This window comes from Anolis sagrei, chromosome 3 (assembly GCF_037176765.1).
Source record: "Anolis sagrei isolate rAnoSag1 chromosome 3, rAnoSag1.mat, whole genome shotgun sequence".
Lineage (NCBI taxonomy): Eukaryota > Metazoa > Chordata > Lepidosauria > Squamata > Dactyloidae > Anolis > Anolis sagrei.
Genome location: NC_090023.1, coordinates 174,812,361 through 174,873,308, shown reverse-complemented (window position 1 = coordinate 174,873,308; position 60,948 = coordinate 174,812,361). Strand labels below are relative to the sequence as shown.

Genomic DNA, 60,948 nt, shown 5'->3' with positions numbered 1-60,948 from the left:
TTTCAAGTGTTACACATATAAATCCTGAGTAATTCAACAAATATTAAAGACATTATGCTAATTTACACTGGTGTAGATTACAGTATCCCCACCTTCCCTCCCTCTCCCTCCCTCCCTCCTCAACCACATTATATTTCTACTAATCTTGCAGATCCAGCCACTTGTAGAGTCTTTGTATTTTTTTCTTTGATGTGATCGTTGGCTCCTCCATTTTTCACCCAGTTGAAGTAGACCTTCCATCTATTTATAATGATCTTTTCTTTATCCATTCTTGGTGCTTGGTTAGTCATAATTCCCGTAATATCTAACAACACTTGGTCATAGATATAATCATTCCAATTACTTAACGTCCATTTCGATTTGTCTTTCCATCCTCTAGAAATCACCGCGTGGGCTGCTCTTATTATTACCTTAAATAACTTCTGGCAATTACTTATTATACTAGGATGATCCAACACTCCCCGAAGTAGCAAATCATTATTAATTTGAATTTTTATCTGGAATATCTCCTGAATTTTTCCTTGTATCATTTGCCAGAATTTTTTTATTTCAGAACACTCCCACCACATGTGTGAGTAAGTACCTTTTTCTTTATTACAAATGCCAACTCTTCGAATTCTTTCCTTTTAACATATAAGCCAATTGTTCAGGGGTTCTATACCATCTTAATATCATCTTTTTCCCAATTCATTATATTTTTCTGTTTTTATTTTATTTATATTGTTTACTAATAGCAAAAATATTTTTATACCTAAGCTAAATTTACCAAATGAAAAAAGTTTGGAGGAATAGACTTACATATAAAAGGATGTGGATTCAATTCTTATATTGAAATTACAATTTGAGGTCTGGAATGTGTTCAGAAGCCATTCTTTCATTGTAAGTGCATCCAAGTATTGTATTCAAAGTTCAGAAAAACAAAACAAAACAAAAAAGAGTTGACAAACTCAAAGTGTCTTGTAACAGCAGTATTCTGCTTTATGGTGGTTGATAGCTAAAATATTAAAAACCCAATAACAAAACCAACAAACAGTATTTATAAACCACTTTCCTTTATATTACACAAATCATCTTTATTATAATTAACTCCAGCACAGATTGGCCTCTCACTGTAATACTGCATGGACAGAGACTTGCAAGAATACTAATACTGAATATTGCAAAGCTATAACTTCCTAGAAGAGCGTTGAAGACAAGGTAATGAAGTTGCAGAGCACTGGTTTCCCACACTGGCACGTGGAATCATCATACGATACATTAAGACGTCAGATGTACTTAAAAGTGGGTTTTCTGAATATGATGTGATCGGTATTATATGCTGTCTTTGGTTGGAACAATGCACTTCTCCACTTGGACACTCACTGCTTCTGCTGCCAGAAAAAGCTTATGGGTGGCATCTAGGCCAATGTGTTTGCAACTTGTTCTATGAAACTGGCCAAGTTGATGTCCCGCTCCGATAAGCCTCCACATTCATGTGTGCTTAAGGTTATGTGAACCTGAAATAAAAAAGTATCATAATTAGTGCAGGTTTCATAACTTAAAATGTTTGTATGAATTCAGTATGCAGTCAAGGCTGCAGATACTGGGCACGTGCGATCGATGAAAAAAAAATAGTTCAACAATCATTACAAAACTGGAGGGTGTTGGCACTTCGTTTCTAAAGTATAGCGTGTGAAAGATTCGTTACCATAACAAGAGTAATGAAATTTCATTACAGTAATTGCGCATGTGCATAATTAAATTACTACTATTATTATTTATTAACTTTATTTATACCCCGCTAACATCTCCCGAAGGACTCGATGCGGCTAAAAAGGCCAAGGCCGCCAACAAAACAACAGCATACAAATACAACAGTAAAACTCATAAAGCAAATAATAAAACATCAAGCAAACAATAAAACACTAAAAACAATGACACCATGACGCATTTAAAACCTAAGGCCGGGCCAAATGTAATGGACAAATTTAAAAAGTGCTGGACATGACAGGTGAAATGTAGAGGTTTTTGGAGGTAGGTGCAATGTGCAGACAATCCTAAATCTCTAACAAAGTGCAATTGGGACATGATGCTAGGAGTTTCCTATTCTGGAAAGGCACACTGGAACAGCCAGGTCTTCACGCTCTTCCTAAAGACTGCCAAAGTTGGGGCTTGTCTGATGTCCTTGGGGAGACAGTTCCAGAGTCGGGGGCCACCACAGAGAAGGCCCTGTCCCTCATCCCCACCAAACACACTTGCGACGCAGGTGGGATCATGAGCAGAGCCTCTCCAGATGATCTAAGGGATCGTGTGGGTTCATATATGGAGTTGCGGTCACGCAGGTAGGCGGGTCCCAAACCGTTTGGGGCTTTGTAGGTAAGCACCTGCACCTTGAATTGGGACCGGAAGATGAATGGCAGCCAATGGAGCTCCTTAAACAGGAGGGTTGACCTCTCTCTGTAAGGAGCACCAGTTAACAACCTGGCCGCCGAATGTTGGACCAGTTGGAATTTCCGAGCCGTTTTCAAGGGCAGCCCCACATAGAGCGCATTACAGTAGTCCAATCTAGAGGTGACCAAGGTATGGACCACCCCGGCCAGATCAGCCTTTACGAGGTACGGTCGCAGTTGGCGCATGAGTCTCAATTGTGCAAAAGCCCTCCCGGCCACCGCTGACGCCTGAGCCTCAAGCGTAAGTGATGAATCCTGGAGGACACCCAAACTGCGAACCTGTGACTTCAGGGAGAGTGTAACCCCGTCCAGCACAGGTTGCCACCCTATACCCCGATCCGGTTTACGATCAACCAGGAGGACCTCTGTCTTGTCAGGATTAATCTTCAGCTTGTTCATCCTCATCCAGATAGCCACAGCGGCCAGGCACTCATCCAGCACCCGAGAGGCCTCCTTGGAGTTAGGTGGAAAGGAGTAGTAGAGTTGTGTGTCATCTGCATAGAGATGGCACCCAACTCCAAAACTCCGGATGACCTCTCCTAGCAGTTTCATGTAGATGTTAAAAAAGCATGGGAGACAGAAAGGAGCCTTGCGGGACCCCACAGGGGTCTGACCAGGCGTCTCCCAGCTTCACCATCTGGGATCGACCCTCCAGGAACGACCGGAGCCACGACAGGACCGTGCCCCCGAGACCCATCCCAGAAGGATACCATGATCGTGCCAATCTGTAACCCGCCTTGAGTCGGCATATGGTTGAGAAAGGCAGGCTATAAATGTCGTAAATAAATAAATAAATCTTTATAAATAAAAATGTAATGTTCATTTGTGGGATTAACATAACTCATAAACCATTGGACAAATTGACACCAAATTTGGACACAAGACACCTATCAGGCCAACAAGTGACCACCACTCATAAAACACTGAAAAACACAGCAGAAGAGACTTAAAAAACAAAAAAAACCCCTAAAAATACCTTACAAGGCATGCGCAAAACCATATATTTATTTATTTATTATTTATATCATTTCTACCCCACCCATATCAGCCCAAAGGCGACTCAGGGCGGCAAACAATCGGCACAATTCGATGCCATATATAAAATACATACATCAATAAAAATAAAACATCACATTACACTATATCTAAAAACATCCAACCAGTGAACAATACAAATTTTAAAACTATGTCGTCATATTCAGTCCTCATCCGTTCTGTCGTCTTAGTTGTTTGCATATATATATGCAAACACACATATGCACACACAAAACACATATACACAGACTGGGCCACAGCAACGCGTGGCAGGGGGTGGCTAGTAAATAATAATTGGGGAAACTTCAGGGGCTCCTTTTCCTCGTTTTTACAGCTATTGACGTGAAACTTGCTAAAATGGTAGTGAACACATTTACCACTGTTAGCCGACCAATTTTCAGAACGTTTCACTTATCCATGGATTTTGGGGAAATTTTCAAAGTTTTTATAAACTTTTTTTTTAAAAAAGACTTCAACAGCTATATACAATGCACAAGAGATATAATATCATAGATTTGAAAGGGACCCCAAAAAGGACAATGATATGTTGCATGTTTGAGAGTAGGCAAACCAGACAATCTCCACATCAACACTGATATAGAAACAAGAAGAAATACTTTTTACCCATAAGCATAAAGGAATTACATATATTAGAAACCATTACTTTATTTTCCAGATCACCAGACTGGGCAAAGGACAGCTAGTATAAGCATAAAAATACATTTTGAGCCACCTCTTCCCTTACCTTGTTGTAGACATTAAACCATTCAGGGTGGTGGTCCAGCTTTTCTGCCTGTAGAGCTACTCTGGTCATGAAGCCAAAGGCCTGATCATGAAATACAAGAGAGATTTTAGGAAAACATACCACAGCAATCTGAAAAGTAGACACCTTTTACAACCATGCGCCCCATCTGATCTATAGTGAAAACCCCCACAGACCATCCTGTAATCCGTATACAATATATATCTGATGAAGCAGACTTAAGCTTGTGAAAGCTTATCCTATCAATGTCTTTCTCCCCTTTAGTCTCAGAGGTGCTACCAGATCCCTTTGGTGTATACATTACAGTTATTCATACATTCACACATTCAATTTGGTATTTATTTTATTTATCGTGTCATCAGCAACCATACCATTGTATTACATTTCTAACAGAACAAAACAAACAAACAAAAAACCACAAATTTTGCAAACTTGGTAGTTGATTAAATGTCCTTTGACCAGTATCTGGCCACTTGGAGTGCCTCTGGTGTTGCCGCAAGAAGGTCCTCCATTGAGCATGTAGCAGGGCTCAGGTTGCATTGCAGCAGGTTGTCTGTGGTTTGCTCTTCTCTGCACTAGCATGTCGTGGATTCAGCTTTGTAGCCCCATTTCTTGAGGTTGGCTCTGCATCTTGTGGTGCCAGAGCGCAGTCTGTTCAGTGCCTTCCAAGTCGCCCAGTCTTCTGTGTGCCCAGGAGGGAGTCTCTCATCTGGTATCACCCACGGATTGAGGTGTTGGGTTTGAGCCTGCCACTTTTGGACTCTCGCTTGCTGAGGTGTTCCAGCGAGTGTCTCTGTAGATCTAAGAAAACTATTTCTTGATTTAAGTCATTGACGTGCTGGCTGATACCCAAACAAGGGATGAGCTGGAGATGTCACTGCCTTGGTCCTTTCCCTATTGGCTGCTACTTCCCGGCGGATGTCAGGTGGTGCAATACCAGCTAAGCAGTGTAATTTCTCCAGTAGTGTAGGGCGCAGACACCCCGTGACAATGCGGCATGTCTCATTAAGAGCCACATCCACTGCTTTAGTGTGGTGAAATGTGTTCCACACTGGGCATGCATACTCAGCAGCAGAGTAGCATAGCACAAGGGCAGATGTCTTCACTGTGTCTGGTTGTGATCCCCAGGTTGTGCCAGTCAACTTTCGTATGATATTGTTTCTAGCGCCCACTTTTTGCTTGATGTTTAGGCAGTGCTTCTTGTAGGTCAGAGAACGGTCCAGAGTGACTCCCAGGTATTTGGGTGCGCTGCAATGCTCCAGTGGGATTCCTTCCCAGGTAATCCTCAGAGAAATTTGGTATTTCTTCACAAACATTTGGTTTCCAGTAATGTTTGTGAAGAAACACCAAACAGAATGGGTTTACTGTACACCAGGGTGGGCAATTTGGAGCTTAGATGGGGTGGACTACAATTCCCATCTCCCGCCATCCATTATGCTGGCTAGGCCAGATGAAAATTGCATTCAAGAGGGCAGCATGTTCCCCATGCTTGCTATAGCCCAAAACATATTCAGGCAGTATGATGAGTTCAAGATTTTCATATAATGTTGGCTCTGGAAAGGTATTCCAGCGCTGGCATTCAGAGATACACCAGTTCTGCTACACTGTAAGGACAATGAAGCACACCTTCCAATCATGTCCCAAAGGCTGCCTCTCAAACTGCAGCTTCCGTCCTATATCTTGTGATCAGGATCACTGAATTTCTCTATCTGAGCTGATCATCATCTTGACCATGGCCAAATATCCCCTTCCTTCTGCCAATGTAGATGCACCACGACCAAGATGATCAAACTGAGACTACATATTGTAGAACGCTTTCATGGCCAGAATCACTGGGTTGTTGTACTGTAGGCTTTTCGGGCTGTATGGCCAGGTTCTAGAACAGTGGTTCTCAACCTTCTTCATGCCGCGACCCCTTAATACAGTTCCTCATGTTGTGGAACATTATTTTTGTAATGCAAATATCTGATTGGCTAAATGTATTTTCATTCACTGGACCAAATTTGGCACAAACACCCGATGCATCCAAATTTGAATACTGGTGGGGTTGGGGTGGGATTGTCATTTGGGAGTTGTAGTTGATGGGATTTATAGTTCACTACAATCAAGGAGCATTCTGAGCTCCACCAAGGATGGAAATGAACCAAATTTGGCACACAGAACTCCCATGACCAACAGAAAATACTGGAAGGGTTTGGTGGACATTGACCTTTAGTTTTGGAGTTGTAGTTCACCTACATCCAGAGAGCACTGTGGACTCAAACAATGATGGATCTGGACTTAACTTGGCACGAATGCTCAATATGCCCAAATGTGAACACTGGAAATGTTTGGGGGAAATAGACCTAACCATCTGGGAGTTATGATTGCTGGGATGTATAGTTCACCTAGGGTCAAAGAGCATCTTGAACCAAACCAACAATAGAATTGGGCCAAACTTCCCACACAGAACTCCCATGACCAACAGAAAATAATGGAAGGGTTTGGTGGACATTGACCTTGAGTTTTGGAGTTGTAGTTCACCTACATCCAGAGCGCTCTGTGGATTCAAACAATGATGGATCTGGACCTAACTTGGCATGAATGCTCAATATGCCCAAATGTGAACACTGGAGGAGTTTGGGGGAAATAGACTTTACCATCTGGGAGTTATGGTTGCTGGGATGTATAGCTCACCTAGAGTCAAAGAGCATCTTGAACCCAACCAACAATAGAATTGGGCCAAACTTCCCACAAAGAACCCCCATGACCAACAGAAAATACTGTGTTTTCTGATGGTCTTTGGTAACCCCTCTGACACCTCCTCACAATCCCCCCCCCCCCCGGGGGTCCCGACCCCCAGGTTGAGAAACGCTATTCTAGAAGCATTCTCTCCTGATGTTTTGCCTGAATCTAAGGCAGGCATCAGACATGAGGTCTGAGGATGCCTGCCATTGATGCAGGCAAAACATCAAGAGAGAATGCTTCTAGAACATGGCCAAACAGCCCACTAAACTGAGACTGTTGTACTTTGGTCATATCATGAAAATACTTACTAGAAAATACAATAAAACTTGGTAAGTTAAAAGGCAGTAGAAAAAGAGGAAGAATGCAACCTAATTGATGGGACTCAATCAAGGAAGCCACAATCCTGTATTTGCAAAGCCTAAGCAGGGGTATTGGGGATAGAGTGACTTGGAGGTCTCCCATTTATGGGGTAAAGTCAAATGACTTGATGGAAGTTGACAACCACCACCAAAAGTCACAAATTGATGAATAGGGAATGGTATTTTGTGTGGTCCAAGTGCCACCTGCCTTGGCTTTGTTGGACTGAAAATGAAGACAGATGATAAGACTGATTGAGTAGTTTTTGTACCCGATTGAAGTCCTTGAAATGGAACTCCTTGCAAATGGCATCTCTACCCTCCACCTCATTCCATCCGACCGCTCGGAGAGTTGGCAGCAACTGTTCCCTCTCTTCACCACTTAGTCTGTGGGCTTTTCCTGCCTACGAAAAGAGAGAAAGCCAGAAACATTCACAACAGTTCTGAGATTAAATCTTAATTTCTCCAGCTTCAAAGAATGTATACTTTCCACATGGATCCAGAGGAACATCTCCAGTATTGTAGTTGAAGTCATACTTGCATGTACATTAGGTAATGACAAGGAGCATCCACAGACAGAAGTAATCTATATAAATAAAAATGTAATGTTCGTTTGTGGGATTAACAGAACTCAAAAACCACTGGGCCAATTGACACCAAATTTGGACACAAGACACCTAACAACGCAATGTATGTCCTTCACTAAAAAAATGATTATGTCATTTGGGAGTTGTAGTTGCTGGGATTTATAGTTCACCTACAATAAAAGAGCATTCTGAACCCCACCAACGATGGAATTGAACCAAACTTGGCACACAGTTCTCCCATGACCAACGGAAAATACTGAAAGGGTTTGGTGGGCAGTGTCCTTTGGTTCCTGAACCCCACCAACGATAGAATTGCACCAAACCTCCCACACAGAACCCCCATGTTGGCCACAGTAACACGTGGCAGGGGACGGCTAGTCTATATAAATAAAAATGTAATGCTCGTTTGTGGGATTAACATAACTCAAAAACCACTGGGCCAATTGACACCAAATTTGGACACAAGACACCTATCAGGCCAACAAGTGACCAGAAGAATGGACTTTAAACCCCCCAAAATAAACCATACATACATACATACTCACATGCACACATACATACACACACATATGCAAGCACACACAAATATACACACATACACACACACACATATAACAACAACAACAACAACAACAACAACAACAATAAACTTTATACCTCGCCATCATCTCCCCAAAGGACTTGGAGTGGCTTACATGAGGCCAAGCCCAGCGATACATTACAGTGATACATATACACCTATATACATATACACATACATACACACATAAATACACATATATGCATATATTATTATTATTATTATTAAACTTTATTTGTACCCCGCTAGCATCTCCCGGAGGATTCGATGCGGCTTACAACAGGCCGAGGCCGCAACAATACAACACAAGCACACACATATACACAATATACATATACACATATAAACACAAATATACATATACACATGCACACATACAGACACACACATATATATGCAAGCACACACAAATTTACACATACAGTATATACACACATACATATACACCTACATACACACATACATATACACATATATGCATATACACAAGCACACACATATACACAATATACATATACACATATAAACACAGAAATATACATATACACACATACAGACAGACAGACACACATATATATGCAAGCACACACAAATATACACATACAGTATATACACACATACATATACACCTACACACATATACATAAACACATACATACACACATATATGCATACACACAAGCACACACATATACACAATATATACACATATAAACACAAATACACAAATATATACACACGTATGCACACATAAATACACACACACATATATACACACACTCATATATACACATATACAATATATACACACACATAAACACACATATATATAACACAAAACACATATACACAGACTGGGCCATAGCAACGCATGGCAGGGGATGGCTAGTATACTATACTGAAGACAGCTTATTCCATATATATGAATATTGGTCTCCTGGATTCCCCATACAATACTCAAACTACATCAAGCCAGCTTGCCAATGTAATATACAGCTCTCATTCTTCTGAGAATAGACATGCTCAAATATTATAAAAACATGGTTATAGGGCTTATACAGGGTTATAGGGAGCCCCCAGTGGCGCAGTGAGTTAAACTGCTGAGCTGCTAAATTTGTTGAATCCGGGGAACAGCGTGAGCTTCAGCTCTAAGCCCCAGCTTCTGCTAACCTAGTAGTTCGAAAACATGCAAATGTGAGTAGATCAACAGGTACTGCTTTGGTGGGAAGGTAACGGTGCTCCATGCAGTCATACCTGCCACATGACCTTGGAGGTGTCTATGGTCAATGTTTGAGTCCACAGTGCTCTCTGGATGTAGGTGAACTACAACTCCAAAACTCAAGGTTAGTGCCCACCAAACCCTTCTAGTATTTTCAGTTGGTCATGGGAGTTCTGTGTGCCAAGTTTGGTTCAATTCCATCCTTGATGGAGTTCAGAATGCTTTTTGATTGTAAGTGAACTATAAATCCCAGCAACTACAACTCCCAAATAACAAAATCATAATTTTTTGAGTGATGGTTACTCCTTGTGTTGTGAGATGTTTTGTTGCCAAATTTGGTGTGATTTTGTTCAATTTGTTTTGTTTTTAAGGTACTCATTATGACCAGAGCATTTTGGTCAGAGATTATTATTATTATTATTATTATTATTATTATTATTATTATTATTATTATTATTTGTTCCCGCTTATCTTCATATCTTATTTGGACTTATCTACTTTCTTAGAGCATATATTTTTACCTTACTGTTTTTAATTATCTTCAATAAAAAAGGATTGTTTTCCTACTCAATGTATGGTGTTTTAAAGTCAGAGGGTTATTCCTGTTCTGGAGTGCAACAGATACAAGCTGGAATTTCTTGTCTTTGCAGAAATGATTAGGGGGGACCTTGATTCATTATTAACCAGCTTATGGTTTGGTTAATGGTTAAGGACTATTGAATGCCTTTGTTGTCTCTGGATACAGGGAGGATCCAAGGGGAACAAATCAAAGCATGCCAGCGGTTCCTCTTGTCACTGTGCATTACACAAGTACTTCTGGATGCAATCATCATAAATGAGCTCGCACCCCAAATTTATTTATTATTATTATTTATTTAAAGCACTTATATTTATTTATTTATTTATTTCACAGTTTTCTATACCGAGCTTCTCAACCTCATTGAGGGACTCAGCCCGGTTTCCAGCCATAAAAACATATACACTCATTAAAATATCATATATCACAATTACAAAAACAACTTTAAAAACACTAAATATAAAACTACAGTGGTCAGTCGTCCTATTAAGATGGATCTACATCAACTTCCATCCAGGGTCCTATGGTGTTGTCTCATTCATCGAAGGCCTGACTCCACAGCCACGTCTTCACCCGTTTCCTAAATGTTAGGATGGATGGGGTGGTTCTGGCCTCCAGAGGGAGAGAGTTCCAGAGTCGCGGGGCCACCAACGAGAAGGCCCTGTCCCTCGTCCCCACCAGGCGTGCTTGCAAGGCCGGTGGGACCGAGAGCAGGGCCTCTCCAGATGATCTTAATAATCTTGATGGTTCGTAGGGGAGAATACATTCGGAGAGGTAAACAGGGCCGGAGTCGTTTAGGGCTTTATAGGTCAACACCAGCACTTTGAATTGTGCTCGGAAGCTAGATAGATACGTTTTATTGATTGGCCTATTGGCCATATCAAAACATTTAACACATAACACAATTAACACATAGTCATACATAGTCATACATACAACATACAACCCTCGGTATAAAAGGAGTTAAAATAAACAAGCTGTCAACAAGATCTCGTTCAGATCAAATGTCTGCGTCACCTCCACAGTTTACCCCAATTGATTCTAAATGTGCAATTCTCAGCTGTGTTGCTTTGAATAGAAAAAGGGCTGTTTTGTGTGTTATTTTAGGGTTCTGTCCGGCCAACAAAAATGAGGTTTTTTTTTTTTTTTTTTTTTTTTAAATGAATTTTATTAAATTTCCAACAAAGAAGTAATAAAAAAAAAAAGAAAAAATACAACGAAAGAGTGAGAACAATAAATTTTTCCAGAAAGTTCGGAAGAAAAAGAGAAAGAAAGAAAAAAAAAAAAAAAAAAAAAAAAAAAAAAAGGAAAAAGAAAGAGAAAAAAAAAAAAAAACCCACATACAAACAATAAAGACCTATCCTACTAGATAAAATTTGACTTCCATTTCACACTTCGGTTTTTTGAACATTCTTTCACTAGTAATATTCCCTATTCCTCTTGTACTCTTATTCTTTTATCATACTCGTCAAAGAGGGACCAATCTGTCCTCTTTATCAACTTGCCAGTATTCTTTTTCAAATAATAAGTTAAAGTGTCCATGTCTCTTATTTCTCTTAATTTCTCCAACCATGTGTCAATCCCTGGAATTTTTTCCTGTTTCCAAACACTAGCAAAAGTAATTCTTGCCGCAGTTGTCATGTATGTAAACAGCCTATCTTCATTATCACTTAATTGTAACTCATGGTCCGTGAAGCCTAATAAATAGTATTCGGGTTTCTTTTTGTAAAATTTCTTCAGAATTCTTTGAGATTCCGCATGGATTTGAGACCAATATTTTGTGGTTTCCTTACAGGTCCACCACATATGATAGAAAGAGCCTATTTGTTGGCATCCCTTCCAACACTTGTTTGACGTATTACTATACATATGGGCCAATTTTTCAGGTGTAATATACCATCTGTGGAACATCTTTATCCAGTTTTCTTTCAAGTCTATTGCATATGTATATTTCAATTTCCTGTTCCACATTTGTTCCCACTCTTTAAAAAGAATTGGTCTCCTTATATTTTCGGCCCACTTGATCATACAATCTTTTACTTGTTCCGTTTCTGTAGCCCATGATAATAGTTTTCGGTATAAAGCAGTTATTATTTTCTTTTTCATATTCAATATTTTGTCCCAGAAAGTTTCCTCGAGTTCAAAACCTATTTTTTTATCTTGTTTATAAAAGTCTTTCAGTTGAAGATAATGTAGCCAAGTAAGGCTTTTATATTTTTGTTTTATTTGTTCAAATGACTTGATCTCATCAGACCCTTTAATCAATATATCTCTATAGGTGGGCCATTCTCTCCATCCTAATAGTCTTCTTTGATGAGCTTCTGTTGAGGATACCCATAGAGGTGTCTTTTTATAAAAGTAATCTTTATATTTCTGCCAGACACGCAGTAACGATGATCTAACAAAATGGTTGCCAAAATTCTTTTCTTTAGATTCTCTCTCATACCATACGTATGCATGCCATCCGACTCGCAAGTCAAAGCCCTCTAAATTTAAGCATTGTTCCTTATCTAGAGTCATCCATTCCTTAATCCAAAGAAGAGCACATGCATCATGATAAATTTTTAGGTCTGGGAAATCCAAGCCTCCTCTTGTCTTGCTATCTATCAAATTAAAATATTTTATTCTAGGCTTTTTCCCGGCCCACACAAATTTTAGTAGTTCCTTATTCCACTTTTTAAAAAGAGTTTGTCCTCTAACAATCGGGATATTCTGAAATAGAAATAGTAGTCTTGGCAAAATATTCATTTTAATCAAAGAAATTCTCCCCAAAAGGGAGAGCTTTAGAAATCTCCATTTTTCTAAGTCTTTTTGGATCTTAGTCCAAGTCATTTCGTAATTATTCTTTAACAGTTGGCTGTTTTTTGCTGTGATCCAGATTCCCAGATATTTCGTCTTCTTTACTATCTCCAAACCTGTGCTCTCATAGATTTTTAACTGTTTCTCCTCCTTTACATTCTTTGTTATAATTTTTGATTTTCCTTTATTCAACTTAAAGCCTGCGACCTTTCCATATTCATTAAGTTTTCTCAACCAATATTGGACATTCTTTACTGGGTCTTCCACAATACCCAACAGATCGTCCGCAAAAGCTCTTATTTTAAACTCGTGTTTTCCAACTCTAGCCCCCTTTATATTATCATCCTCTTTGATTTCTCTCATCAATGGCTCCAAGGCCATTATAAAAATAAGTGGAGAGAGGGGGCATCCTTGTCTAGTTCCTTTGGTTATAGGAAATTCTTCCGTCAGTTGACCATTGATCCTTAGCTTCCCTTTTTGTGAGCTGTATATTGCGTTGATTGCATTATTGAAATTTATTCCCATGTCCAATTCTTGAATCAATAGTTTAAGGAAGTCCCAGTTTAAATTATCAAAAGCTTTTTCGGCATCAATAAACAATAGAGCAAGCTCCTTTTGATGATTAGATTCGTAGTACTCCAATAGGTCTATAACTGTACGAACATTATCTTTCATTGACCTCATCGGGAGGAATCCTGATTGCTCCTCTCCAATCCAATCCTTCAAAAATTCTTTAAGTCTTGTTGCTAGGATATTTGCAAAAATCTTATAATCAACATTTAACAAGGAGATAGGTCTATAATTTTTAATCTCAGTTTCCAACGTCCCCTCTTTATGTATCAAAACAACTTCCGCCTCGTTCCATGTGTCTGGGATTTTTTGAAATAGCAATACCTCATTTAAAACCTTTCTCAGTAAAGGTATTAATGGTTGTTTAAAAGTCTTGTAAAAGCCAGCTGAAAATCCATCTGGTCCTGGTGCCTTGTCAGCATCCATTTTGCTTATTGCCTGCTCTATCTCTTCCACCGTAATTTCTCTATTCAGCTTCTCCCTAATTTCGTCTGAAACCTTTTGAAATTTTCTTTCACCTATATATTTCGTAATCTCTTCTTTATCAATATTTTCCTTTGCATAGAGTTGTTCATAAAATTTCTTAAACTCCTCAATTATTTCTGTATCTTTAGTTAACACCTTGTCTCTAATTTTAATTCTTGTTATATGTCTAGATTGTTTCTTCTTCCTAACTTGTCTTGCGAGCCACTTTCCGCTTCTGTTAGCATTCTCAAATGTTTGTTGTTTCAAAAATTTCAGTTGTCTAGCCTGATATTCCAGATCTAGCTCATCTCTTTCTTGTCTTAACCTTTTTAGTTCCTTAATCAGACTTTTCTTATCCGGTTTTCTCTTCAATTCGTTTTCCTTTAGTTCTATTTTTTTCATTAAATCTCTCCTCTTTCTGTTTCTCTCTTTGTTTCTCCTTGCCCCCTGTCGGATCAAATGACCTCTAATTACTGCTTTCAGTGCATCCCACACAATTTGCGGCTTCGTTTCCTCTATGTTGTTAAAATTTAAATATTCCAAAATGTATTTCTTAAAGGTTTCTCTGTCCTCCTGCTTTTTAACTGAATTCTCATCAAATCTCCATTTCCCCCGTTGTTTCTTATGGTTTATTATTACTTCTAATGGGCAATGATCAGATAAGTCTCTTGGGAGTATATTTATTTGTGACATCTTAGTAGATAATTGTCGTGTAGCCCATGCCATGTCAATTCTTGACCAAGTCTGGTGTCTAAATGAGTAGAAGGTATAATCACGTTTTTCTTGATTTCTACTTCTCCAAACATCTTCTATATCGAATTCATTTTGAAGGTCGAAAAATTTTTGGGGTAGCCTAGAGTTACCCCCTTTCCTTTTCTTTAGACTTTTATCCATTTGATTGTTCAGTACTCCATTGAAGTCCCCAATTAACATAAGTTCATCAAAATCCGTTTCCTTAAGTCTGGAATTCAGGTATTCTGCGAAATTGGCCTTTGAATCATTTGGTGCATAAATGTTACAGATCAAAATTTTCACATTTCCCATTGTTATTTTAACTGCTAAACATCTTCCCTCTAAATCTTTAAATGCCAATTCTGATGGTATGTTTTCTTTTACATATGTCACCACACCCCTTTTTTTCTTTTCATAAGATGAATAATATGTTTGTCCTAATTTCTTATTTGTTAAATAGGCCACATGTTTATGAGAGATATGGGTTTCCTGTAGCGTAATGATGTCATAATTTAATCTTCTTAATTTATCAAATACCTTTTTGCGTTTCTGGGGAGAATTCAGACCATTGATATTATTTGAAAAAATTTTTATTTGTGATTCTTCCATTTTAGTCATTTTTATTCAAGTCCAATCCTAGGTCACCAATATCCAATTGCGCTAAACCAATGGCCATTTCATCAGAGCCACAGGCCCCTTCGCTTAAATCCTGAAGGGGTGTTTTCCGACCTTCGTAATTTTTAGTAGGGGAGCCATAACTTTTTGGAGAGAGATGTCTAGCTTTCTTGGGTTGATTACCTTGGCTAGGGGTTATGTCTTTTCTTTCTCCTTTTCTGTCTCTTGGTAAATCTTCATCTTCTTGATCTGTCATCAGATTTTCATAAAATTTCTTCGCTTTCTGTTCTGAAGTAAGCCAAAATCTTTCTTCCTTGTACGTCACCATCACCCCTTCTCCTCTCTCCCATCTAAACCTGATTCCACGTTTCTTTAATTCGTCTGTTAGGAAGTAGTACTTCCTTCTTCTGTTTAATGTCGCTTGGGGGAATTCTTTAAGTACTGCAATTTTCGTTTCTTTGTAAAAGATTGGATCTTTATTACTCCTATACAGAACGTCATCTCTTGTTGTTCGTCTTGTAAACTGTACAATCACATCTCTCGATGTCTTATTCCTCCTAGCGTAGAGAGATGAAATTCTGTAGATCTGGTCCACTTCCTGTTCGACCTCGTCCTCTTCACAGCTCAAATTCCTTGCCAACAGTTCTATCATTATTTTCCTAATGTCCTCATTCTTTTCTTCTATAATATTTCGAAAGCGTAATTGGTAGTCCATTTGTCTCTGAAGAGTTTTTTCCTGTTCTAGTTCTAGTTTCTCATTTTGCTTTTCCAAACCTTTTATCTTCTTCAATATCTGGGATTGGACTTCTTCATTCTTCTCCTTACTACTCTTCAATTCTTTCACCTCCCCATAGAGGTGAGTAATATCCTTTTTCATTTGTGCATATTCCTCTTTCATCTCTGTCTTCAATTTCTTAAATTCCTCTGTCATAGCTTTATAATTTGCTTCTTGTTTTTTGAAATGTTCTTCTTGCTTATCTGTCATGTCTTTCTTTAAGGCTTTTATTTCTTTCAGTATATTCTCCATTTTTGGATTAATGTCTAGTGATCCTCGTCTGGCGTAAGTACGTATGTCTCTTTCTTTCTCTGTGTTCCCTTTAGCTGTCATCTGTCAATTATCTTCCAAGTTGTCAGGCATCCAGATATTCAATATGTCCCAATAATCAATACCTTAATCAATACCTTACAGTTAACTTCATAAATTCATAAAACTGATCTTACCAAATAGTTAATTCATAAGTCCAACTTAACATAGGGTCACTTCATAACTCATAGGGGGGTGTGGATATGTAAATATATAAATTTATACTATCATTATCATTAATGTTAATTAAAAAAAAAATATTTTTAAGGAAAGAAAAAAAAAGAATCAATTTATATTTTGAAAGAGAGATTAAAAAATTTCTCTAATTAATAGATTACTCAATAAGGCTCACTTAATAAATTTGGATATAATATATAAAGTCAATCAATTCATTTATTCTAGTCTCAAATTAAATGTAATGGATTAAGTCTATTATTTTATATTTAAAATAGTCCTCTCAACTGAAATATTATAATTCTTCTTCTCCGTATTAAGTTCTTGCAATCTCAAAATCTACCACCAGATGTCACCCTCGGTCAGTCTGTTCTCTCCCAAAATTTCGTCTGCTTCTCCTCCTCGCTCTCTTCTATTTATTCGTCTGCTTCTCTTCCTGGTTGCGTCTACTTCTCGTCCTCGTTCCTCACTTGGATCGTCTGCTTCTCCTCCTCGCTCCTCACTTGGATCGTCTGCTTCTCTTCCTCGCTCCACACTTGATTCGTCTTCTTCTCGTCCCCGCTTTAAGTTTATTTGTCCGATTCGTGCCTTTCTTGCCTCTCTGCAGCGTCTTTTCTCTATGACCTTTGGAGCTTCTTCAGTTTCCTGTTTCTTATTTCCGTTCTTCCACTTCCGCCCTTCTGTAGATCACTTTGGAACACTTCCGCCCTTAGGCTACGGTCTCCACGTCCTCTCTGCGTCCCACAATCACCTCCTTCTCTAACCTCACTTCCTCTCCCTGGTCTTCAGAGATTGTTTATAGAGAAGGGCAGCTTGTAGACCAAACAATATGGCTCCAAGGTCAAGTGAGAAAACTTTATTTCTTTTTTGATTTTCGTCTCTTAATTATTTCTTCTGTAGTACTTTTAATTTTCCTGACAGTCCTTTAGCTTACATTAAGCTATTTGTGCTGCTTGGCTGTTCCTCCCTTTTTTTTTTTTTTTTTTTTGCTTTCTTATTTTCGTTATCTTCCCACCTCCCAGGTCTCGCAGTTCTCCACCCGCCCTCGTATATCTTCTTCTTCCTTCAATTACAGCCCCTTTCCTTCCCGCTTCAACGGCGGGAGGGGGGGGAATAAGTCTCTTTTTGTTCCTCTCTTACTCGCTTCTCTTTGTATAGTTTCTTCGCTCCAAAATCCACAATATAGAAGTTAAGGATTTCTCCTAGTTACCTTGCGTGAAATCTTCTTAAGGGGATTTCACCCCTCCCGTAGGTTTCTTGTATTCTTTTCTTGTATAGAAATGGGATGGATGCGGTTAGGCGAGCCGATAGCCACGGCTCGCTCCCTGCGGGGCGGATGTCCTTCCCGATATGGTGTGGACCCTCTTGACCCCCCCCTCCTTGAGGGAAGGGAGATCGTCGGGGTCTACACACCAAATTCGGGTTCACAACACCCCAGCGCTCGATCCGGCATAGGGTGCGGGGTGTCTCGCACCCCTAAAACCGCCCCCACGCAGGTCCGTCACCAAGAGCTCCCTCTTAGCGCGGCTGTCCCGCCGCCATTACCCACCGGAAGTCCCCCAACAAAAATGAGGTTTTAATATATGGGTCCCAGTGTGTTTTTTTGAATAATGTATGGTCCAAGGCAATGGTCTCTCTCTTAAACCTTCCGTGCTTGTCCATTGTATCCAGCTGTTCAAAACGAGCTCTGGTAAATACCCTCCTAAGGTGTTTAGGCATTTCTGTTTTTAGATATCGAGCTGTTTGTAAAGTATGTTTAAAGCGGCCTAACCATTTCAGTGAGCCGGTTTTACTGAGGGTAGCGATGTCTTTTTGGCCTTCTATATCCAATACTCGTTGAGCAACTATTTTTGGGTCTAACTCTTCTAAGAGATTCGGATACCGAGTCGGAAGTTAATTGGCAGCCAGTGGAGCTGGCGTAACAGCGGAGTGGTGTGCACCCTGTACCCAGCCCCCGTTAGTAATCTGGCTGCCGCGCGTTGGACTTGCTGCAGCTTCCGGGCAGTCTTCAAAGGCAACCCCACGTGGAGAGCGTTGCAGTAGTCTTAGCGGGATGTAACCAAAGCGTGTACTACCGTGGCGAAGTCAGCCCTCCCAAGGTACGGACGCAGCTAGCGCACAAGTTTTAATTGTGCGAATGCTCCCCTGACCACCGCTATGACCTGGGGTTCCAGGCTCAGCTATGAATCCAGGAGAACTCCCAGACTGCGTACCTGAGCTTTCAGGGGGAGTGTGACCCCGTCCAGCACAGGCTGTAACCCCGTACCCTGTTCGGTCTTACGACTGACCAGGAGTACCTCTGTCTTGTCTGGATTTAGTTTCAATCTGTTGTCCCTCATCCATTCCACCCTTCTCACCCCGAAGGGGACTCAGGGTGGAATGGATGAGCGACAACAGATTGAAACTAAATCCAGACAAGACAGAGGTACTCCATATAAGACAAGACAGAGTACAACATATAAACAGCAAACATTCAATGCCGAAATTTCATCTTGTGGTGTCCTTGAATGGTAAATGTGGGCATTATTCCATGTGACTGCTGGGGAGAGAAAACTTGGCCTTCAAACTCATGTTTAAAGGGCAGTTTGGCTTATGGAAGGAAGCACAGCTAATAAGAGGCACACAGAATCCATTTAGCAGTTTCCAACCAGTTCCTCTGTATGTTCTTTGATAAAGCCAATCAATTACATATTCATGGGTGTCCCACCCACTGGTTTTCTGCCTCCTGCTGATTACACTGCGGTCTGACAGCTTAGATCTCAAATCCTGCATTAATTGTTTTTGCTCTCTGGGTCTGTAATGCGTCTATTCTACAATCTCCAATTAGTAGCACCGTGATTATACTGATGAGATTGTTGTTTGTTCCAGAAGGCTTCCATGATGTTGTCAATTTCCTTTCATTGCGAACTGTTGGGCCTGTACCTGCCTTACAAATTGTCCTTTTGTCCACTGATTCACAATTTATTTATTTATTTATTTATTTATTTATTTCGAGGTTTTATATACCGACCCTCTCACCTTCAAAGAGGGATTCGGACCGGTTCACAACATGTGTTAACATACAAAAATATACAATAACAACACAATGCAATCATTACACGATTAAAATATAAGCATCATAAACATTAAAACATTATCATCACAGTTATAAGAGCCAAATCGTCCACACAATCGCAATCCCAACTACCGTTCATCATCCTCCTTTCATGTGGGCAAAGAATTAAATCAATTGTCAAATGCCACGTTCCACAACCAGGTCTTTGTTAATTTCCTGAATGTCATGAGGGAGGGGGCAGTTCTGATCTCTAATGGGAGGGAGTTCCAAAGCCGGGGAGCCACCATCGAGAAGGCCCTGTCCCTCGTCCCCACCAGCCGTGACTGTGCAGGTGGTGGAACCGAGAGCAGGGCCCCTCCAGACGATCTTAATGGTCTTGATGGTTCATAGGGGAGAATACGTTCGGAGAGGTAAACAGGGACGGAGTCGTTTAGGGCTTTATAGGTTAACACCAGCACTTTGAATTGTGCTCGGAAGCTAATCGGCAGGCAGTGGAGCCCGAGTAACAGCGGAGTGGTGTGCTCCCTGTACCCAGCACCAGTTAGTAGTCTGGCTACCGCACGTTGTAATTGCAGTCTTCAGACGTAGAGAGCGTTGCAGTAATCTAAACAGGATGTAACCAAAGTGTGTACTACCGTGGCCAAGTCAGCCTTCCCAAGGTACGGACGCAGCTGGCGCACAAGTTTTAGTTGTGCGAAAGCTCCCCTGACCACCGCCGAAACCTGGGGTTCCAGGCTCAGCGATGAGTCTAGGAGAACTCCCAGACTGCGTACCTGTGCTTTTAGGGGGAGTGTGACCCCGTTCAGCACAGGCTGTAACCCCGTACCTTGTTCGGTCTTACGACTGACCAGGAGTACCTCTGTCTTGTCTGGATTTAGTTTCAATCTGTTGTCCCTCATCCAGTCTGTGACAGCGGCCAAGCACCGGTTCAGGACCTGAATAGCCTCCTTAGTAGCAGGTGGAAAAGAGTGATAGAGTTGGACATCATCTGCATACAGATGACACTGCACCCCAAAACTCTGGATGATCTCTCCCAATGGCTTCATGTATATGTTGAATAACATAGGCATGAAGCCGTTGGGAGAGATCATCCGGAGTTGTTCTTTTCTAAAGCTGATGGATCTTGCTATAAAACATTGGAAGTGCTTTGCTGGTGGGACATGTTTTTTCCCATTAAGAACCCAACTATGTTTTACAGGCACACATTGTAGCACAGTCATTCTTAAGCTACCAGTATGATATTTGTACCCATTGGTTACAACTGTTTCCTTTTTTCTCCTGGAAAGTCTCTGCAGATTCATGGATTTCTAGTAGCACAGGTGTATCAGGCCTGCCTTACTTGCATATTAGGCTTGGGCGGTTTCGTTCGTTAATTTCGTAATTCGTTATTAATTCGTATCTAAATTAGCTTACGATCCAATATTGAGCCATGCAGGAATAGTGTGAGGAGTAAATTAGATTCGAAACAATTTTTTCAATTTATTCCGTTATTGTTTCGGAATTATTTCGTAATTATTTTGTAATTATTTCGTAATTATTTTCGCATGCCTGGTGCAAGTTTTATAGTTGTTGTTTGTTTTATCACACCAACAGTCAACAACAGAGGGAGAGGGAAGCTTCAGAAGTTCCCCCTGTCCCATTTGGAGGTTTTTTTAGCATATTGCGCAATCGCGTCCGCCATTAACGAATCGATTCGTAATTATACGAAATTTTGTATATTTCGAAATTTTTAAAAGGAAAATTTCGGAATTCTTTTAAAAAAAAACGAAACGCGATGGACCCCTAAAAACGAAACGAGTTTAGAAACAAATTTTTCCGTTGTTGTTGTTCATTCGTTCAGTCGTCTCCGACTCTTCGTGACCTCACGGACCAGCCCACGCCAGAGCTCCCTGTCGGCCGTCACCACCCCCAGCTCCTTCAAGGTCAGTCCAGTCACTTCAAGGATGCCATCCATCCATCTTGTCCTTGGTCGGCCCCTCTTCTTTTTGCCTTTCACTTACCCCAGCATAATTGTCTTCTCTAGGCTTTGCTGTCTCCTCATGATGTGGCCAAAGTACTTTAACTTTGTCTCTAGTATCCTTCCCTCCAATGAGCAGTCGGGCTTGATTTCCTGGAGGATGGACTGGTTGGATCTTCTCGCAGTCCAAGGCACTCTCCGTTGTTACCCAAGCCTATTGCATATATTTTATATTTTATATCACAGTGTCAATAAATCAATAGTCCTCCCATGGTCCTCTTACTTCTAGACTTGTTTACTGTAATGCACTCTACATGGGGCTGCCCTTGAAAACGGCTCGGAAATTCCAGATGGTCCAACGGGCAGCAGCCAGGTTGTTAACCAGGGCTCCTTACAGGGAGTGTAACCCTCCTGTTTAAGGAGCTCCACTGGCTGCCATTCATTTTCCGGACCCAATTCAAGGTGCAGGTTCTCACCTACAAAACCCTGAACGCCTACCTTCGTGACCGCATCTCTGTATACGAACCCACACAATCTCTTTGATCATCTGGAGAGGCCCTGCTCACGCTCCCACCTGCATCGCAAGTGCAATTGGTAGAGACGAGAGAGAGGGCCTTTTTGATGGTGGCCCCTCAACTCTGGAACTCACTTCCTAAGGGCATCAGGCTTGCCTCAACTCTGGCAGTCTTTAGGAGGAGCTTGAAGATGTGGTTGTTCCAGTTTGCCTTCCCAAAATAATGATCCCATAGCACTTTGTCCTCCAAAGAACTTGATATTGTTTTAGGTCTGCTTGTATGTTTCCACAAACCGCCCCATCACTTTTTTCGCCCATGTCCAGCATTATTTTTAATTTTAATTACATTTGGCCTACCCATAGATTTTAAAGTGTGTTGTCCTATTTGATAATGCTTATGTTATTGTTTTACTGTTTTTTGTTGTTTAAAATTGCTTGTATTGTTGTTGTTATTGCTTGTATTGTTGTATTTTGGGCTCGGCCTCATGTAAGTCGCACTGAGTCTCCTGGGGAGATGGTAGTGGGGTATAAATAAAGTGTTGTTATATTATTATTATTATTATTATTATTATTATTATTATTATTACCTTTAAAGCCCTAAATGGGTTAAGTCCAGACTATTTGACAAACCACAACTCCCTCTACAGACCAACTTGGACACTGCGGTCATTGGAGGAGGTCCTCCTCTCAGTTCCACTCCCGTCCCAAGCGCGGCTAGTGGGAACGAGAGAAAGGGCCTTCTCCATGGCTGCCTCCCACCTCTGGAACTCCCTTCCTAAGGAGTTAAAGAGGTCCCACTCCCTCCCCGCTTTCAAAAAACAGCTGAAGACATATCTTTGCTCACTGGCTTACGAGGAGGAGGAATAGTAGTTGGTAATACTACTATTATACCTCTGATTAATAGTTGCCATCCATATCCATGCCCTGTTCATCCCACCAGCTCAATAGATATCTTGAGCAATAATTAATCGATTTGCCCCAAAGAAATGGGGAATTATTGTTTTCATTTGATGTTTGATGTTTTATCCTATGCCTGTTATAACAGGCTGTGCTTTTAATTTAATTTTAGTTTTTTAAGTTATAATTCGTATTTATATGTTGGGTTGTATACATATACATTTTGTATACATTTTGTTAGTATGGATGTATTGTTGTCGTATTCGGGCACTGAATGTTTGCCTTTTATGTTTGGAATCCGCCCTGAGTCCATTTGGGGAGATAGAGCAGAATATAAATAAAGTTTTATTATTATTATTTGAAACACAACAAGAGGAGTCCACAGCAAACAAGATCACTCTGCTGGCTGTTATATTGGATCACACGTCGGACACTTCCCAAGTGTCTAGGACTGTGTGATGTATCGGCAAATAATGCATGCAGATCCCAGTAAGGTGGCCTTTTGCAGTTGGCAGATGGTAATCTTGTCAGCGCCGATTGTGTTTTAGTGCAGGCCAAGGTCTTTAGGCACTGCATCCAGTGTGCCGATCACCACTGGGACCACCTTGACTGGCTTGTGCTAGAGTCTTTGCAGTTCGATCTTTAAATCCTCATATCGTGTAAGCTTTTCCAGTTGTTTCTCTTCAATCCTGCTGTCACCTGGGATTGCAACATTGACATTAACACTGTTTTTTAACACGATTGTGAGGTCAGGAGTATTGTGCTCCAAAACTCTGTCTGACTGAATTTGGAAGTCCCAGAATAGTTTGATATGTTCATTTTCTGTAACCTTTTCAGGCCTCTGATTCAATCAGTTCATTTTCGCAGGCAGATAGTATTTGTGGCACAAGTTCCAATGAATCATCTGAGCAACCATGTAATGCCTCTGCTTGTAGTTTGTCTGCACGATCTTCTTGCAGCTGCTGAGGATATGATCTATTGTTTCATCTGCTTCCTTGCAGAAGCTACACTTGGAATCTGTCGTTGACTTTTCAATTCTGGCTTTGATGGCATTGGTTCTAATGGCTTGTTCTTGGGCTGCCAGAATCAGGCCCTCCCTCTCCTTTTTTAAAGTTCAATTTGTGAGTCATAGCCATGTTTTTAATTTGTCAATTTGGCTCTCAATTTTTCCCAGGAACTGTCCATGGAGAGCCTTCTTTTGCCAGTTTTCTCTTCTGCTCTGCATTGTGTTTTTATGGCATTCCCTCTTTGTCTTTTGCACTTGAAGCAGTTTACTACTATTGACTTCCCTCAATGTTGGTTCTTGACTGCCTTTCACATCATCTGCCGGTGCACGTTTCTCTTCTTCTACTATTTGTTTCACTTGCAGAAGCCCTCTGCCTCCTGATTTTCTGGGTAGGTAAAGTCTGCATTGTAATGATTATGATTATGATGATTATTATTGTGGGAATTAGCTTGCCTCTCCAGCTATGGCAATCCTCCTTTATCTGGACTCGTTGCACTTTTATGGTTGCTTAGAAGTACACACTTTGCTCAGAGGAGGTTCACTAAAACAATGGGCCGGGCACAGATTAAATCAGTCATATCTTACTTCACAAACTCCATGGGATTATGTTGTTGCAAATGTATTCCAATGATTTCAGTGGAAGATAGCAATGTTGACTAGATGAAATCCAATGTTTTGCAAGGCTGTACTTTGAGCATCCCACACAATCCTGAGGGCAAAGCAACAATATCACATAGTTTGAACAAGGTTTATGGCCAAACTGAATTGAATACCCTTTGTGGAACATAGGAGTGACTCATGGGACATCTCACCCAGAGATTACTCAGATTGTGGGCTATCAGTGGTGGCTAATTCAGTGCTTAATTCACAGTCTGAACTGGAGGAGAAAACAACATTGCTTGGCTCTGCATTTTGTGGTGCCAGAGCACAGTCTATTCAGTGCCTTCCAAGTTGCCCAGTTTTCTGTGTGCCCAGGAGAGAGTCTCTCATTTGGTATCAGCCATTGAGTGAGGTTCTGGGTTTGAGCCTGCCACTTTTGAACTCTCGCTGGCTGAGGTGTTCCAGCGAATGTCTCTGTAGATCTTAGAAAACTATTTCTTGATTTATGGCGTTGGCGTGCTGGCTGATGCCCAAACAGGGGGTGGGCCAGAGATGTCACTGCCTTGGTCCTTTCACTATTGGTTGCTACTTCCTGGCGGATGTCAGGTGGTGCAATACCGGCTAAGCAGTGTAATTTCTCCAGTGGGGTAGGGCACAGACACCCTGTAATAATGCAGTGTGTCTCATTAAGAGCCACATCCACTGTTTTAGCGTGTGTGTTTTTTTGTCGTGTCAGGAGCGACTTGAGAAACTGCAAGTCACTTCTGGTGTGAGAGAATTGGCCGCCTGCAAGGACGTTGCCCAGGAGACGCCTGGATGATTTGATGTTTTTATCATCCTTGTGGGAGGCTTCTCTCATGTCCCCGCATGAGGAGCTGGAGCTGATAGAGGGAGCTCATCCACCTCTCCCCAGATTCGAACCTGCGACCTGTCGGTCTTCAGTCCTGCCGGCACAGGGCTTTAACCCACTGCGCCACCGGGGGCTCCTGTTTTAGCATGGTGAGATGTGTTTCACACTGGGCATGCATACTCAGCAGCAGAGTAGCAAAGCGCAAGGGCAGATGTCTTCACTGTATCTGGTTGTGATCCCCAGGTTGTGCCAGTCAGGTTGAGATAGTGCTTGCAGTTTTGGAGGGACTCTAATTTTTTGCTTCTCATAGACCTGGCATTGGGATTTGTTTAACCAGTTTAAACTCATGAGTACACCAGGGTTTTTTTGTTTACCTGAAACAATTTGGGGGTGGTTTGAACCCCCGAAATTGCCCCCTTGGTTACAGGCTTGAGTGTGCCTGATTTATAGCCTCTGATGTAATATTAGGCAACTTGTGGCTCTTCAGGTTTAGCTGGACTACAATTCCCATTAGCCCACAGGCACTGCTGAGGAACTATGGGAGCAATAGGCCACCATCTGGAAGGCCGCAAGTTGCTCCGCTCTCAATGCTCAAAGGTACTTCCTCCAATTTTCATTGTGCAATCCTATTTCCAATATTACTGTGTGTGCTGGACTGGAGCATTTCAATAAAGCCAAGCCACACTGGGTAAACACTACGCAGCACAATAAAATGTCAGTCATTGCCCTTTTAGCGAGATCACTCGATAAGGTTGCCCAGGGTTTCTTAGCAACTCAGATGAGGTAGGGAGAGACAGAACGGCTTATGATGAGGCCAAAGCCCGTCACTTCCTCCCAGTTTCCATAACCACGCAGTTAGAAAGGAGTCATCGTTCGCCAGGCGAAAAGGGGAAATGGGAGGCAGGAGTCAGTCTCCATTATAGGACAGATGCTTCAACAACATGAATCTGATGAAAGGTGCCTGTATTCTTCAGGAACCACATATTGTTGAATTTATGCAGACACTGGTGCAATTCCTTAAATATATTAATGTTGCCGTTATTATGGCAAAGCTCTTAAATCTTAGTTTCGATCTTCTTTTAATTGCAGAATGCTGAATTTCTATTTTCATATGGTTAAATCCAGAAATGGAATTGCAGCACAATTATTCCAGATTATGTTGAAAGAAAGATAAGCTGCTGATGATGTAGCAAGAGATATATTGATTCAGATTGCCTTCCAAACCATTTAAAATTATTTATTTATGGCATTTATAAATAATAATTTATAAATTATGTATAAATAAATAAATAAATAAATTTATATTAGGTTCTTGTGGGTTTTTTTCGGGCTATAGGGCCATGTTCTAGAGGCATTTCTCCTGACGTTTCGCCTGCATCTATGGCAAGCATCCTCAGAGGTGAGGTCTGTTGGAAATAGGACAATGGGTTTATATGTCTGTGAAATGGCTGGGGTGGGGCAAAGAGCTCTTCCTTGCTAGAGCTAGGTGTGAATGTTTCAACCTTCATTAGCATTTGAAGGCCTGCCTGAGCCTGGGAAAATCTCCTGCTGAGAGGTGTTAAGCTGTGCCTGGTTGCTAATGAATGCTAATGAAGGTTGGAACAACAACTCAAACTTCGACAACTCAAACTTGTGCGCCAGTTGCGCCCGTACCTTGGGAAGTCTGACTTGGCCACAGTAGTCCACGCTCTGGTTACATCCCGGATTGATTACTGCAACGTGCAACGTGCCCTACGTGGGGTTGCCCTTGAAGACTGCCCGGAAGCTTCAGATGGTCCAGCGCTCGGTGGCCAGGTTGCTAACGGGAGCGGCAATCAGGGAGCATACCACTCCTCTGCTGAGCCAGCTCCACTGGCTGCCAATCCGCTACCGGGCACAATTCAAGGTGCTGGCTTTAGCCTATAAAGACCTGAACGGTTCTGGCCCCGCTTACCTCTCCAAACGCATCTCCACCTATGAACCGACCAGAACATTAAGATCGTCTGGGGAGGCCCTGCTCTCGATCCCGCCTGCGTCACAGGCGCGCTTGGCGGGGACGAGAGACAGGGCCTTCTCAGTGGTGGCCCCTCGGCTATGGAATGCCCTACCGGCAGACATCAGACAGGCACCTTCGCTGCTGACGTTTCGGAGAATGATTAAGACCTGGCTTTATGAACAAGCGTTTGGTTAAGCAGTGCAACCAATCAAAGGAAGACGGTAAATGGAACATAAGAATGGCACAAGGATTATGAGAACGGATCTGATTTCAACTGAGGCGTTATGTTATGTTTGTTTTGTTGATTTGTCTTGTTTGATTGTTAATTGTTGTGGATTGATGCTGTTGATCCTGTTTGTTGCATTGTTATGTTTTAATTGCACTGACACTGTTTGATAATTGTACCATGTAAACCGCATTGAGTCGCCTGTTTGGGCTGAAAAATGCGGTATAGAAATAAAGCAAATAAATAAATAAATAAATAAATAATAAATAAACAACCAGGCACAGCTTAACACCTCTCAGCAGGAGATTTTCCCAGGCTCAGGCAGGCCTTCAAATGCTAATGAAGGTTGAAACATTCACACCTAGCTCTAGCAAGGAAGAGCTCTTTGCCCCACCCCAGCCATTCCACAGATATATAAACCCATTGTCCTATTTCCAACAGACCTCACTACCTCTGAGGATGCTTGCCATTGATACAGGCGAAACGTCAGGAGAAATGCCTCTAGAACATGGCCCTATAGCCCGAAAAAAACCCACAAGAACCTAGTGATTCCAGCCATGAAAGCCTTCGACAATACATTAAATTTATATTGATTATTTATTTATTTATTTCGCGCATATCTACCCCGCCCTTCTCAACCCCCGAGGGGGGACTCCGGGCGGCTTACAAAAGGCACAATTCAATGTGAACAACAGACAATAAGATAAAACATGTATCAACAGCAATGATAAAACAATTTAAACAATCAAGTTATACATCACAATCAATAAAAACCAATCTAACGTTCAACGTTTGCCATCTCAGAATCTGTAAGTTCATTCCACATTGTCAAACCCTATCAATTCTAGTTGTCATTGTCCTTTGTCTATCTGCCAGATTACCTAAAGGTCTGGTCCCATATCCATGTTTTTAGTTTCCTTCTAAAAGAGAGGAGGGATGCTGATGACCTAATTTCCCCGAGAAGTGAATTCCACAGGTGAGGGGCCACCACTGAGAAGGCCCTGCTCCTCGTCCCCACCAATCTCACTTGTGATAGAGGTGGGGGCGAGAGCAGGGCCTCCCCAGAAGATCTTAAACTCCGATTCAGATTTCCTTCCAAACCATTAAAAAAAGAAATAAATAGTGAGGAACCTTTGGCACTCCAGGTAGCTGGCAGAATTGAGGGTTCCCCCCCCCTCTCATTTTTAGCAGTAAAATACATAAATAATAACTGCAATTTTTCAAAGCAAAAAAGGAGAGATTTTTCTGATAATTGACATCTGAGAGAAAAAGAAAAGACCAGAAATAATTTTATCACAATTTTATCCTTGTGTTTGATATTCCAAAGGGTTGCAGAGAATTATTCTGCAAAGGAAATAGCATGTTTTTGTGCAAAAACACAGAAAATGGGTTTTCTGTGGGGGGGGAAAATCCTGAACCGAAACATATTTTCTATACTTCAATGTTGGTGGTCTTTACTTCTTCTAGTATGCTGACATTTGCCCGCTTCTCTTTCCAAGAGATATGCAAGATTTTTCGAAGGCAATGCTAATGGAATTGTTCTAGGAGTTGCATGTGATGTCTGTAGATAGTCCATGTCTCGCAGGTATATAGCAGGGTTGGGAGACAATAGCTTTACAAATATATAGGTATAGCTTTACACCTCGGGGATGATACTGTCCCATCGCTAGTATTAAGATTCAACTTCCCTTATGCATTTGGAATTGGAGATGGTGGGATTCATCATTTGGTTATCTTCCTTAGGCAGAATCATGTCTTGAACAGTTTCTGGGGAACCAACATTCTGCCTCCTTCTCCCTATATTCCAGGATCTGATTATCAGTCAGTGTAGACTCATATAATCAAGTTCAAGGCAAATCAACTGGGACCAGATCTGGGATTTAGGGCAGTGTGTATCCAGCCTGAAGCGAACCCAACCCAGACTCCAACTGCAAGAGCCGTATACTCCAACTGCAAGAGCTGATGGCTTCACTGGGCGGATGTGGGTCAGGCCAAACCAACTCCCCATGGATTAATGGAAAATTCCGATTTCTAGTTTGTGCAATGCTAGGGGGCAGGATTGTCATCTCGCCCATCACTACCAAAATACAGTTTTTTGCCCAAGCCCTACACACAGACACCATAGAACAGAGGTGTCCAATCTTTTGTCTTCTCTGGGTCTTCTCAAAATTCAGGGTTTTAGGCAACACATAAAATAATCTAACTCTAATAACTGATGAGCAAAAAAAAAAGTCTGTGCATAATTTTCATGATAACCTCCAGAACAGACAAGCAAATCTATCGATCTATCTATCTATTAGGCATGGTTAGGTCCAGTCAGAATCTTCGTTATTTGGAATAAAGTCGGAAAGATTACCTTTTTGAAGTGATTTTGAACTTTTTTAGGAAACTGGAAGTCCCCTTGCACTTCCGAATCTAGTCTCGCCATTTTTTTCCAACTCAGGAAGTGAGTTGCAAATGATTCAGCTTTTCCCTCACTTCTGGTCCCTGGCCTTTGCTCAAGCCAGAGAAGCCAGTTATAAACCAGAGAAGGGTGAATTCCCTCCCATTTGCTTCCCCCCCCCCCACTTCTGGCTCAAGCCAGAGAAGTGAGTTATAAACCAGAGAAGGGTGAATTTTCTCTGCTTGCTTTCCCCCGCTTCCGGCTCAAGCCAGAGAAGTGAGTTATAAACCAGAGAAGGATGAATTTCCTCTCGTTTGCTTTCCCCAACTTCTGGTTCAAGCCAGAGAAATGAGGTATAAATCAGAGAAGGGTGAATTTCCTCCCGTTTGCTTTCCTCCCACTTCTGGCTCAAGCCAGAGAAGGGAGTTATAAACCAGAGAAGGGTGAATTTTCTCTGCTTGCTTTCCCCCACTTCTGGCTCAAGCCAGAGAAGTGAGTTATAAACCAGAGAAGGGTGAATTTTCTTCGCTTGCTTTCCTCCTGCTTCTGGCTCAAGCCAGAGAAGGGAGTTATAAACCAGAGAAGGGTGAATTTCCTCCTGTTTGCTTTCCTCCCACTTCTGGCTCAAGCCAGAGAAGCCAGTTATAAACCAGAGAAGGGTGAATTTTCTCAGCTTGCTTTCCCCTGCTTCTGCCTCAAGCCAGAGAAGGGAGTTATAAACCAGAGAAGGGTGAATTTCCTCCTGTTTGCTTTCCTCCCACTTCTGGCTCAAGCCAGAGAAGCCAGTTATAAACCAGAGAAGGGTGAATTTTCTCAGCTTGCTTTCCCCTGCTTCTGCCTCAAGCCAGAGAAGTGAGTTATAAACCAGAGAAGGGTGAATTTTCTTCGCTTGCTTTCCTCCTGCTTCTGGCTCAAGCCAGAGAAGGGAGTTATAAACCAGAGAAGGGTGAATTTCCTCCTGTTTGCTTTCCTCCCACTTCTGGCTCAAGCCAGAGAAGCCAGTTATAAACCAGAGAAGGGTGAATTTTCTCAGCTTGCTTTCCCCTGCTTCTGCCTCAAGCCAGAGAAGGGAGTTATAAACCAGAGAAGGGTGAATTTCCTCCTGTTTGCTTTCCTCCCACTTCTGGCTCAAGCCAGAGAAGCCAGTTATAAACCAGAGAAGGGTGAATTTTCTCAGCTTGCTTTCCCCTGCTTCTGCCTCAAGCCAGAGAAGTGAGTTATAAACCAGAGAAGGATGAATTTCCTCTCGTTTGCTTTCCCCAACTTCTGGTTCAAGCCAGAGAAATGAGGTATAAATCAGAGAAGGGTGAATTTCCTCCCGTTTGCTTTCCTCCCACTTATGGCTCAACCCAGAGAAGGGAGTTATAAACCAGAGAAGGGTGAATTTTATCTGCTTGCTTTCCCCCACTTCTGGCTCAAGCCAGAGAAGTGAGTTATAAACCAGAGAAGGGTGAATTTTCTTCGCTTGCTTTCCTCCTGTTTCTGACTCAAGCCAGAGAAGGGAGTTATAAACCAGAGAAGGGTGAATTTCCTCCCGTTTGCTTTCCTCCCACTTCTGGCTCAAGCCAGAGAAGCCAGTTATAAACCAGAGAAGGGTGAATTTTCTCAGCTTGCTTTCCCCTGCTTCTGCCTCAAGCCAGAGAAGTGAGTTATAACCCAGAGAAGGGTGAATTTCCTCCCATTTGCTCCCCCTCCCCGCCATTTCTGGCTCAAGCCAGAGAAGCCAGTTATAAACCAGAGAAGGGTGAATTTTCTCTGCTTGCTTTTCTCCGCTCTTGGAGTAAAACAACTACTTTCAAAGTAAAGACCGCCCAATGAAACAGGAAATAATACTTTCAAACCATTAATGAAAGGATTCGGAAGTCTCTGAAGTTTTGAAAAGTTTTGAACATTTTTTGCTGTGAAAATCGGAATTGACTTTAGAATAAAACCACCAGCCCCCTACATCCGAAATGAGTTTTGAACCATTTTTTTGATCAAACAAGCCTCATATCTATATATCTATATATCTATATATCTATATCTTCACATAATGATCTTAATTATGTGCTGCACAGTTTGAAAGGTCTTTTAAGATCTGGCTGAACTGTTTGCAAAGATAATGCAAATTATGAATAATACTCTGAAATTGTAGATGTAACATACAATAATGATTCTATTCCATTCCGTTACTGTCTACAAAAAGGTAGGTAGTCCCCTGACAATAAGTCCAGTCATGTCTGACTCTGGGGTGTGGTGCTCATCTCCATTTCTAAGCCGAAGAGCAAGCGTTGTCCGTAGACACCTCCAAGGTCATGTGGCCGGCATGACTGCATGAAGCGCCGTTACCTTCCCGCCGGAGCAGTACCTATTAATCTACTCACATTTGCATGTTTTCGAACTGCTAGGTTGGCAGAAGCTAGGGCTGACAGCGGAAGCTCTCGCCGCTCCCCGGAAACGAACCTGCGACCTTTCGATCAACAAGCTCAGTAGCTCAGTGCTTTAACCCACTGCACCACCAGGGGCCCCCTACTGTCTACAAAGTTCGTGCTAAAGAACCACATTCAAATTACATCAAAAAAAAACAAACAAAATTTCATAACGTTTTAAGTAAGTTTACAATTTTGTGTTGGGTCACATTCATTGGCATTCATAGGTTAGACAAGCCTTCCCTAGTAGATATAACCAATGGCTAGCCCACTGTAAATGGGAGCTAACATCTAGTGAATGCCATTTTATGTCTGTGGCAAATGTCCAATAGCAGAAGTCATGCCACATTTTCCTTCAATTTACAGGCTTATGAGAAATGGTGATTATTAAGTTCTCTCATTCCAGTGCCGAAGGCCATCATACTTTTTTGGTTATTTGCCAGGTCTGGTCCTCATTTTTTCCACTTCACCCTATAGCTTTAAACCGTGAATTTCAAATGCTTCATGGACATAAACTTAATGCTTTTCACATGCTTTGCACAGAGCTTGAAAGAACACATGCTTCCCATTACAGCATATTCAAGGAGAACACCAAATCAATAAAAGCTGTTGTTCCCAAGCTCCCAGTTCTCTACAGTAAATTAGAAATGCACAAACAAACAAACTCAGGTCAAAGTTTTCCTACTTACTTCAAAAGGGAGTTCAAAAGGCATAGCAATTTCCCTTCAGGCTTCAATTGGGGGTGGCAAAAAGGCACAAAATGGATATTACCCCAAACAAAACATATTACCCACTAAGATCACGAAACCGCAAGTAACACTTTATATGGTGGATCTATTTCCTCCAAACAATGCTATGTTGTGACTGTTCAAGTGTCTGCCTTGCCAGGTTAACATATACTACAAATATTGTCCCTCTAAGAATGTTTTGGGTGAAGGGTTTTGGGTTCCTTTTACATACAAGACAACTAGTGCAATTGACAAGGACTGCACAATTCCTACATAATATTCCTACATAATAGATACGTTTCAGTATATATTAGACTCCAGGGAAACCCTGTAAAATTTATGGGGGTTGCCATAAGTTGGCAAGTGACTTGAAGACATGTTCATAGAAATTGTACATTACTATACTTTAGACCAGTGGTTCTCAACCTTCCTAATGCTGCGACCCCTTAATACAGTTGCTCATGTTGTGGTGACCCCCAACCAGAACCCTAACATTATGAATCACCATGTAAATAATGATCTACAGGATGTACTTTCATTCACTGGAGCAAATTTGGTACAAATACCCGGTATGCCCAAATCTGAATACTGGTGGGGTTGGCGGGGGGATTGATTTTGCCATTTGAGAGTTGTAGTTGCTGGGATTTATAGTTAACCTGTAAACAAAGAGCATTCTGAACCCCACCAACAATGGAATTGAACTAAAGTTGGCACAGAGAACGCCCATGATCAACAGAAAATACTGGAAGGGTTTGGTGGGCATTGACCTTGGGTTTTAGAGTTGTAGTTCGCCTACATCCAGAGAGCACTGTGGACTCAAACCATGATGGATCTGGATCAAACTTGGCACGAATATTCAACATGCCCAAATGTGAACACTGGTGAAGTTCGGGGAAAATAGACCTTGAAATTTGGGAGTTGTAGATACGGGGATTTATAGTTCACCTACAATCAAGGAGTGTTCTGAACCCCACCAATAATAGTATTAGGCCAAACTTCCCACACAGAACCCGCATGACCAACAGAAAATACTATGTTTTCTGATGGTCTTTGGCGACACCCCTTCGCGACCCCCTCAGGGGTCCCGACCCCCAGGTTGAGAAACACTGCTTTAGACCTTCTTTAGCATATATCAGACTCCATACTTATCTAATCTGATTCTTAAGAAGGTCCACAAACCAAGGATGCATCTACACTGTAGAATGAATGCTGGTTGGCACCACTTGAATTGCCATGGCTCAGTTTATTTATTTATTTTTGTCGTGTCAGGAGCGACCTGAGAAACTGCAGGTCGCTTCGGGTGTGAGAGAATTGGCCGTCTGCAAGGACGTTGCCCAGGGGATGCACGGATGATTTTGATGTTTTATCATCCTTGTGAGAGGCTTCTCTCATGTCCCCGCATGAGGAGCTGGAGCTGATAGAGGGAGCTCATCCACCTCTCCCCGGATTCGAACCTGCGACCTGTCGGTCTTCAGTCCTGCCGGCACAGGGGTTTAACCCACTGCGCTACCGGGGGCTCCTGAATCATGCAAGTTGGAGTTTGATGAGACATCAACAGTGTATTGTAGATCAGTCAAAGGCTGATGGTTTGAGTGATGATTTTGCGAGGGATTGTGAGCTTTCCTGTGGCACAAAGTGATGGCCCTCAAGTCTAGGAAATGATGGGTCAATCTGTGAAAAGACTGGCTTGGACAGTGCAGGGTTCAAGGCCAGTTAGAGGAGCCAGAAGGAGCAACAGCAGATAAGGAATCGAGTGAAGAGGTGAGTGGTAAGGAGGGTTTCCAGGAGAAACTACCTGCAGCTATGGAGATAAATAATAATAATAATAATAATAATAATAATAATAATAATGAGCCCTCGGTGGTGCAGTGGGTTAAACTCCTGTGCCGACAGGACTGAAGATCGACAGGTTGCAGGTTCGAATCCGGGGAGAGGTGGATGAGCTCCCTCTATTAGCTCCAGCTCCTCATGCAGGGACATGAGAGAAGCCTCCCACAAGGATGATAAAAACATCAAAATCATCCGGGCGTCCCCTGGGTAACATCCTTGCAGACGGCCAATTCTCTCACACCAGAAGCGACTTGCAGTTTCTCAAGTCGCTCCTGACACGACAAATAATAATCTATATAAATAAAAATGTAATGTTCGTTTGTGGGATTAACAGAACTCAAAAACCACTGGGGGAATTGACACCAAATTTGGACACAATACACCTAATACCGCAATGTATGTTCTTCACTCATAAAAACACTAAAAAACACAGCAGAAGGGACTTAAAAAGCCCCCAAAAGCTAAATGATGAAAAGCTACATGACAATACAGAAAAAGGGAAGAAAGAGGGATGGAAGAGGAGGAAAAAGAAAGAAAGAAAGAAAGAAAGAAAGAAAAGAAAAGAAAAGGAGGTAAAGAAAGAAGGAAAGGGAGAAGGAAGCATGGAAGCAAAGAGAGAAGGAAGGAAAGAGGTGGAGAAGGAAGAAAGGAGAGAAAGAGGGTGGAAAGAAAAAGGGGAAAGGAAGGAAGGGAAGTTACAGAAGGAAGGAAGGAGAGAAGGAAAGAAAAAAAGGAAAGGAGGAAGATAAGAGGGAGCAAAGGAAGAGGGGAAGATGTAGAGAAAGAGGGAGGGAAGGAAAGAAGGAAAGAGAAGGAAGAAAAGAGAGACAGCAGAAGAGAAAGAAAAGGGGGAAAGAAGGAAAGAGATAGAGAAGGAAGAAGAGAAGGAAAGACGGGAATGAAAGAAAGAGGGAGTGAAGGAAGGAGGGAAAGAAGGAGAGAAAGAGGGAAGGTTGGCCACAGCAACACGTGGCAGGTACAGCTAATAATAATAAAAATAATAATAATCTTTATTTATACAATCACAAATGTCTTTGTTTACAAATCAGCCGAAAATAGATCACGTCAGTCTGAGAGATGCTAAGAGTAAGAGTTGTTTGGCTCTGAACATGCTGCCTTGGAGCATGATCGGAGTCTCCTTCTCTTGAAGTTTTAAAGTAGAGGCTGGGTGGTCATCTGTCAGGAGTGTTTTGATTATGTGTTCCTGCATGGCAGAAGGGGGTTGGTCTGGATGTCCTTAGATCTCTTCCAACTCCATGATTCTATGAATCTACGATACTGAAGCGTAATATTCTACATTGATGACTGCACAAGATTTTTCATCAGAAGCTGGATGGCTATCTGTCGGGACTGCTTTAATTGTGTGTGCCTGCATAGCAGGAGGTTGGGACTGGATGACCTTAGTGATCTCTTCCAACTCTATGATTCTATGAATCTAAGATACTGAAGCATGCTATTCAACTCTAATTATTGTATAAGATTTTCTAACAGAGGCTGTATGGCCATCTGTTGCGAGTGCTTTGATTGTGTGTTCTTTCATGACAGAAGGGGGTTAGACTGGATGATCTTAGTGGTCTCTTCCAACTCTTCTATGAATGTAAGATAGTGAAGCATGCTATTCTACAATGATCACTGTATATGTTTTTTCAACAGAGGCTGTATGACCATCTGTCAGGACTGCTTTCATTGTGTCTTCCTGCATACCAGGGGGTTGGGACTGGATGATCTTAGTGGTCTCTTCCAACTCTTCTATGAATCTAAGATACTGAAACATGCTATTCTACACTGATTATTGTATAAGACTTTCTAACTGAGGCTCTATGGCCATCTGTCGGGACTGCTTTAATTGTGTGTTCCTGCATAACAGGAGGTTGGGACTGGATGATCTTAGTGGTCTCTTCCAACTCTGCTATGAATCTAAGATAGTGAAGCATGCTATTCTACACTGATCACTGTATCATATTTTTCAACAGAGGCTGTATGGCCATCTGTCGGGAGTGCTTTGATTGTGTGTTCCTGCATGGCAGAAGGGGGTTGGGCTGGATGATCTTAGTGGTCTCTTCCAATTCTATGATTTTATTAATCTAAGATACAGAAGCATAATATTCTATTGATCACTGTACAAGATTTTTCATCAGCGGCTGTATGGCCATCTGTCCGGAGTGATTTTACTGTGTGTTCCTGCATAGCAGGAGGTTAGACTGGATGACCTTAGTGGTCTCTTCCAACTCTTCTATGAATCTAAGATACCGAAGCATGATATTCTACACTGATTACTGTATAATATTTTTCAACAGAGGCTGTATGGCCATCTGTCGGGTGTGCTTTGATTGTGTGTTCCTGCATGGCAGAAGGGGGTTGGGCTGGATGACCTTAGAGGTCTTTTCCAACTCTGATTCTATGAATCTAAGATATTGAAGCATGATGTTCTACATTGTTCATAGTATAAGATTTTTCATCAGAGGCTGGATGGCCATCTGTCAGGAGTGATTTGATTGTGTTTTCCTACATAGTAAGGGTTTGGATTGGATGGAAACCCTTTCTAACTCTAGGATCTTGTATTAGGCAAAACAAGATGACAGATAAGGATGCAAACAATAGGTCATTCCTAACAATGCCTTTTTAAATCTAGGTAAAGATAAAGGTTTCCCTTGATATTAAGTTTAGTTGAGTCAGACTCTGGGGGTTGGTGCTCATCTCCATTTCTAAGCCCAAGAGCCGGCATTGTCCATAGACACCTCCAAGGTCATGACTGCATGGAGTGCCATTACCTTCCCGCCGGAGTGGTACCTATTGATCTACTCACATTTCCATGTTTTCGAACTGCTAGGTTGGCAGGAGCTGGGGCTGATAGCGGGTTCAACAAGTTTAGGAGTTCAGCGATTTAACCCACTGCGCCACCGGGCATTAATTCTACATTTACATCTATAGGGCATCAATTCTACAGTGTGGATGGACCCCAGGAATCTCAAGGGTACAGCGACATATAAGAACTTTGAGCCCACTTTCACTGCAATGAAATCCTGGAAGTTGTAGTTTGGTGGAAGGCTCATTTATTATTTACTAGCCGCCCCCTGCCACACGTTGCTGTGGCCCACATGGGGTTCTGTGTGGGAGGTTTGGCCCAATTTGATCGTTGGTGGGGTTCAGAATGCTCTGTGATTGTAGATGAACTATAAATCCCAGCAACTACAACTCCCAAATGTCAAGATTCTATTTTCCCCAAACTCCACCAGTGTTCACATTTGGGCATATTGAGTATTTGTGTAGAGTTTGGTCCAGGTCCTTCATTGTTTGAATCCACAGTGCTCTCTGGATGTAGGTGAACTACAACTCCCAAACCAAAGGACACTGCCCACGAAACTCTTCCAGTATTTTCTGTTGGTCATGGGAGAACTGTGTGCCAAGTTTGGTTCAATTCCACCATTGGTGGGGTTCAGAATGCTCTCTGATTGTAGGTGAACTATAAATCCCAGCAACTACAACTCCCAAATGTCAAGATTCTATTTTCCCCAAACTCCACCAGTGTTCACATTTGGGCATATTGAGTATTCGTGTAGAGTTTGGTCCAGATCCTTCATTGTTTGAGTCCACAGTGCTCTCTGGATGTAGGTGAACTACAACTCCCAAACCAAAGGACACTGCCCACGAAACCCTTCCAGAATTTTTTGTTGGTCATGGGAGAACTGTGTGCCAAGTTTAGTTCAATTCCATCCTTGGTGGGGTTCAGAATGCTCTTTGATTGTAGGTGAACTATAAATCCCAGCAACTACAACTCCCAAATGTCAAGATTCTATTTTCCCCAAACTCCACCAGTGTTGACATTTGGGCATATTGAGTATTCGTGTAGAGTTTGGTCTAGGTCCATCATTGTTTGAGTCCACAGTGATCTCTAGATGTAGGTGAACTACAACTCCCAAACCAAAGAACACTGCCCACGAAACCCTTCCAGGATTTTCTGTTGGTCATGGGAAAACTGTGTGCCAAGTTTGGTTCAATTCCACCATTGATGGGGCTCAGAATGCTCTCTGATTGTAGGTGAACTATAAATCCCAGCAACTACAACTCCCAAATGTCAAGATACTATTTTCCCCAAACTCCACCAGTGTTCACATTTGGGCATATTGAGTATTCGTGTAGAATTTGGTCCAGATCCATCATTGTTTGAGTCCACAGTGATCTCTAGATGTAGGTGAACTACAACTCCCAAACCAAAGAACACTGTCGATGAAACGCTTCCAGAATTTTTTGTTGGTCATGAGAGAACTGTGTGCCAAGTTTAGTTCAACTCCATCCTTGGTGGGGTTCAGAATGCTCTTTGATTGTAGGTGAACTATAAATCCCAGCAAATGACAAAATCAATTTGTTTGAGTGAAGGACATACATTGGGTTGTTAGGTGTCTTGTGTCCACATTTGGTGTCTATTCCTCCAGTGGTTTTTGAGTTCTGTTAATCCCACAAAAGAACATTACGTTTTTATTTATACAAAGACCTTGTCAAACTACAACTCCCATAATTCCATAGCATTGAGCCATGGCAGTCAAATTGCATTCATTCTACAGAATAGAGATGGATTGGAGTTAAGGAATAACTAACTAACTAACTAACTTCCCAGCCCTGGCTTGCTTTGCCTATTTCAAAGCTTCCTCCAGCAGTGTCAATCCCCAGCAGCTAAAAGGTAGCCTATGGACTCACCATGTTTGCTTGCTTGCTGTTGCAGCCGCTGAGACCACAGGTTGTGCTTCTGTCTGGATCAGACGTGCGGACTTTGCGTGGCGTGGGCGGAAGGGGGCGTGGCCACTGGGGCAAGGAGGCTCCTTGCCCCAGTGGCCACGCCCCGCCCGCCCCTGGAGACTCTGGGAGGTTGAACCCGTGCTCTGAATGTAGGATTCATCCTTGGTCCAAAAGGGCAACTTTGAATCCAGCAGGGAAATAGAGGCGGGTGGGGAGGAGGATCTGGGGGAAAGTTAAGGGGAAAGTGTTTCATGAATGGCTCACCTTGTCGCTGTTAGGAATACACCATCAAAACACTCCCAACAGATGGCCATCTAGCATCTGATTTTTAAAAAGGTGCCAGGAGTCCAACTCTCTTCCATGATGGAATACACCACCAAAACACTCCTGACAGATGGCCATCTAGCATCTGATTTTTTAAAAGGGTACCAGGAGTCCAACTCCCTTCCATGATGGAATACACCACCAAAACACTCCAGACAGATGGCCATCTAGCATCTGATTTTTTAAAAAAAGGTACCAGGAGTCTAACTCTCTTCCATGATGGAATACACTGTCAAAGCACTCCTGACAGATGGCCATCTAGCATCTGATTTTTAAAAAGGTACCTGGAGTCCAACCCCTTTCCATGATGGAATACACCATCAAAACACTCCCAGCAGATGGCCATCTAACATCTCATTTTTAAAAATGTACCAGAAGTTCAACACCCTTCCATTATGGATTACACCATCAAAACACTCCCAACAGATGGCCATCCAGCATCTGATTTTTTAAAAAAGGTACCAGGAGTCCAACTCCCTTCCATGATGGAATACACCATCAAAACACTCCCAACAGATGGCCATCTAGCATCTGATTTTTTTAAAAGGTACCAGGAGTCCAACTCCCTTCCATGATGGAATACACCATCAAAACACTCCCAACAGATGGCCATCTAACATCTGATTTTTAAAAAGGTACCTGGAGTCCAACTCCTTTCCATGATGGAATACACCATCAAAACACTCCCAGCAGATGGCCATCTAACATCTCATTTTTAAAAATGTACCAGAAGTTCAACACCCTTCCATTATGGATTACACCATCAAAACACTCCCAACAGATGGCCCTCTAGCATCTGATTTTTAAAAAGTACCAGGAGTCCAACTCCCTTCCATGATGGAATACACCACTAAATCACTCCCCACAGATGGCCATCTAGCATCTGATTTTTAAAAAGGTACCAGGAGTCTAACTCCCTGCCATACAGGAATACACTGTCAAAGCACTCCTACAGATGGCCATCTAGCATCTGTTTTTTAAAAAGGTACCAGGAGTCCAACTCCTTTCCATGATGGAATACACCACCAAAACACTCCTAACAGATGGCCATCTAGCATCTGATTTTCAAAAAATGTACCAGGAGTCCAACTCCCTTCCATGATGGAATATGCCATCAAGACACTCCCAACAGATGACCGTCTAGCCTCTGATTTAAAAAATGGTACCAGGAGTCCAACTACTTGCCATACAGGAATACACTGTCAAAGCACTCCCGACAGAAGGCCATCCAGCCTCTACTTTAAAACTTCAAGAGAAGGAGACTCCGATCATGCTCCAAGGCAGCATGTTCAGAGCCAAACAACTCTTACTCTTAGCATCCAACTCCCTTTTATGTAGGAATGCAGAATTAAAGCACTCTCAACAGATGGCCATCCATCATCTTTTTTTTTTTTTTTTAAAAAGAGATACCAGAAGTCCAATTCCCTGCCATGTTGGAATACACTGTCAAAGCACTCCTGACAGATGGCTATCCAGCCTCTGATATTTTCAAAAGGTACCAGAAGCCAAACACCCTTTTATGTAGGAATACATCATCAAAGCATTCACAGCAGATGCAGAATTGATGCACTGCAGTGAATGTATGTATGTATGTATGTATCTATTTATCATATTTATATACCACCCCTCTCAACCCGGAGGCGACGCGAGGTGGCTTGCAGTTGCCAGTCAATGCCCCCAAACAACATAAATACAGTTAAAAACATTACATATAATATAAACCATATAAAAACATTAATACATTAATAAAAACCATAAAACACAAGTCATCAGCATCTCATCACTAAAATCATTTTCCCGTCGCATTGTCCAGTCGTTCCAGGGATCTCAATTAGTTTGTTACGCTGCATCTGCGAATGCTTGCTCAAACAGCCAAGTTTTGACTCTTAAAAAAGAGTCCCGGCCTCTGCAAGAATAAATGTATCACCAACTCCAGGCTTGAAAAGTTACTTTGTCACTCTGTAGCTTATATTCTAGCAATTGTAGCCCGGCTAAAGATACATCTACACTGCAGAATTGATTAACCTTTCACACATACACATACACACACACACAGACACTTTCCTTGCCTCATTTCCCACAAACCTCTAAACAAATCTCTGAGGATGCTTGCCACAGATGCAGGTGAAATGTCAGGAGAGAATGCTACTGGAACATGGCCATACAGGCTGAAAAACTCATCGCAACCTGGCCATGAAAGCCTTTGACAAAAACTCCTTCTGTTAAACTTTACCACGTTCAGCAAGCTTCAACTGTTAATCCCCAAACATTTTTCATTTCAGGTGAGAAAAATAGATTTCCGGGTTACATGTGAAAATTGGATTACACAAAGGAATGGATACCTTGTGTAACACACAGGCTAAGTGTGCTTGTTATTGATGGATTGGTTTAAAGTATTTGAACTCTGCTCTTCAGCCACAAAGGCTCTCAGAATGACTTGTAAATTATTAGTTTGACGATTTGAACAAGATAGGATACACAAAGAAAAGGAAATGGCAATGGGGGAAGGGAAACCAGGGTAGTGGCCATTGGGATAGCCTTTCACCTCCCTCTGAGCCTGGGCACAATGAAGATCTGCTTGCCCCTTCAGCTTGCCCTCTCATGTCAGGGCAGTGGCAGTTGGGATAGCCTTTCACCTCTCTCTGAGCCTGGGCACAATGAAGATCTGCTTGCCCCTTCAGCTTGCCCTCTCATGTCAGGGCAGTGGCAGTTGGGATAGCCTTTCACCTCCCTCTGAGCCTGGGCACAATGAAGATCTGCTTGCCCCTTCAGCTTGCCCTCTCATGCCAGGGCAGTGGCAGTTGGGATAGCCTTTCACCTCCCTCTGAGCCTGGGCACAATGAAGATTTGCCTGCCTCTTCAGCTTGCCCTCTCATGTCAGGGCAGTGGCAGTTGGGATAGCCTTTCACCTCCCTCTGAGCCTGGGCACAATGAAGATCTGCTTGCCCTTTCAGCTTGCCCTCTCATGTCAGGGCAGTGGCAGTTGGGATAGCCTTTCACCTCCCTCTGAGCCTGGGCACAATGAAGATCTGCTTGCCCCTTCAGCTTGCCCTCTCATGCCAGGGCAGTGGCAGTTGGGATAGCCTTTCACCTCCCTCTGAGCCTGGGCACAATGAAGATTTGCCTGCCTCTTCAGCTTGCCCTCTCATGTCAGGGCAGTGGCAGTTGGGATAGCCTTTCACCTCCCTCTGAGCCTGGGCACAATGAAGATCTGCTTGCCCTTTCAGCTTGCCCTCTCATGTCAGGGCAGTGGCAGTTGGGATAGCCTTTCACCTCCCTCTGAGCCTGGGCACAATGAAGATTTGCCTGCCCCTTCAGCTTGCCCTCTCATGCCAGGGCAGTGGCAGTTGGGATAGCCTTTCACCTCCCTCTGAGCCTGGGCACAATGAAGATCTGCTTGCCCCTTCAGCTTGCCCTCTCATGCCAGGGCAGTGGCAGTTGAGATAGCCTTTCACCTCCCTCTGAGTCTGGGCACAATGAAGATCTGCTTGCCCCTTCAGCTTGCCCTCTCATGCCAGGGCAGTGGCAGTTGGGATAGCCTTTCACCTCCCTCTGAGCCTGGGCACAATGAAGATTTGCCTGCCTCTTCAGCTTGCCCTCTCATGTCAGGGCAGTGGCAGTTGGGATAGCCTTTCACCTCCCTCTGAGCCTGGGCACAATGAAGATCTGCTTGCCCCTTCAGCTTGCCCTCTCATGCCAAGGCAGTGGCAGTTGGGACAGCCTTTCACCTCCCTCTGAGCCTGGGCACAATGAAGATCTCCCTGCCTCTTCAGCTTGCCCTCTCATGCCAGGGCAGTGGCAGTTGGGATAGCCTTTCACCTCCCTCTGAGCCTGGGCATAATGAAGATTTGCTTGCCTTTTTAGCTTGCCCTCTCATGTAAGGGCAGTGGCAATTGGGATAGCCTTTCACCTCCCTCTGAACCTGGGCACAATGAAGATTTGCTTGCCTTTTTAGCTTGCCATCTCATGTCAGGGCAGTGGCAGTTGGTATAGCCTTTCACCTCCCTCTGAGCCTGGACAAAATGAAGATTTGCCTGCCTCTTCGGCTTGCCCTCTCATGTCAGGGCAGGGGCAGTTGGGATAGCCTTTCACCTCCCTCTGAGTCTGGGCACAATGAAGATTTGCCTGCCTCTTCAGCTTGCCCTCTCATGTCAGGGCAGTGGCAGTTGGGATAGCCTTTCACCTCCCTCTGAGCCTGGGCACAATGAAGATCTGCTTGCCCTTTCAGCTTGCCCTCTCATGTCAGGGCAGTGGCAGTTGGGATAGCCTTTCACCTCCCTCTGAGCCTGGGCACAATGAAGATTTGCCTGCCCCTTCAGCTTGCCCTCTCATGCCAGGGCAGTGGCAGTTGGGATAGCCTTTCACCTCCCTCTGAGCCTGGGCACAATGAAGATCTGCTTGCCCCTTCAGCTTGCCCTCTCATGCCAGGGCAGTGACAGTTGAGATAGCCTTTCACCTCCCTCTGAGCCTGGGCACAATGAAGATCTGCTTGCCCCTTCAGCTTGCCCTCTCATGCCAGGGCAGTGGCAGTTGGGATAGCCTTTCACCTCCCTCTGAGCCTGGGCACAATGAAGATTTGCCTGCCTCTTCAGCTTGCCCTCTCATGTCAGGGCAGTGGCAGTTGGGATAGCCTTTCACCTCCCTCTGAGCCTGGGCACAATGAAGATCTGCTTGCCCCTTCAGCTTGCCCTCTCATGCCAAGGCAGTGGCAGTTGGGACAGCCTTTCACCTCCCTCTGAGCCTGGGCACAATGAAGATCTCCCTGCCTCTTCAGCTTGCCCTCTCATGCCAGGGCAGTGGCAGTTGGGATAGCCTTTCACCTCCCTCTGAGCCTGGGCACAATGAAGATTTGCTTGCCTTTTTAGCTTGCCCTCTCATGTAAGGGCAGTGGCAATTGGGATAGCCTTTCACCTCCCTCTGAACCTGGGCACAATGAAGATTTGCTTGCCTTTTTAGCTTGCCATCTCATGTCAGGGCAGTGGCAGTTGGTATAGCCTTTCACCTCCCTCTGAGCCTGGACAAAATGAAGATTTGCCTGCCTCTTCGGCTTGCCCTCTCATGTCAGGGCAGGGGCAGTTGGGATAGCCTTTCACCTCCCTCTGAGTCTGGGCACAATGAAGATTTGCCTGCCTCTTCAGCTTGCCCTCTCATGTCAGGGCAGGGGCAGTAGGGATAGCCTTTCACCTCCCTCTGAGTCTGGGCACAATGAAGATTTGCCTGCCTCTTCAGCTTGCCCTCTCATGTCAGGGCAGGGGCAGTAGGGATAGCCTTTCATCTTCCTCTGAGCCTGGGCACAATGAAGATTTGCCTGCCTCTTCAGCTTGCCCTCTATAACGATACACCACCATAGAGTAACTCACCAAAATATAGAGGGAGTATGGTTGCTGAACCAACTATCTATTTAAAAATTAGGAACTGGGAACCACTGGAACTGAGAGACTTAAATTGATTCTTCAAAAGATTTCCGCTACCACCATATTAATAATAAACAGGCTGAGGTATTATTGAAAGGTTGTTCAGTAACACACTCCGTGTCACTATAGTTTTCTTAGAGGCTGCTGAAAGCTGACTTAAATAATGCTTTTACCACAAAGGTATTCACACTGAGGCTGGTATAAGTTGATAAAAACAACAAGAACATTTATTGAACAGGCTTGAAATATTCAGGTACAAACACTTAATGTTTTCAGTAAAAATACTGGCATAAAAAGCTTGTGGTTGCGTTTGAGAAGAGATCTTAAAAACTTCTGGGTTACAAGTCTTCAGAGTTTCAACACAGAAAATTACTTCAGGAAATGAATCTCTGAAAGTAACTCCCAAAATTCCCCCTTAGGAATCTAGCCAAAACCCTGAACTAGACTTCCTTAGGAAATGAACAGACCACTAACAGTATTCCAGCTATTTACTCAATAACTGTTCTGAATACTACACAAAAGACTGACCCAAACTTCTTCAAAACCCAAACTGCTCTCGCTAACACCCACACTTCTTCTCTCTACCCATTCCAAAATCCAACTGGCAAACTGGGACCTCAAACCTCATTTTTAAAAGACACTCCCCCCCCCTTTAGATCGCTTAAGCTCTTCCCCCATCTTTCTAGCCAATCCTAGCCTTCTGATTTTCCCTCCTAGACTAGAACATGCCCCCTCAAGGCAAACCTAACCTAAGATAGTGTCGCCCTGTCTCCCTTTTCTAAAATGGATGCCGTGGCTTCATCAGGCCCACTTCCTTAAGCTATCAGGCAGCTAGCTAAGGGATTCATTACACCCTCTCATGCCAGGGCAGTGACAGTTGGGAAGGGCTTTTATCTGTTTTGGACCTGGCCATGATGGAGCTGTGTCTGGCTCTTCCATAGAGCTGTTCAGCAGCAAAATACGCTGCTTTGGACTGTGATAAAGTTTCCTTTTTTGGAGGTTTTTATGCAGAGGCTATGTGGACATCTGTACATAGTGCTTTGGTTGTATTTTCTTACATGGTGGGAGGTTGGACTGGATGGCCCTTGAAGTCTCTTTCTACTGTATGTTCCTATAATTTATAAGGGGGAGCAGGGGTAGGGGAGGAAAGGGAGAGGAATCAGTGCCAGACTTGATGTCTTAATTATGAGAAATGTAATTAAAGTGACATTGTGATTCCAAAGAAGAGCATGTGCGTGTGTGCATATGCATAATTCTAGATGAAGGTGTTTGAATAATTGAGCTAAGAATAGCACTTTCAAAGCCTTGAGGATTAAGTGATAGCGCAGGTGGCAAAGGTGCCTGCTTTCTCCCAACTTGTTTGCAATGGCAGGTGCCGAGAAAGCTTCAATTTTGGACTACAAGCTCCAGAATCCTCCAGCCAGCAAGGCCATAGTGATTGAGGGGATGATAGTCAATCCAGAAAAAGGGAATTTCCCAAACTTTTGGCATTAATGCAGTATAGCTTTCGCCAGATCCATTCCATTCTGTCAGTATTTACAGCATAGCCAAGCTCACACAAAGGGCTTAATTAAAAGCCTTGTTCAGCATTTTGGATTTAGGGGACTTGTGACAACTTTAATGCTGGGGAAAGAGCCAGATAAACAGGAATGGGTTATTAACAAGCATTAATTATCTCCAAGTTTTGTATGAACAATGCCAAATGACAATCTATCTACTGCAATAAATTCAAGGTGATCTTATGGAGACTGGGAGAACCTTTATCCCATCTATCTATCTATCTATTAGGGCTGGGCGGTTTCATTTCGTTAATTCGTAATTCGTTAATAATTCGTTAATTTTTTCAATTACAAAACGATAACGAACCATTCTGGAGCAATTATTAAAAAAAACGAATTTTCAAAAACGTTTTGCAAATGCTTCGTATTTCGATATTGTATTCATTTCGTTATTGTTTTGAGGTCGTTTCGTTATTATTTCCGCATGTCTGGACCAGTTTTATGGTTTAATTAGTGAAAAAAAATTATAATATCACACCAACAGTCAACAACAGAGGGAGAGGGAAGCTTCAGAAGGTTTTGGAGGTTTTTAAGCGTATTTCGCGGTCGCGTCCGCCATTAACGAATCGATTCGTTATTGTTTCGGAAATCGATTCGTTAATTTTTTACCATTTACGAAATTTCGTAAATATCGAACTTTTTAAAAGGAAAATTTTGTAATTATTTTAAATATCGAAACAAAAAAAAAAACCCCAAATACAAATCGATTTTAGAAACAAATTTTTCCGTTGTTACCCAGGCCTACTATCTATCTATCTATCTATCTATCTATCTATCTATCTATCTATCTAGTGGTCCCCTGCCACGCGTTGGTGTGGCTCAGTCCGGTGATCTGGAAAATAAAGTAATGAGGAAATGTTGGTTTCTAATATATGTAAAGTCTTTATGCTTGTGGGTTAAAAGTATTTCTTGTATTTCTTTGTCAGTGTTGATGTGGAGATTATCTGGTTTGCCTACTTTGAAACATGCAACATGGAGTACCTTTCAAATCTTTGATACTGCATCTGTCATATACATATATGTGTGTGTGTGAATGGCTGGATGGCCCTTTGTCAGGAGGGCTTTGATTATGTTTTCTTGCCTTGGTGAAGGGAATTGGACTGGGTGGACTTAAGGCAGTATTTCTTTTATTGCTTTTGTGATGTCTTATACTATTTAATGTTTTTTTATTTATTATGTTTTATATGTACTGATTTGTTGGAAACCGCCTTGAGTCACCAATTGGCCGAGAAAGGCGGTATACAAATAGAGTTAATAATAATAATAATTTCAGAACCTGGGAAGTCAAGACCAGGGGGGTGTCAGAAGGGTCACCCAAGACCACCAGAAAACACAGTATTTTCTGTTGGTCATGGGGGTTCTGTGTGGGATGTTTGGCCCAATTCCATCATTGGTGGGGTTCGGAATGCTCTTTTATTGTAGGTGAACTATAGATCCTAGTAACTACAACTCCTAAATGTCAAGGTCTATTTCCTCCAAACTCCATCTGTGTTCACATTTGGGCATATTGAGTATTCCTGTCAAGTTTGGTCCAGATCCATCATTGTTTGAGTCCATAGTGTTCTCTGGATGATGGTGAACTACAATTCCAAAACTGAAGGTCAATGCCCACCAAACACTTTCAGTATTTTCTGTAGGACATGGGAGTTTTGTGTACCAGGTTTGGTTCAATTCCATTGTTGGTGGAGTTGAGAATGCTCTTTGATTGTAGATGAACTATAAATCCCAGCAATTACAACTCCCAAATGAAAAAAAATCATAATTTTTTGAGTGATGGTCATACCTTGTGTTGTGAGACGTTTTGTTGCCAAATTTGGTGTGATTTCGCCAATTGGTTCTTTTGTTTTTAAGGTACTCATTATGCACAGAGCATTTTTAGATAGAGATAGATAGATAGATAGATAGATAGAGATAGATTAGATAGATAGATAGATAGATAGATAGATAGATAGATAGATGAGTGTAGTCAAAATCAAAATTGATGTTGAATGATAAGTGTGTTGCAGATCTGAATTGGTTGAGACATCTTTTCTCATTAAGGATAAGAAAAATTGCCAATATTTCTGACATTTTTTATTTTTGACACGATCAATCTAATTTACTATCAAAATAATATGGAGACTAAAATAAAGAAACAGAAAAAAGATGATAGAAACAAAGAAGGCATACAAATAACACACAGTAGCATTCTAATTATCCCAATCTTGACTAATGAAAAGAAAAAAAATCTACCATTACGGATCCTACTAAATAACCCTACTAAAATTATTAATAACCATAATTACAGATTATGACATCGTTAGATTTCTTATTGCTCAAAAATCCATAAATGGTTTCCAAACTTTCAAAAAACTTTCTATTGGCTTATCCTTCAAAACAGACATTAATGGACCATTTGGGCTAACTCCACAACCGTAACAATTCATTCTTCCAGAGTTGCTGTTTTATTCCATTTCCAAGTTCAAAGAAGTAATTGTCAAATACACTGAAAAAGTAATCCATATGTACTCCTTGTTTAATGCCCACCTAGCAAAAACATTTCTGGTAACATTGCCAAATTTACTTTTACTATTTTTTGCATTAACATATACATCTTAGACCAGTATTGCTATATATGAAAAAATATTTGAAACATTTGAATAATACTCTTGACACTCCTAATTCAACCAGGATTGTTTGTTTATTTATGTATTTATTTATTATTTCTGGTATTTATATCCCGTCTCTTCTCTACCCCAAAAGAGGGACTCAGGACGGCTTACATAGGCAGCAATTCGATGCCGTTACAAGAACAAATAATACAATAACCATTAAACAAACCATCAAACCATTAAAATACATAAAATACATAGGCCATTTGTAGCGAAATTTGAGATACCTGGGGCAGGGGAGAACAAAGAATCCCACCGCTGCCACCAATGTAATACAATTTAGAGGCTGACCCTATGTTAAATATGTCAATGACCGATGTTGCTTGGTAGGTATGACTGCCACCACCTCAGCTTCTATTGGCCTGAGGAACCAAAGGTGTGAATGTATTGTCGGTAAGGAGTGTTTGAGCTCTTGATTCTTCTATTGTTTCTTCACTGGATGACTGGACTTTAAAATGGTTTGACAGAGTGAGTTCTGAGGAAATGGATAGACTGAAGCATACACCAGTTAAAAGTGAACTAAGAAAGATTTATTGATCTTTAAACAAATATCTACTCATATAATGAGCGGTACAGAAGCGTAATTCAGTTGAAGAGACTTAGTTACTTAAACAAGCAGTTCCACTGACAGTAAAGCTATTATCAACTGTGAGATTCCTAAAACACACTGCTCTATCTTTAGAAACAGTAACACTTGAGAACAGATCCCTATCTGTCTCTCCCACAGGGCAAATAAGCACTCTTATACTTTTCCTCAGTATAAACAAACAAGTCTTTCTGTTACTGATCCTACCAATACAGTAACCCTAGTAGGCCTGGGTAACAACGCAAAAATTTGTTTCTAAAATCAATTTGTAACTGGGGTGTTTTTTTGTTTCGATATTTAAAATAATTACAAAATTTTCCAAAAAAAAAGTTCGGTATTTACGAAATTTTGTAAATATTTACAAAACATTTTGTAAAGATGGCGCCCTTTTTTTTCCAATATTTTTTAAATATTTCTTAAATTTAATTATTAATTTAGTAGAATAGGGAGGAGAAATTATTATTGAGGGAAGGCAGGCACTCACTCTGGCGGGCCCTCTCGCTCGCCGCTCGCTCGCCGCTCGCCCTCTCGCTCGCCCTCTCACCCTCTTGCTAGGATGGGTTCCTTCCAGGAGGGGCTCTTTTTCCCAGGCTGCCAAACTACAACTCCCAGGATGCTACAGCATTGAGCCAATGTGGTGCCAAACCTCATCCAGGCTGCAGTGTAGATGGCTGCAGGATGGAGGGGTTTCCTGCCTCGAATTGAGAGAGAGAGAGAGAGAGAGAGAGAAGAGGAAGCAAGTGAGCCTTCTTTGGAAGAGAGCTCAGAACCCCCCTGCGAAAGGTGAGAGAGAGAGAAAGAAGAGAAAAGGAAAGAAAGAGAAGGAGACCTCCCTCTCGCCCTCTCGCTCGCCCTCTCGCTCGCCCTCTCGCTCGCCCTCTCGCTCCTCTCGCTCGCCGCTCGCCCTCACCCTCTCGCTCGCCCTCTCGCTCGCCCTCTCACTCGCCGCTCGCCCTCGCCCTCTCGCTCGCCGCTCGCCCTCTCACTCGCCCTCTCGCTCGCCGCTCGCCCTCGCCCTCTCGCTCGCCGCTCGCCCTCTCGCTCGCCCTCTCGCTCGCCCTCTCGCTCGCTTGCTCAGCCGGCGCCGAGAGAGGAGAGCTCCCAGCAAGCCAGGCGGCCATCTTACGTATTTCCGAAATGGATGGAAATACAAAATTTTTTGGCGCCTGCCGTTTCGATATTTAAAAACACTTCCAGGTTTAAAAATAAGTTTTGTAATCGTTTTGTAATTCAAAAATTAACGAATTTTTTAACGAATTACGAATTAACAAAAAGAATTGCCCAGCCCTAAACCCTAGCCCTTGTCTGTCTGCTTATTCCCTATTCTAAAGGCTCACTTAAAACTTTCTTTCCCTGTCAGATCCCTACTGTAACTTCCTATCTTAACATTTCATCCTCCTGTGTCTGATGTCAAGACACTTCTCTCTCTCTGTCAAGAGCTGACAGCTTATTTCCCTCTCTCAACCAACTCCTCCCCCAATTGCTATATCCAATCAGGAGTCGGCTTGACTCCTCCTCCTGTCTCTGCCTGCCTTCCAAGATGACAGCTACTGTCATGCAGGCTTCGGCCTTGTCGTCTTAAAGGTAGATTCCACTACACCATTAATTAAACAATATAAAAACATTTGTTACCAAATAAAATCGTATCCTCATGTAAATTGCCTTTTCAATCCGTTTCTACTAAAGTACTAATTTATGTCTGCTGACCGAAAGCCTGGTCCCATAGCCATGATTTTACTTTCTTCCTGAAAGCCAGGAGGGATGGGATTGATTGTATCTCACTTGGAAATGCGTTCCACAGACGGGGGGCCACCACCGAGAAGGCCCTGTCTCTCATCCCCACCAGCCGCATGTGTGATGTTGGTGGGAGCAAGAGCAGGGCCTCCTCGGATGATCTTAAGTTACGAGGTGGGACGTAGAGTGCTACTGATGTTAGTACCAAAGTTATTCCTAATTTTCAGCAGAGAAAAAAAGATATTATTTTTTCCAGATTAATATCGCTTTATAATGTTAGCAATCTCTTAATTTAAATTAACTATTTGAATTAAAAATTATGCATGATGGGATAACCTAAGATGACAACCCCATTTCTGGCCTATTGCCATTGCAGTTATAGCCCAAGTTCACTTCTATAGTCTTGTAGGAGTTTGACATTGAAAATCCATCTGAGGACATATAGTCTGCTGTAACAGTATTGCAGATTAGTCATAATCTTTTATGCTCTGTCCAAATTGTTTTTTAAGAGAAAGGAGATAAATCATTGCAGAAAGTGTCCATGAATTTAAATACCTTGAGCAGAGGCAGGAACCAAGATAAAGGTTAAGGCTATAATCCCTTGTATGGTTAGTTACCAATGGGTTGAACACAGTGGGATTTTTACACCTGCCCCAAGGTAACTTCTTACAGATTCAGACCCACTGAAGAGACTACAGAGAACAAAGAAACAGTTGTGTCATTTCGTGTGAGATTGTGATAGAAGAGATATAGAAGATGAAAGTCACAATGCATGAAGCAAGCGATCTTTCATATACTACGTATGCAGTAGAAATGGATGGATATAATCAGATGGGATTTGCCAAGCACCAAAGCTGCCAGCGAGGCTGCTTTCATACACATTGTGAAAAGTTTTTTAAAGAAAGAGGATGCAGTTATGCTATTTATTTGTCGTGTCAGGGCAACCAGTCAATTGTCTTACATTTCTAACAGAACAAAACAAACAAACAAACAAACTACAAAATTTGCGAGTTTGGTAGTTGATTAAATGTCCTTTGACCAGTAGCTGGTCACTTGGAGTGCCTCTGGTGTTGCTGCAAGAAGGTCCTCCATTGTGCATGTGGCAGGGCTCAGGGTGCATTGCAGCAGGTGGTCAGTGGTTTGCTCTTCTCCACACTTGCATGTCGTGGATTCCACTTTGTGGCCCCATTTCTTGAGGTTAGCTCTGCATCTCATGGTGCCAGAGCGCCTTCCAAGTCGCCCAGTCTTTTGTGTGCCCAGGGGGGAGTCTTTCATTTGGTGTCAGTCATTGGTTGAGGTTCTGGGTTTGAGCCTGCCACTTTTGGACTCTCACTTGCTGAGATGTTCCAGTGAGTATCTCTGTAGATGTTACAAAAACTATTTCTATATTTAAGTCATTGACGTGCTGGCTGATACCCAAATAGGGGATGAGCTGGAGATGTCTCTGCCTTGGTCCTTTCACTATTGGCTGCTACTTCCTGGTGGATGTCAGGTGGTGCGATACCGGCTAAGCAGTGTAATTTCTCCAATGGTGTAGGGCAGAGACACCCCGCGATAATGTGGCATGTCTCATTAAGAGCCACATCTACTGTTTTAGTGTGGTGAGATGTGTTCCACACTGGGCATGTGTACTCAACAGCAGAGTAGCATAGCGCAAGGGCAGATGTCTTCACTGTGTCTGGTTGTGATCCCCAGGTTGTGCCAGTCAGCTTTCGTATGATATTGTTTCTAGCACCCACTGTTTGCTTGATGTTCAGGCAGTGCTTCTTGTAGGTCAGAGCACGGTCCAAAGTGACTCCCAGGTATGCGGGTGTGTTGCAATGCTCCAGTGGGATTCCTTCCCAGGTAATCCTCAGAGCTCGGGATGCTTGTCTGCTCTTAAGGTGAAAGGTGCATGTCTGTGTTTTAGATGGGTTGGGGATCAGTTGGTTTCCCTGTAATAGGCAGTAAGAATGGTCTGCCTCAGGGGAACGTGCTTGCTCCATCCATGTTCAACATCTACACAAATGACCAGCCACTGCCAGAAGGGACAGAGAGTTTCATCTATGCTGATGATTGTGCCATTACTGCTCAAGCAGGGAGCTTTGAGATGGTAGAACAGAAGCTCTCCGAAGCTCTAGGTGCTCTTACTGCCTATTACAGGGAAAACCAGCTGATCCCCAACCAGACACAGTGAAGACATCTGCCCTTGTGCTATGCTACTCTGCTGCTGAGTATGCATGCCCAGTGTGGAACACATCTCACCACACTAAAACAGTAGATGTGGCTCTTAATGAGACATGCCGCATTATCACAGGGTGTCTGCGCCCCACACCACTGGAGAAATTACACTACTTAGCCGGTATTGCACTACCTGTCATCCGCCGGGAAGTAGCAGCCAATAGTGAAAGGACCAAGGCAGAGACATCTCCAGCTCATCCCCTGTTTGGGTATCAGCCAGCACGTCAACGACTTAAATCAAGACATAGTTTTCTTAGATCTACAGAGACACTCGCTGGAACGCCCCAGCAAGCGAGAGTCCAAAAGTGGCAGGCCCAAACCCAGCACCTCAATCCATGGGTGATACCAGATGAGAGACTCCCCCTGGGCACACAGAGGACTGGGCGACTTGGAAGGCGCTGAACAGACTGCGCTTTGGCACCACGAGATGCAGAGCCAATCTTAAGAAATGGGGCTACAGGGTGGAATCCACGACATGCGAGTGCGGAGAAGAGCAAACCACTGACCACCTGCTGCAATGCACCCTGAGCCCTGCCACGTGCACAATGGAGGACCTTCTTGCGGCAACACCAGAGGCACTCCAAGTGGCCAGGTACTGGTCAAAGGACATTTAACCAACTGCCAAGTTTGCAAAATCTTTGGTTTTTTAAAAATTTCTGTGTTTGTTTTGTTCTGTTAGAAATGTAATACAATGGTATGGTTGCTGATGACATGATAAATAAATAGGCCGTTCTTCTGTTTCTGCCATCTACTTCTCTGGCCCTGGAACTCAAAAAAAAAAAAAAAAAAAGCTCCTGTTTTGTAGCAGGTTTCCTATGAGGCGGGTGAGGTGGTAGTTCTTTGTGATATTATACATTTTTCTCAGGAGGAGGTGGTGGTTCACAGTATCATAGGCTGCTGACAGGTCTATGAAGACAGCTCCTGTGATCTGCTGCCTTTCAAAACCATCTTCTATGTGCTTAGTCAGGTTCAACACTTGCGATGTGCAGCTTTTGCCTTTCCTGAAGCCAGCTTTGCTTCAGTTATGCAGTTATGCTAATTTTGCAGGCATAGATGCAAAATGGAAAATGATTATTAGAGGTCTGCAAATCTTTGTTTTTAATTGTAAGTTGTATGTAATTCGTAAATTTTGTATATGCTAACAGATATTAAGAATCACAGGGGGCACCCATGAAAAAACGTAAGAATTATAACTCAGCTAATACTTTTTTGTTTGAATTCTGTAATACAGCTTTAAGAACCTAACATGGCTCAACTATAGACAAATGATAGACTGCTTTCAAAAAGACAAAGAGACAGATTTTGCTGACAGTAATGGCTTCTGGGACACGATTATGAAGACTGAGACTAAAACAATTACAAAATTATATAAAAGAACTATTAGAATGGGCAACAGAAACAGAATAGATATAAAAAATCAATGATTAAATGGGCACAAAATATAGGACACCAAATTCAATGGGAAAAAAATTGGAACCAAAAAATTAAATATACCTACTCTTACAATCTCAAAGAAAACTTACTCAAAATGATACATAGATGGTATATAACCCCCCAACAAATTTCAAAATGGTGGTCTGCAGTGCCTTTCATGTTCCTTGATTTGTGTAAGGGCGCTGAGTTTGGTGGTCCCTATGTTATCAAGGAACATGAAAGGCACTGCAGACTACTTCAACCAGAGAAATCAGCCATAGCAGAGCACCTGATGAACCAACCTGGACACCGCATATTATTTGAGAACACAGAAATGCTGGACCACTCTAACCAACAACCACTGTGTCAGACTACACAGAGAAGCCATTGAAATCCACAAGCATGTGGACAATTTCAACAGAAAGGAGGAAACCATGAAAATGAACAAAATCTGGCTACCAGTATTAAAAAACTCTAAAATTACAACAGCAAAGGGAAAACAATCAGGGACATCTAATCACCTCTCAACAAAATATTGCTCCAGGCACATCCAGGCTATCAAATGCTAATCAAGGTGGTCAGTTGAAACATTCACACCTAGCTCCAGCAGTCAATAGTCCTTTGTCCCACCCTGGTCATTCCACAGATATATAAACCCGTTTTCCTAGTTCCAACGGACCTCACTACCTCTTAGGATTCTTGCCATAGATGCAGGCGAAACGTCAGGAGAGAATGCCTCTAGACCATGGTCATATAGCCCGAAAAAAACTACAACAACCCAGAGATTCCGGCCATGAAAGCCTTCGACAATATAATGCCTCCATCTTCGTAACTCTGCAGCAGATGGAAGTACTGGTATGCGGTAGGTACTGGCTTGTTCAGTAGACTCTCCTTTACAGTTCCATTTTGGTGGGAAGGTTGTCTTGTTAAAGTGAGAAATTTCGGAACCCTGCACAGATGGTCAATCAATGCGACTTAAGCAACGTGCAGTCATTGAATTCTTGACACCAGAAGGTGTCATCTCAACATCTTTAAACTTACTCACCCAATGATGCACAGTACTCACATCAACACAATCACCATAAACAGCTTGCATTCTCTGATGAATCTCCTTTGGGGTGACACCTTTTGTTGTCAAGAATTCAATGACTACATGTTGCTCAAGTCGCATTGACCGACCGTCTGCACAGGGTTCCATACTTTGCACTTTAACAACACAACCATCCAATGCTAAGGCTTCCCACCAAAATGAAACTGTAGAGGAGAGTCTACTGAACAAGCCAGTACCTGCCACATACCAGTACTGCCATTTGTTGAGGAGCTACGAAGGTGGAGGCATTACTTTTCATTCAACCCTCATATCTCCTTGAATACCTAAATATATCTCCTCAAATATTTAAATGTCACAAGTTGGGAACTTCATGAACAGATTAGCAAAATAACAACACACAGTACAGATAAATAGAAGATGTGATAGAAGAAAAGAAGGGTACTTGAAGATCTACATTAAATTTAAAAAACTGGAGCAGGGGCACAAAAGGCCATCTAAAGAACTTACTAGCAAATTGAACTTTAAAAAACATTTCAGACAACTTTCAACAGCAATATTTTATGAGCTGACTTCTTATTGGCCTGTGTTGACTAGAGGAGCATAATTTACCGTTGTACATTTGTTGTAACTACAGTGTAGAACTGCCATGGCAAGACTGATTGCTTAGCTAGATCAACCTAATGATCTTAATTTAAGTACAAATACTTCAAGTTGTCCAGTAAGTGGGCAGAGACTTGAAATACAGGGTTTCGAAAGCAGATTTTTCAACTGCATGAATGGCCCCGAGGCACCTCCACATTAAGAAAGGACGAAAAAAGAAGAAAGTGTACATTGCTCCATGCCAACACCTTGTAGTGGCATATTTTCTATAGACGTCAGTAGCTCTTGTCTACTCTACCTCTACTCCAATGACAATGTATGAATCTTAGTTCAGTAATAAAGCTGTCTGTTCTTCCTGTCTCATTAAACACTTGCTCCCATAATTAGTATCTCTCACTAATTTTTCCCTATAAGAACAAGGTTTTTGCAGGTTCGAATCCGAGGATTGCGTGGATGAGCTCCCTCTATCAGCTCCTCATGCGGGGACATGAGAGAAGCCTCTCACAAGGATGATAACACATGAAACAAAACAAAAACAAAAACATCTGGGCGTCCCCTGGGCAACATCCTTGCAGACAGCCAATTCTCTCACACCAGAAGCATCTTGCAGTTCCTCAAGTCACTCCTGACACGACAAAAAAATTCCTATTGTAGCTGTGTGTGCTTGCCTACAATAGGCAAGGCAAATCGTAACCTCCAGAATCACCTACTGAGTATGTTTGAACAGCAAAACAAAGAGAGAAGGGTTAGGGTTAGAGTTAGGGTTACATCACCAGTGCCTCCCCGCAAGTTAAAGAAGCACAGATCTAGAAAATATGGCTTCCACAATGGAAATAATAGAAAAAGTGGTGGATGGTGAAAGAAAAAGTAATCCCTGGATGCACTTTGGAAAACATTTTCAGATGGTTTCTTGAAGTTTCAGAATGACTTTGTTTACTTATGGAAGGCTTACCTGAACTGGTTGTTTCATTTCACATGTGTACATTGATAGTTTTGAATAAGTAGCTTGCTGAAACAAGTTGAACTTGTTGCACAAAAAGTGAATTTTAGCCAAGTCCCATGCAAAAGGCACACAGGCAAGAGGAAAAAAAGGAACAGAAAAAAACTTCACTCTTATCAGCTGAGGCATAAACTTGCAGTGTTGCATACAAAATCAAACAGTGCAACAGACTTGCATAGTCAGAATAAGGCTTCTTCATCTTCATTCAAATGAGAGAGCAAAACATAAATCTTGAGTAAATAGCTATTCCACCATAGCAAGGAGCATTGTTGTTAGAGCATAGCAGCATTACAGCATACTGCTTCTCCTCCTCAGAGTAGCGTATTGTTTCTCCAAACTGTATTCTAAAACCCATACAGTAATACCCCACCAGGTGTGGCTCAAACATGCTGGCTGACCTACATTACCAGCTGCACATAATAATTAACATCATAAGGTTTTTCTTTAACACACACTTTATCCTGCTATGACTTACTGTAACAGAACTGCCAGTTTTTATGGTGTAGGAACTGACCGTATTTACATGCTATTTCTGCCTCTGGTATCAAAGTTTCTGTTATAGCTGTAATGGCCAGGAAGATATCCACCAGGGCTGTGCACAGATCTGTTTTTCAAAACAGGCTCTGGCTGGTTCGCCTCTTTCGGCCAGCCGTAACGGCACAGGTGCCGCTGCCAATTGTTTCCCTTCTGCAACAGACCACATGGCTGCCGATCATGGCTACTTTGGGTTTCATTTGGCTACATGTGGAGAGAGGCGAGTCAGCCACACACCCCCATGGGGTTTCCCTGTGAGCCTTGCCTTTTGAGCTACTCAGAACAGAAGAAAGTCATGATGTCCTACTGCAAGCAGGCTTCTGAGAGAGCCCTATCATGCTCCAGTCCATTGATGATTTAAATCCCCAGTGCTGCTTCCAGTTCTTCATTGCTTGCCCTTCACTCAACACAAGCTTCAAATGTGAGGTAGAGTTATCTTGCCATTTCTAAAGTTGCCATAAAATGAGGAGGTAATTTATATCTATAGAATGGCTAATGCTCCTTCAGGTGGTGTTGCTACCACCGAAATAAGTGTTTAAAAAGGATGCCTTAACTCAGCTTCATTGAGAAAAAACAATGCCAGAAAAAGTGGTTTCTTAAGTCTGATGCCTTAAGCTCAGGTGTCATTGAAGGATCCGAGGAGAAAGGATCCCAGAAAAAGTGGTTTCTTAACTCTGATGCCTTAAATCCAGGTGTCATTGAAGGATCTGAGGAGAAAGGACCCCAGAAAAGGTGGTGTCTTAACTCTGATGCCTTGAACCCATGTATTATTGAAGGATCTGAGAAGAAAGGACTGCAGAAAAGGTGGTTTCTTAAGTCTGAAGTCTTAAAACCAGGTCTTTTTGAAGGTTATAAGGGGGAAAAATGCCAGAAAGGGTGGTTTATTAAGGTTGATGCCTTAAACCCAGGTGTTACTGAAGGATCTGAGAAGAAAGGACTCTAGAAAAGGTGATTTCTTAAGTCCAAAGTCTTAAAACCAGGTTTTATTGAAGGATCTGAGGAGAAAGGATCCCAGAAAAAGTGGTTTCTTAGGACTGATGCCCTAAAAATGATGGAAGGGGGAGCCTGGGAAGTTCCCCCATTGCTGATAATGGGCTGGATCTTCCTGGAGCAAAAACAGATCTTTCAGCTGCTGGATCACAAAAATAGAAAATCGGATTGAGGGGATTGGGGGAGGGGAGCAAAAATGGCATAGGGTTTGGCCATGCCCCCACCCCCAAAATCTATTTTATTAACTGGAATACATACAGTTATATATATGTAATTATAAATGGTGTTATCCATTGAAATGCCAGAATTATAGACATTTAATGGTGCTTTTCCTGCATGGCGGTGGGTTGAACTAGATGGCCCTTGTGGTCTCTTCCAGATCAGTTAATCTACAATTCTATTATTCTATGTCATGGAATTATACATGTGGAATGGTGTTATACATTGGGAACACATGGAGTTATAAACACTGGAATAAATGCGACACTTCATAGGCTTTTAATTTGTATTACTGTTTTAATTGTTTAATGTATTGTTGAAGGCTTTCATGGCCGGAATCACTGGGTTGTTGTAGGTTTTTCCGGGCTATATGGCCATGTTCTAGAGGCATGTTCTCCTGCCGTTTCGCCTGCATCTATGGCAAGCATCCTCAGAGGTAGTGAGGTCTGTTGGAAGTAGGAAAATGGGTTTATATATCTGTGGAAAGACCAGGGTGGGACAAAAGACTTCTGTCTGCTTTTAATTGTTTGTTTTATAATTTTATATGGTATGTTTATTGTTAGGTGCACAATGTGGCATTTAATTTTCGCTGTAGTTTGTAAGCCACCTTGGGGTGAGAAGGGCGGGGTATAAATATAGTAAATAATAAATAAATAAAGCAACTTTTAATGTGGATATGAGTGATTTTAATGTATATATTTATGGTTTTATGTCCTGACATTAAATGTTTGCCGTATATATGAGTGCCCTGCGGGGCGAGAAGGGCGGAATATAAATG

The 60,948-nt window shown here is 42.2% G+C and overlaps 1 protein-coding gene across 1 annotated transcript; it reads right to left on the bottom strand.

The window, feature by feature from the left end:
* Positions 1-1,035: 1,035 nt before the first annotated feature.
* PCBD1 (pterin-4 alpha-carbinolamine dehydratase 1) lies at positions 1,036-39,938 on the bottom strand. Its single transcript, XM_060768848.2, has 4 exons — positions 39,837-39,938; positions 7,583-7,714; positions 4,210-4,290; positions 1,036-1,496 (listed from the first exon to the last, which is right to left on the bottom strand). Exons 1-4 carry the CDS (start codon positions 39,837-39,839, stop codon positions 1,398-1,400), a joined length of 315 nt encoding a protein of 104 aa, XP_060624831.1. The 5' UTR covers positions 39,840-39,938; the 3' UTR covers positions 1,036-1,397.
* Between the last annotated feature and the right edge of the window lie 21,010 nt (positions 39,939-60,948).

Excerpts from the sequence above, each read along its gene's own strand:
- PCBD1 (XM_060768848.2), bottom strand. Across the intron at positions 4,291-7,582 it reads ATTTCAAGGACTTCAATCGG|GCCTTTGGCTTCATGACCAG; the intron begins GTACAAAAACTA and ends TTTCATGATCAG. Across the intron at positions 1,497-4,209 it reads GGTTTAATGTCTACAACAAG|GTTCACATAACCTTAAGCAC; the intron begins GTAAGGGAAGAG and ends TTTTTATTTCAG.